Source organism: Tinamus guttatus, unplaced genomic scaffold (assembly GCF_059628265.1).
Source record: "Tinamus guttatus ecotype Peru unplaced genomic scaffold, ASM5962826v1 Tinamus_guttatus_pri_ptg000749l, whole genome shotgun sequence".
Classification (NCBI taxonomy): domain Eukaryota; kingdom Metazoa; phylum Chordata; class Aves; order Tinamiformes; family Tinamidae; genus Tinamus; species Tinamus guttatus.
The window spans coordinates 1,020,177-1,092,015 of NW_028289283.1; the positions used below are offsets into that span (position 1 = coordinate 1,020,177).

General features: G+C 38.4%; 4 protein-coding genes across 5 annotated transcripts in view; 3 read left to right on the forward strand and 1 right to left on the reverse strand.

The window, feature by feature from the left end:
* The first annotated feature begins 9,268 nt into the window (after positions 1 to 9,268).
* UPK3A (uroplakin 3A) lies at positions 9,269 to 15,745 on the forward strand. Its single transcript, XM_088537358.1, has 6 exons — positions 9,269 to 9,357; positions 10,189 to 10,344; positions 12,988 to 13,267; positions 14,369 to 14,451; positions 14,907 to 15,039; positions 15,606 to 15,745. Exons 1-6 carry the CDS (start codon positions 9,303 to 9,305, stop codon positions 15,691 to 15,693), a joined length of 795 nt encoding a protein of 264 aa, XP_088393484.1. The 5' UTR covers positions 9,269 to 9,302; the 3' UTR covers positions 15,694 to 15,745.
* Positions 15,746 to 30,783: 15,038 nt separating this feature from the next.
* Positions 30,784 to 39,618, forward strand: SIRAL2 (SIR2 antiphage like 2). The gene is given in 8 exon segments (XM_088537378.1): positions 30,784 to 30,946; positions 33,012 to 33,085; positions 34,300 to 34,520; positions 35,106 to 35,235; positions 36,025 to 36,057; positions 36,059 to 36,311; positions 38,395 to 38,427; positions 39,521 to 39,618. Coding segments are annotated over 8 exon segments (1,005 nt in total).
* Positions 39,619 to 43,123: 3,505 nt separating this feature from the next.
* SMC1B (structural maintenance of chromosomes 1B) lies at positions 43,124 to 69,506 on the reverse strand. The gene is made up of 25 exons (XM_088537382.1): positions 69,386 to 69,506; positions 68,014 to 68,206; positions 66,851 to 66,959; positions 65,509 to 65,712; positions 64,930 to 65,168; positions 64,339 to 64,597; positions 62,721 to 62,861; positions 61,995 to 62,077; positions 60,833 to 61,040; positions 60,187 to 60,372; positions 59,587 to 59,766; positions 58,418 to 58,564; positions 57,564 to 57,701; positions 56,963 to 57,079; positions 53,641 to 53,747; positions 52,245 to 52,386; positions 50,442 to 50,587; positions 49,893 to 50,046; positions 49,424 to 49,522; positions 48,377 to 48,533; positions 47,488 to 47,642; positions 46,050 to 46,201; positions 45,720 to 45,789; positions 43,511 to 43,621; positions 43,124 to 43,228 (listed from the first exon to the last, which is right to left on the reverse strand). Exons 1-25 carry the CDS (start codon positions 69,492 to 69,494, stop codon positions 43,124 to 43,126), a joined length of 3,711 nt encoding a protein of 1,236 aa, XP_088393508.1. The 5' UTR covers positions 69,495 to 69,506.
* Positions 69,507 to 69,831: 325 nt separating this feature from the next.
* RIBC2 (RIB43A domain with coiled-coils 2) overlaps positions 69,832 to 71,839 on the forward strand; it is an 11,296-nt gene continuing 9,288 nt past the window's right edge. Inside the window, exon 1 of one of the 2 annotated variants that reach the window (XM_010211340.2) lies at positions 69,832 to 69,974. In XM_010211340.2, the coding sequence (XP_010209642.2) occupies positions 69,858 to 69,974 (117 nt within the window). In that variant the 5' untranslated portion in view covers positions 69,832 to 69,857. The remainder of the gene's footprint in view (positions 69,975 to 71,839) is intronic. The other variant, XM_088537380.1, reaches the window with a different exon arrangement.

Below are 71,839 nucleotides of genomic sequence, written 5' to 3' on the forward strand. Positions count from 1 at the left end.
AGGCAGAGAATGGTATGTCTGTATATGGAGGTCAGTGAATAACATCCGTGCAAAGTCACACATGTGAAAATCAAGGCTGTTTAGACAGTCATTACTGTCTAAACTTCAATTTGACTTCAAAGGAGGCTCTGGTGAGCTGTGGAGCTCTGTGGTTCCTTTCCAAAGGTGATGAACTTCAGAGCTATGAACCAACACCCTATTTCAGAGATCTCACATTTCTTCTTAAACACAGGCATCTAACCCAGCATTCCCAAAGGCAGTTGCAAGAAGGCAGGGGCAGAGGGGAAGGAAACAATTTCATAAGTGGGCTTTAGAAAAACAATTCCATTCTACTTACAGATAATATAGCACAACTCATTAGAGAAATATTGGCAGTAATTTTGTCTTGACATTTAATAGGGATCCTCTAATCTAATTAGGACAGTATTCATTGTTCCATGACATTTAGACATTGAAATAATAATACTAGTTATTACAGTGCTTTAGTATGTTTTATTAACACGTCTTAACATCTCTATATACCTCTATCTGCAGAGTAAGGGGAAGCTCTTTTTAAAGGATTGATAATGCAACAGAATCCTTGGTTCTTACTTAGCTTTTGCTCAAATAAATGTCTGACCAAAGTTAACTGTAATTTAGCTTGCACTAAAATTAAGAAAAAAAAATCTGGATCTGTATTTATAATAGCACATGTAAAGCACTTAGTCATCAATAATAAATCAAATTTTTCTATTAAAAATTGTGCAGTATCATTTCTCCATCATTGACAGTATAGTTTGAATACTCTTCTGTCATTCATTTGATCTTCATCTGAAACCAGCTGAAATATTGTTCTTTATCCTGCTTATCAATGTCTCACACTTTGTCACTGTCACCATTTGTGCTTAAGCCTGAGATCGGTCCTGTGCAAACCAACTGCATCCTCCCTGGACCTTCTTCATTAACCATTTTTTTTTGATTACTTCTTTCACAAACGACTGTTGTCACATAATACTACATAGAGAGTTAGATTTCCAATAACGTAAAAAAAAAAAAAAAAAAAAAAAAAAAAAAAAAAAAAAAACTATTCTGTTATGCTTTCAAGCTAAAACGTGATAGAATTCCAAACTTTTGCCCTTGGCTGTGACTATGCTTGCAGCCTGCTTAGCTTTGAGCTAGAACATGGTCTACAGCTCAATATGCTTCTGTTTGGATTTTTTTCCTATTACCTTTGCAACTTCTCCCTTTTGTTTTTGCAAGAGCCATCTCTCTTCTACTGCATCCTTGACACTCATTTTTGCTCCCCTGATTAGCAAGGTACTTCTTTAGTATTTAACACGAAAGGCTGGGCATGACACTGTTATGCCGGGAATACAAACATTGCCCAAATTCCTGCATGTCAGTGTGAACACATATCTGTGTGAATATCACTGCCAGCTTTTAGTTGAAAAATTGTCTTGATGAAGCAGGACACAGTGTCTGTGACACAGCTGAAAATGCCTGAGCTGCTGGATGGTTCCTAATGAAAAAAAAAATCCATGTTGTGTCCCATAGGTCCATAGCATTAAGGAGAGCTGACTCTAAAGAGGATAGCCCAGGTCTATTCAGGCTGTAAATCCACTCACGGAAAACCTGATGTAATTTTAGATCCACAATACACAACTTTGCTTGGGATATGGCAGCTTTTGTTAGTGGAAGAACTATCGGTGGCATGAAGGGTCACAGATCTTGAAGTTTGAATTTGCCAGCTGTGTTTCCATGCAATTTTGAAGGACTCATCCACATAGAAAAATCAGTTCTAGATATTATGCTGTGTATTTTTTGCTTATTTTTTCCTCTTTCTTTTTTTTTCTCATTTCTGAAATGTAAGGAAATGCTCCTTAAGCCTGCTGTGTGTGTCTGGCAATCCTGAGGGCATAAAGCCTTCCTGACTGGATAACTGGGTTGTTCTAGGATGCTAAACTGGTGGAGGAAGTGTTGGTACCGCTGCTTTCTGCTCTGCCTCCTTCCCCTGCAGAAGGTATGCCGTGGGTTGGGAGAAAATTTCCCAACAGCAAACAGCCCCTTGCAAATCTTAGAAAGAGAAGTCACTTAAAGGTATTGCCAGTGTCTGACTGAAATGTGAGATTATTAGGAGGTAGTTGTAGGGAGAGAAAGCTGGAGGGGACATGAAGTTGTCAGGCTAGAAAAGGGCTAAGCTAAACATAAACCTTTTTTAAAGTAGAAGAACTAGAAATTGAACTTTTTTTTTTCCCCTCTTGAAATTACCATTGTCACTGATGTGTAAGCCCTGCATATAGCTAGTTGCAAGAGAACCAGGCTTCCCCATTTTCATGTGCTACTATTCATCAGACGAGTTGTGTTGCCTGGCCATGTAACGTGCTTTCACTCTGTTGCTGATGTGAAATGAAGCACGTGCACTTAAGTGGTTCGAGTTAACTCATCTTGCTCCAGACTCACCTACGCAGTGATGTTCAGTTGGTTCATACAGCTCAGGGGCCAAGCTGCAACTTGGCAAGTCACAGAAGCTCCCTGCTTAGCTGTGACCATCGTTACACAGACACCAGGGACGCATCCATCACACTAGACCCTGGGAATGAAGAAATTGGGTTTATATCACTCCCACTGTAAAACCTATTTGAGGTTAAAATAGCACACACTTCCTTGATGTCCTACGAAAACACGCTCCTCACATGAATTCAGGTGAACAGCCCTGTGGCAAATTAACTTGTTCAGACATTAAGGAATATATAGAAAAGAATATAGATGTGGATTGCTTGATTGCCGAGGCACTGGTGATACAAGTAAGTCCCTGTGGCTTAGAGTTAGCTTTTACTTGGCACAAAAGAAAAGAAAAGATAGGGCAAGCTGTATAGTTTCAGAGGGTCCATGCACAAAGGCTTGGAAATTGCAAATTGGTTTGAGCACTGTACACTGTGCAAACTTGCCCAGGTAAATTCATCCACTTTACCATGTCTCAGTGTTCCCATTTAGACATTGGTCACAGCCATGTTTACTTACTTTCTATAAAGTTTTTATGACAAAATAAAACTACTTCACCTTTATTTACAGGGCCCTAGGGTTAAATCTATTGACTGTAGAGGAACTTACACCAGCATAACTGAAATTCCAATAATTTATCTATCACATCACTCCCACTCCCATTTAGTGTTTACACTAAATCCTGCCTGTGACCAATTATTAACTGAGTCTTACCACTAACTTCACCTGATAGCTCAGCACATCAGAAGCACCTGAGGCAGGAGGAACATGGCTTTTGGCAAATGTTTTCTACAGCATCCGACTACATTTTCTTCAGTAAAGAATCATAGCAGTCTACCTAATATCAGAACACCTTTCTTCGAAGTCTTCTTTCTCTATTCATGTTCCAGCTGTATTTGCGTATCAAAATACATACTGGGCAATTCTCAAAGAAAGAAGATGCTCTATGTTATTTTGATGCCATGAGAATTTACTGCTCAAGAAAAGCAACATTTTGATGCTGCTCACTGATACAGTTCAGTACAAGGCTGGCAGCATCCAAACCTGACGCGTTCTCATGGCTCCCACTCAGATTAAAAGCTGAACAAATGGCTGTCACACAGGAGCACATTCTGTAGACTATAGCCCCTTGAATATTGGGAAGGAAAAATACCGGGATGAAATCAGACAACTTAATCAGCAGGAATCTACACATCAGTTTGGTAGAGAGCAACATTCTCAAACAACAAGAGCATAAGTGCTGGCGTCACCAGGAATACAGGTGCTGTGGGGAACATGAATTTTGACTGGCAGCAGATGGCTGTTCAGTCCCTAGCCCTGCAGATGACTTCAGCTTCCTGTGTAGCCTATGCTGGCACCACAGACATGAAAAGCAAGGTCCCACATAACAGGACTCTTTCCCAAAACCCATTTACTGCTGTTGAAAGGCCAATGAATGGAGCATTTCTGTGACACAGTCTGAAAAATGGGCATCCCAAGTAAGCAATGGCTGATCTTCATAATTCCTCATAATGATCCTCTGAAGGGGGCAGTTCTGTTTTAGTTTTTCTTTTTTTTTCCTGTTTGCTCAACAGCAAATTCAATTTCAAATGCTATTTTACCACAGGCTGGCAATCCAAGCTACAACCTAAAGACTGTAGTCAAAAACACTATTTCTTTTTCCTTCTTGGCACAATGAATAAGCAAGCGTGATTATAGTTTAGGGAAGTCCTAAGAGAAAGCATTTTTCATATAAATTACCATATTATGGGCCATTTTGTTAAAGAATTTTTATACTGGTCTGATTGCAGTTGAATTTGGCTTGCTGATCAGTATAGGAGCCTGGCTGGGGTGTACTTCACATTTGTACAAAGCCGCAGTCATTGCACCGAATTTCAGCCGAGTCTCAAGTGTATGGAACTGGCCCCACCACGTGAATGCTCAGGACTCTAGCCTCAGAAGGATCCCTAGTCCTAGTAATAAATCTTTCGGGAGCAAAGATCCTTCTCTTTAGCCTTTAGAGAGAGATTCCTCTCCAGTCACATTCAAGTATTAATGAAATTACACCATCAAAATTCAGTCTTGCTTGTAAAACCAGAAAGCTACATTGATTTTATTTACCTGGTAAAATTCAATTTAAAAGGCTGCACCTGAATATTTGTATGAAGAAGAGCAGGACAGTGGGATTGCATTCCCTCTGCCCTGAGAGGCCTCTTGCCCTGGCCACAGACCAGGGCGTTGCGGTGACCCACGTCGTGCCAACACAGCCAAGTCGCCTGGGGGAGCAGGTTAGGATCCCAACTTGCAAGAAGCTGGCAAAGGAAACTGCAGCCTAGGGAATGTAGCCACGCCATGGGCCAGGAAGATGAACCCCGTCCCTCGGTACTTTTGCTTACTTCTTCATTAAAACCCTTATTACTTTGGTCATAGATATAATATGCAATTATCAACACACTTTGAATTACCAGTTGACTTCTCTCTTGCCCTCCTTTACAGCAGTGTGACTCCTAGTTGCAACTGGGGTTCAGAACAAGCTCCTCAATCAATAAGGGATTCACCAAAGTAGGAAAAAACTACCCTCATTTTGCAAATGAAGGAACAGGGGACTGATCTATTGACCTGCCTGGTACAAATGATCTGTCCAGGGGCAGTCTGAGAACACCACAGCAGAAAAAGGTGCTTGTACTTTATCAGGGACATCTATAGAGTCAAGTAAGCCCGGGACTCTCACAAAAAAAAAGTATTTCTTGGTGGTTCTTGACAGTATGAAAGAAAAATTCAAGCAGATAACTGTAGATTGCAGGACATTTCCTCAGCAAAGAAAACAGTAACTTCAGCATAACAAAGGGACCTTTCATTTTAACCTTTGGCTACTCCAAGACACAGATGTTTCAGTGCTGTGAGATTGTTTGGGGTTTACGGCAGTGCTAAGAGCTCGGACGTGACTTTGGAGTGGAATGCAAGCAGGACCAGTTCCTCTGTTTGCAAGAAATTTACTTCCATGGAGCTGTGCCAGTATTAGAGAAGGCTGCGACTCTGATTTCTTGTCTATAAAGTGCCTTTTCCCTTCCTGACATTGCCATTGCTTGAGCTTTCAAGTTTGCACAAAATTAATTGTCACCAGATGATAAAATAAATTCCAAGATCCCATCTTAATAACCAAGCCTTCATATTTCCTTAGGGACACACAGAAGATTTCTAATTTAAGCATATCAGTAGCTCAGTGAGTCCTGCAGCTCAGATCTGTGCACAGATGGGACCCCCACTCAGCACATAGGTTTGTCCTTGTGCTGGGAGAATGCAGGATCAGGCTCATTCCCATCTCATTCGACCATTTTTAAGAAAGTGTTTTGCAGAGCTCCTTCCCAGACTCATAACCTGTACAGGCTAAGCGATTTTATTAGGAAAAAAAAAAAAAAAAAAGGAAGAGAGCCCCAGAAAATGATCGGGAGAAAGGAAAAGAGCCTCAGAAAACAAATCTTGTGTTAACAGGCAGTTTTTCAGATGAGAAGTGAATGTCCCCCCACAGAGGCAACAGAGCACAGAAATGCTCATCTAGGAAACCACAGGCACTTGCAAGAAATTCCAGAATGACTCAGAGCTTCCAGGCATCCATGTGCCCATTGGTGCAACACAGCTCATCAGATGTGAATCTCCTACTCTCTTTAAGGTTCGCAGACAGGAACGCCATTAAGGGGTACTTCACCTCCTGCTTCAATGAGGAATTTTCTCCCCAAATAAAAAGGCTTTTTCCTCCTTTTATCTACAGCCTTATGACATGAATACAATAGTTTTGGAGCCTGTAGCTTCTGAACAGTAACCTCTTTGCACTGATTTTTTGGGGTTCAGTGTGACTCTCAGATGGACAAGTACCCTTACAGCACAGCTGCTCTCCTTGTGGGAGAGCAGATGCTGCAGATGGGGCAGCAGGGGTGCCATGGTCCTGCCAGACCGTGTCGGAAGTGACTGGGCATAGGGAAAACCTTTTCTATTTTTCTCATTCCAACTTCTCACTTTCAAGACTTTTGACAATGCCGCGTCTTTGGACTTCTCCATTTTGTACCAGTGGCAGCTCTCGGCCACTACCCCATGCCTCGATCACAAGCTTAATTGACTTTTTTTTTTTAACCACCTCTGCAGATCTCTTCCAGATCACCTGTATTTTTTGGAATGCTGTTTTAAAATTGATTCACAAATCTGCTAGTCCTCTCCTCGTTCAGCTCCTTACTCAAGGTGTCCATCCATCAGGATGCCTGCAGGAAAGTGTAAACTAATAACAGCTATGTAGAAAACCAGAGAGCATTGTCAAAGTATTTTAAAATTTATTCTGTGTTTTATTGGTCTTTTCCATCCTTTGGATCACTCTGCATCTTGGCTGGTACCTGTTCCCATCATTATCTCCCCTTTTTTGATCTCCTTACTGAAAACCAATGTTCTCCACATAGAGCAGTGCTTGCAAGTGTCACCCAAAGAAAGAAAATTGGCATTGTTGCTTAAACAGGCACATGGGTTCTCCGAGAACTTTACCTTTATTTCTCCTCCTGCACTTCCATTCGGGAATGCTCTCACTACGCTCAGTAGAGGTTAAGGTTTGTTCACAGTAACGTCCTATAAATGCAGAGCTACTCTTGCGACTTCAGCGGGGTTAATTTGGATTTGCACTAGGGAAGCAAGGATGGAATCTGGTCCTAATTTAGGACACATCTGTCAGCACAGATGGAGCTGAGAACGCCTAACGTCATGCTATTTTCCTACCTTTCTTTGAGACTTTTTTGAGCATGGAACAAACCCAACAATGTTAAAATCTCCCAACGCAGGCAATATTTTCTCCCTCGTCTGGGGCTGCGGAATTCCAGTAGAGCGCAAGACGGCCTTGCACTCAACTAAACCATGCTAGCTTAATAAATAAATAAAAAAGCCTCATGAAAAATAATGGCTAAAATTGCTGTCCTGCAGCCACTTAAAGAAAAAAGAAGTGATTAACTGTTCTGTGATGAGCAACTCTGCTGACATGCTTCTCACAGTAGTAAAATTAATCACATGAGTAACAGTTTGCAGGACTACAGCCCAAGGAGCAGTTTACCACAGTGTTCATCCAGGCAAAACTCCAAGGTCATGCAGAGTTTTGCTTGAGCAATAACTACTGAATTTATTACTTGATGGCTATGAGTCTATAACAAAGAACTGCTATCTCCAAGTTGCAATTTATAGGATAAGTCTGTGGTTTAATTTGTTGATTTTTAGAACGAGTATTCTTTTTTGTTGCTATGTGATGCTCTTCAAAACTTGGAAGAGTATTCTGTAACATGTGGAAATGACTTGTGTGCCATGAAATAGAACCATTCATTTTTTCTATTACCCAAGATGCCCTACTGACTTTGTTTATTTTGAAAATTAGGCAAATATTGTGTCTATTTTCTGTTCAAGGGGAAAATAAAAAAAAACAAACAACTGTTGATTGCTCTACAAGGGTTACCTGTGTAAACAATTCAGGACCTGATTTTACAGGAGGCCCTGTGTGGAGAAAATATGGATCTGACTCATGGGGAGAGGGGTCCTGCTGTTCTTAAGCTGTGCTGTTACCAAGAACTCAAGAACCTTCCAGATTTTGTGCATCATTTGTATTGCTTTAAGGGATAAAAATCTTCTTGTGTGGATCAGTACCAAGTTTGCACAAAGAACCCCCCTAGTGCAATTGTTTAAAAACAGATTTCTAGGGAAGTATTTATACCAGCACAGGCTTATGGTGCATTGCAGAGCAAGAAGGGATTAAAAAAACCCCTCATCCTTATTCAGTACTAATGCAAGTCTGGCATAACTCTTGAATTCAACAGAGTTATTCTCCCGCAAAAGTAGTGTGAGAAAAAAAGTCACACCAAGTCCCCTGTAGTTGACGTGCAGAAGCTGAAACAAAATTAGATGCACATGGGGAGGAAATCACATTACAATCATTTGATTACATATTTCAAACAGATTTCAGGGACTCATGGTATATCCACAGATGCATTTGATAACAGAAGCGCAGTGATGTTAGTCTAACTCTGGAGTTGTGGTGCTGGCATCAAGTTTGCCCCATTAATTCTCCAAAATCTGACACTTTTTTCCTTCCTCAGCCTGTGTTAAGCAGGTGATTCATAGCTCTGTAATCTGAGTTTATATGTACCAAACCATCCGTAACAGCAACACCCATCAAAAGTACTCTCAGGTGAGCAATTCAGTATGAAAAAAGAATTCAGTTGGAGGTAGACATGGACGGTTTGCCTTTTCTCACCAGTGTAACCAGAAGGAGACCAGAAACCCAAGAAACCCAACTGGGCAAGGAAGGAAACCGGGACCTCTTGTTTAAGACTACCCTAATTCAGAGCTCTGAAATACATCAGATCCTTCCCTGATGTTGGTGCATTGCAGGATTTAAATATTCAGTCCCAAATTTTCCCTACATGTGAGATTTCCAAAGTGGTTTCCAATAGAAGAAGGTACACAAGGAGATGGCACAAGGACAACCTTCAGTAATACCTGGGGAAAGAAGTCCTCTTTATAGCCATAACATTACTGAGAGCTGGACTGGTGTCCAGTACTGAGTGAAAATGGAAGCTCCACCACCCTCCTCCACCACCTGGGAGCTGATAAGAGAGTGGGGCTTGGTGTTACCTGAGCAGGAGGGAGGAGAAGCAGAGAGGGAGGTGCTGAGGACTGGGGCAGGTGCTAACCCCAGGGAGTCTGTAGAAGGGTGTAGCTCTGCTTGGCTTCAGTATAGGAGGGTACGTAGGAGCTTGTAGCAGGGGCTGTCTCCCACCACTGTTTTTTCTCTTTTCTGTGCTAGGTTTTGGTTGGGCTCAAGCATGAAGGGCAATTGGGTTGGATTAGCCTTTTGCTTCCTTGGGCAGCTATATGCAGGTAAGTGCTATCTATCTGTGATTGCTTTCTCCTTCTATTTTTTTGTAGTTCTTCTCCTTGTACTTCTTTTTTGGTTTCTTTTGTTTCTCTTGTTTCTTTTTGCAAGGCACTGCTGTTTTAGGACCTGTGCTGAGAAGGGTGTTTAGGTCTGCAAAGATCTGCTGTGTCTTGTTGAAAGCTCGTTAAAGAGCCTCTGCAGCACATTGGTCAGGAAGGAGGAAGAACTTCATCATCTCTTTTTCTTCTAGTTGTTAGTTAAACTTCCCAGGCATCTGCAGATGAGGCAAGGGAATGGAGAAACAAAACTCTCTTTCAATGCCATTTTCTCTCACTAGTGCCTCTCCCCGACAGTCTTCCTTTCTGTAAGATCTGTTGTTTCTGGTCTGTAAGTCTTTAAAACACTACTAAGAGTTCCTGTAGCTTAAGGATTTTAAAAATAATTGCACCGCTTCTGGTGCTGATGTTGGGCAGTTTAGGAGGTCGTTGTGTACGTGGGACTCTAACGACAGAGGCTCAAGTCTCTCATCTGATGAGGCTTTGCCTTTCTCCACCTCTGGTGATGTGACTAATGTGCTTGCTGCTTTCCTGAGGAGAAGCAATGTCTCCTACCTCCTTTTCCAAATGTTTGAGTTCCCCATTTTGCGTCACAACAAACCCACCACCTCTCAAGCTTCCACAGGACAGGTATGTTGCTTGCCCGACGGCCGCATTTCATACCTTGCTCTTCAATTTTAGTGTTTCTTGTTGCGATGCCTACCCTCCCTTTAGAGTCAGAGCTTGCAGAAGGAGAGGTGAAAGACTCATGCATTTTTTGGTAACTTTATCTTCTAGATCAGAGCCTGAGACCTCAGCTTGCAGACCCTCAGCTTGCCACCAGCAACCCCACCCTTACTACAGTTGCTCTAGAGAAACCTTTCTGTATGTTTGATAGCTCCCTAAGTCCAAATAAATCTTACAGCGTCTACTTGTATGCAATGATGGAGTCAGGTAAGTATCCACCATTATTTCCTCTCCAGAGCATTATGCAGCTTCTAATGCAGTTCTTCCAAATTTGATGGGTCCATGTCTGAATGGGTGAGAAGACAAAATATGTAGCTGCAAACTGCATGCAAGCTGAGCATTTGCCTCAACTTGTTCTAAAGTCTTATAAAGTAACTAGTATTTCAGTAGAGCTGACTAGAAAAGAACAAGCAGGAGTGCTGTGTTAGCTAACTCCCTGTAGATGTGGAGCACCACCAACAGCTTTAAGCAGCCTAGCAAAATCTTGCTAGTGAAGCCAGGTGGTCCACAGTGTGATACCTGATCTTTATCTCAACGTAAATACCTTGCATAAAAGTCTAAATACCACTAAGGAACGCTGATAAGAGAAACTGGGCTTCTCTCATAGAACTGTTTCTCTCATAGGTACTGCTATGTTCTTCTTAGTTAAGCGTGCAGACTTCAAGGGCAGCCAGCATTTGCAAGGACAGAAGTCATACTAGACTTGTACTCAAAGATGCCTGGCCTGTGGATTCATTGAGATAACGAGCTTCCTAACTGCTGGGTAATGACATATTGTTGGCAGTGACGGAGAGCTGCCTTCTCTGTTCCCTGCTATTCTGGCAGGCTGTTTTGAATGCCAGCTACAGCTGCCCCTTAACCTGACAGATATAAATGACATAACAGCTTCAGGGAAGAAGTTATGGTATGCAGCCGCCTTTTCAGAGAGGCATGGAGCAGGGAATTCATGGCAGGAGGAGAGAGAGCAGGCTAACAATAAATTAACAGCAGAGAAAAATGTCTAAAAATTTCACTGCCCTTCTGGAAAAGGTGGGAGGTGCTTCTTGTCATAATGGGAGAAACCATAACCAGATAGGCTGCTAGATACAGCTAACTCAAATGTGAGTGTACTGCCCTCCAAGACACTTTTCTCAAGTGATGTATGCACCTTTGCACATCTGAAATGCTCTACAACAAGAGCACTGGAACTACTCAAAAGGCTACACCGACCTCATATCTAGTTATAACTGCAAATACACAGCTCTGCTGTTTGATGTGTTATGTGCTTAGAAACTGCACCAGCCACCACATTTCTGTGATAAAAGCTTCTTACACGGATGGATCAATCTCTTCTATAGGGTTATATGTGAAGAAACCTCTGCTGCTATTTTTAAAACAAGCAGATGAAAACTTGTTACTTGGAAAATTGGGAGGAATTTTGTTTGGATTTGTCTCAAGTCTGGATAGCAGCATGTTGACTCCCCCTTGGATGTGTCTTGCAGCAGAGAGAGGAAAAGCTTAAGAGAACTTCATTTTCTTAATACATTGTGTTCATCTCTTCTGGAAGAAAAATTTCTCAGTGTAGTATCAAGCTGAGAGTCTAAAAAATCTCAGAGTTAACCTTTATGTCTATTTTGGTTAGTGTCACTATCGGATTCAATATGCTCTTTTTTTTTTTAAAAAAAAAAAAAAAAAAAAAAAACAACCTCTACATTGCTTACACACCAGCACTGAAGTTACTGAAGGGGAGACTAGGACGGGGAATAGATGTAGGTGAGAGTGTAATTTGGAGTAACGAGTCTGTGATTAAAACAGGCCTTTGCTAGTATTCACTTTCTTATTATTGGCTCCTGTTGAGTGGAAGGGCTCAACTAGAGCACTGATTCTAAAGTTGTGTTCCTAAATGGTGCAAGAAACCTTTCCCTTCCAAAACAGTTTTCAGTTTGTATTGCATTGTAATTAAAAGCTTCTCATGACCAAGCAATTGCAGGAAGTCTGCTCCAGGAGCACAGCAAAAATGCTTCCCAACTGAAGTAGTTCCTTCCATAATGCAGCCTTGGAAAAGCCGGTGTTCCTCCACTGTTAACAGCACCAAGCAGCTGCAGGAAGCTCCCAAAACAAACTCTGTCCTGGAGGCCCTCTTTCCTGCAAAGAATCAGACAGGTCTTCCCTGCCCACATTCACCCCCTCAGTAGCTGCAGAGAACAAGGTAGATGTCTGCGCATGGTCAGTGAAAGTAAACATCTAAACCATCCTGCTGACCTTGTGGCAAGGGGCTGTAACTGGGTGAAAAATCATTTCTGTGGCTTTTCCAGAAGTGTGGCAGTCTTACCAGAGCTGGTTCAATACTTTGGACTGTGAGATAAGCAGCCAAAATGAAACTTACCTGTTGCTTCTGACATGGGATTGGTACCTTCCTGGGAGCCATCTGCTGCTCTGAGCAGGAGCTTCTTTAACCATGTAGAAAAGTAGAGATGTGTTGTGAGGTTCTTAGGAAGGCAAGATGAGTTTGAGGAAAGGAGCTGCGTTTTTCAAGCTTTCTTCTTTTTTTAACTACCCTAGGAAGAAATGTAAAAGCTGTGCTCATTTCTTTCTGCCTTGTGTCTTTATGGGCTCACCCACCTCCCCACTCCATCAGAATGTTCTTGGAAAGGAGGAATTTTGGGAGGGTGCTTACTGGAAGGTATTGCTTTGAGAGATGCTGTGGAGTCTTCACAGGGGCAGTGGGATCCCTACTCAACCAAACGAGTAGCAGAGCATTTCTCACTTGGGTATTTTAGGGTAGAAGAGAAAGTCACCAAGTAAATACCAGGTGCATGTGAAGGAACGAACCAGAACTAACAGCTTTGCTCACAAGAGTGTCTCCTGCAGCCATTGCAGGAAGCTCCCTAGTGACTGACCACAGCGGCAAGCCGCTCAACAGCACCTTCCAGCAAATGAGCGGGGGACGGCTTGGACCTTACAAGGCTGCCGTGTTCAGCGTGCCCAACTGTGCGTCGCCCCCAAACCCTGCGGACGCGGCAGACATTAACAAAGTTGCCGATGTCCTGAAACAATACCTCTTCAGAGTGGGAGATGACGGGACCTGCTTGCATGACCCCAACTTCCTAGATGTCTGTAACCCGCCTCTCGCTCCAGACACAACGTACAGGTACAATTCTTATTTCTCTTCCTCTTAAAACACAGTAGAAAGCAACATTCAGTCCGTAATCTTCTTCTGAAATAGTATGATTCAAATCACCAGTCTAGAGCTGAAGTGCTCTACTGAAAAGTACTCCAAGGCTTATCTTGCAATGGAGAACTTTGTCGGGTTAAATTCACGGATCGCGAGGAAGTTCATATGTGAACTGCTGAATCTGTATTTCTGTTGCACGAGGTGACCCAAGGATAGCACCTGATCAGAAACTCATGAGGAAAAGAGTTTGCTTAGGCAATGATGCTGAAATTATTCAGCATGTATTTGGGGTTAAGTGATTCTGACAAAATGACACGGCTTGCTTTATTTTGGTGAGCTTCTGGGGGAGCTCAAGTCCCCCGTGATCCCTACCTCTAGGGAGTCCCTAGTGTGGCTGGAGTGGGGCCAGGTGGGGCCAAGTTGTCTGAGCTCTGTTGTCTGGGGAAGCTGGGGACTCTGAAATGCTTGTTATGCTGCTATCCTCCTTTTAAAAGTCACAGTAAAAAAGGCAATTAAATAGTTATGTCTGTTGGGAAGACCTAATACACTTCTGAAACAGAATGCTATCAGCATAATTTGGCAGAAACTGTCCTGGCTTTTCTACCTCTTCAGGATATTTCTGAAAAGTCAGACCATTATAGAATGGAAACTTGCTTTCTTTGCCAAATCTGATGCTGGTCTGTCTCTCCAGTGCTTTCCTCTAGCAGGGAAAGTGCCAAAGATCTCTGTTGTTGGACGAAATCTTTGACTTCCATATGGAAATCAAAACCACTTGCTGTCCTAAATAATGAATCGCTTTACAGCAGGGAATAGCAAGCTGGGAAAAACTGTTGTTGGAAAGTTATCTGCCTGGCCTCAAGAATGAAGTGCAAACTACACATGACATAGTACAGAAAGCTTTTTCTATGATTAATTATATTCTGTTCTTTATAACGTCTTTGGAAATAGCCAGTTACCTTCAGCTATCTTTGACTCAAGACCAACTAGCTAATACAGGAGCTTACAAAATCCTAGGAAGGAAGTTCAAATTTGAAATAACCATATTTCTCGCTATATATATTTTTTTTTACCTTACAGATTTAAATATACGTTAGTAGATAACACTGATGGTATCATGAAAGACCAGACTCTCTGGTCTGATCCTATCAAAACCAGACGAGGTAAGTTTGGGGTTTGGTTGCGTATTCTGATCACTTGCTCCTGGGGAGCAATGTCTAGTCCTTACTCCCAGTTTGAACAATTTTGTCAGCTTTTCAGTATGAGAACAACAGGATTAAACGTGGAATAATGTTCTGTTTCTTCTATGACCTTCAGAACAATAATTCTTTTAGCATAGTTGGGGTTTGTACATTTTACTAGAGACTTGATGCATACCATGGTATCTTGTTCTTCTGAAACTTGTGTGATATGGGTGCTAGTCCTACTGGGTAGTCTGCTGAGACAATCTCATTCCCTCTAATGCTGGCACTGAGCACTAAACTTGCTTCCTGTAGCTCACCTAAGACTTCAGGTAGAGGCAGAATGATTTTACCTCTCCTAAATCACTAGCCACCTTTTGGTGAAGATGTACTAGTCAAAAATAGATGACAGGAATGTCCTTTTCATGCTTTTCTAGTTAAACTTCCCATGAAAATTGACACCTGGCCTGGTCGAAGGAGTGGAGGCATGATTGTCATTACATCAATCCTGAGTGTTTTTCTGTTCCTTCTGCTTTCTGGCCTCCTCGCTTCTGTGTTCTCTACTGTCAAGTAAGTACTATTAAAACTTCTACTAGAGTAGTATTGCTACATCTTTCAGCATTCATAAAGATCACACACTGCAATAATTAATAACTGCTTGAGTAGAGCAGATTTGCTACCTTTTCTGGAGGAATAAGTTATATAACTAAAGAGGTCTTGCTGATGGTGGTAACCAAACAAGTCTACAAACTGTCTCTAGTCTGTCTGCTGCTCCTAAAAAAATCAATGAGACCTCAGTGATTCCCAAGATGAACTTCTGGTGAACGAACTATAGTTCATTCACCAGAGCTCTGGTGAACTTCTGGGAATGAACTGAATTTCAGAAAGAGAGCATCGGAGCAGCAGAAACCTAAATTTTTTGTCTGGAAATGACGCATGAACTCTGATTACTCAGCTCTGGCAGGGTGCTGGATGAAAGGCATGGAAAGTAGACACTGCCTAGCAAACGATTTTTAAAAAATCTCTGATAGTCTCGATAGTAAATGATTCAAGTAGCAATCGGTCTTTGCAGAGCCTTGTGAAGGTGACCTCCAGTCTCTACTGGAACTAAATAAAACCTTTCACTGCCTAACTAGGGGATTAGAAGATTCTTCTGTGGAGACAAGGCACATGCCTCAGACTGTGCAACAAGGGGAACCGAGACTGCAGGAGAGCTCTGAATGAACAAGCAGCCTGGTTCAAGGCAAGGATGGAGACGCAACAGAATCGCTGCATGTGCTAGACCTACAGGATCATCTCCTCTACTCAACACTGGTTCAAAACAAACTACAGGAAGAGTGCCTGGCATCAAAAGGCACAGATTACTTAGGAAACACCTTTTTCTGAAGTACATGATATTCTGTCTTAACATAATGAATCTTCATTTTTGTTAATTGCCTTGTATGACACACATGAAATACCTAGACTAAAGAAGGAAGCTTCAGGAGACCTTTTCACTTCAGTGGAGTAATCAGAGGTTGTCTAATAGCACTGACATCTGGCTTAGGCTTTGGTGCAGACCTCTCATCTGCAGCTGCATCAGGATTTCACTGACTAACCCTGTCATAAAACTTACTTTATTCCTCCTTGCCCCTAAAAGAAACAAAAAAAGTTCCAATTGTTCTGGAGCACAGCAATTCTGATCTCAAATAGCTTTTGGGGGATGATGGCTAATAAAAGGGCTTCAAAGAAGGCACGTTCTTTCACAACCCTGTATAATAAGGAGGGAGATAATGTTATAGTGGGAAAAACATGAGTATATTCATGCTGTCAGGCTTGGCCAAGCTCCTGGTCTTTGTTCTAAGTGGTTGTGAATGTCTTAGTATCTGGACTTTGGGGCATTTGTGAGCTATATTTCTTCCTTCATTTCAGGATTGTGACTGATGGTTAGAAATAAATCTTGGCCTCACATAAAAGCTATGTACTGCATTTTTTCATTGATGTAGATTCACCTACACTGATTTGTCTGCCCAAAAAGCTTATGAGGAAGACTGAATTTCAAAGCTTTACCTCTTGATTGTGTAAAAGCAACTACTCTACTGTATTTACCTGAACAAATTTGATGCATTTAACATTATCCGCATCCCTGCTATAACCTGATGGCTGAATGTAAGGATAACATAGAAAATCTCCTTAGAAACTTTGATTTACAACATCTAGAAAAAATATGACTATTAGATGGATTTTCCTCCATCCACTGATTGCTGGTTTCTAATGATCTTCCAGTGAGTTGAAGAAAACTGGGGGGCTACTACTCTGATGAGAGGGCAATGTATTGTTTTCTGATATCTAATTCAAAAGGACTTCACCATATCAGTCTTCCTGCAATAAGCCATACTCTTTCTGGGATAAGGATCCTAATCCCTACTTTTATAAATGGTACACAGTACTTAGAAAACTGAAAATGGATGCAGCACTTCTAGTAGAATGTTACACTACTTCCTTACTGATTGCACAATCTTGGCTCAAGTTTCCTTCCATCAGATACCTGTAACCAGGGAATTACAGAAATCAATACCCAAGTAATTCTATTGGTGCACCAATATGTCACTTGTCCTCTTTTATTTTTAGATTTGTAATGTTTTTCAACCAAAAGGAGCATTATCCATCATGAGGTGAGAAAGGATTGACAGTCTTACAAATCTGTGGTGTTGTTATCTTCCCTGAATGTCCAGGCAATGACAACTAAAATCATCACCTCATCACCGTGTACAGGAAAACTGTGGGATTATGCCAAAGGCAATGCTGAGTGCAACAGAAGTGGTCCTCTTGTTTTCTAATTCAGTCCTTTCTAACACATAAATCAACAGTCATCCCACCCTGTACCAAGAATGGAATATGCCTCTGTGTGTTTGTTCTTTCTTTTTGCCATTAAATACAAAGGCACATTAAACCACAGTTAAACTGAGTTAGCACTGCGCAGTCTTCTCTAAGAAAGGAGCAGATACCATAGGAACAGTGACTGTCTTACATCTCCTGGAGCCACAAGCAGATGACTAGAGCACTGACAGGGTCTTGTCCTCAGGTTACGCTCACTGAACAGCATGTGAGAGACGACTGAACATGACATGAGAAATGGCTGGACGCAACAGATGTGAGAAGCTGACAAAAGTTACAGATAAGGCTGTAATGGATGGCTGTGTTTCACATGTGGTTAAAGAGGAAGCTATATGATAAATGGCAGAACTTCACAGCTATTGGGATGGCAGTGTTGGGGACTTTTAGGGGTGAAGACTCTTACAAAGTCAACAGTGTGCACATAAGCATCTCAGCAAAACCCCATCAGGCAAAGATTACTTGGAAAACAATATCAGAAATAACAAATCTGGGGACAGATGTAGCAAAACAGACCACTAGGGAAAAAATAATTAGAGGCTTGTTGTTTACTTAGGAGGAGACTGCGGTGAAGAAAGGGATGGTCGAGAAACATGAAGAAGTCCAGTAAGATATGCAAATACTGTAACTGGGACAGTCTCACAAAGAGGAATGTGCTAGAGCAGGACAATAAACTAAACCTGTTTCTCTGATCGTATCACACACATCAAGCTTGCTTCTACGGGTAGGAGAGCTATGGTGACTACTCTGTTTGCAAGGGACACCCAGGACCGATGCATCAGCCTGCGAGTTTTCACTGTGTAGGTGCCTCTTCTGGGCCTGATAACATCAGCACTGTCCTAACAGACTTGCAGGTCAGATCATGATTTCCCTGGGTCAGAAGGGATAGTACATATATATATAGAGAGTATATACTACAGTGCATATATATATATGTTTGTTGTGTTCTTTGAGTTGCATGATTAATAGTCTTCTTGCTGTTCAAGCTGTAATAGACATGAATCTCTGCATAATTTCTCTAATGTACAAATCTACTTTAGGGAAGAATTCAAGACGGTCTTGTGTATAGATACTTGAGATCTTTTTAAAATGGGTACTAGGAACTAAAAGCTGATGGGTGTTAACTCTCAAGTGGGAACAAAAATTTGTGAAAACACAGAAGTTTTCAAGAATTTCAGCACTTGATTAAGCAATCATGTGTTTAATGATGATCATCTTGGAGGTACTGTACTAGCCAAATGAAATGAAAACAATGTTGCTCTGTTTAACTCGTTTAGAAGCCTTAACCTCTTAAAAACTTTTATGCTACTACTGACAGCAGGAAAACAAGGGCATTTTGTTTCTTTCTCTAGCACGTGCACACACACACACACACACACACAAGAAGGTGTATCCACCCACTGTAGAAAACTAAAAGAAAATACAGCTCCCATTGCATTAGGGATGAGATTTTCATGGAAGACAAAACACAATTTCACATTCAGGAAATGTGATTTTTTTTTAAACTGTGTGATACTAATGAGTCAGAAAGTGGTTTTAATTGCTGGAAGTAGAATATAGTGAAGAGAGAATTTTTACTTAAAAACTGATCAGCTGCCACAATCAGTTTTTATTTAGAATAAATTTTCATTTAGAAACTTAAAGTTACTGAAAACAGTTGAAACTGAAACAAGACTTTAAATATTACCAATAGTGATTAAAATGTTTTTCCTTTAAATCTTAATTCAAATACAAGTTTATGATTTTTTCCCCTTTAAGATCTCTTACTTTGTATGGGATGGGAAGAATGTTTCTGCCCAGTTGGAACTGCTGAGAGATTTGCTGTGAGATTCACAGCCTAATTCCAAACATAGTGTACATAGCCTATATGACTCTTTCTTATGATAAATGTCTTTAAACCAGATATTTAAAATGAATTGATGGCAGAGTGATAGGAGAGCTCCATTTAAGTGGATAATCTAACATGCTGTAGATGAACTTATCTAAAAAAATAACTCAGAAGCACAGGTACTGATTCAGGGTTACGTTTAAAAGTCAAAATAAATGTTTCCTAACATGATAAAAAGTACTGATAATTCTAACCCAAATTTGATTCCCCAAACTCTTTCCTCTGAACAACAGCAAACTGAATCCTGAGTAGGGCTCAGGATAAAGCCAGGAATACATCAAAAAACATTAAACAATCTTGCTAATTATTTACTCAAAGCACTTTAAAATAAATCACACATCAGGTTTATATGTGTACTGTTAATTAAGATCTCATCATGAATAATAATTTCTGTAAAGAAGTGTAGACGGATCTCAGTAAAGAAGTCTTTGGGCAATGCTAGATTGGGACATGCAACTGTCATAAAGGGAGGATAGAGCTGCTGCTCAGCAGGACCTCAACAGACTGTAAAAACCAGCTGGTAGGAGTCTCAAAGTTCAGCAAAGGCAAATCTCAAATCTTGTGCCTGGGATGGAATAATCCCATGCTACCACACAGCCTGACACCAACGGACTAGAAAGCACTTTGGCAATAAATAAATAAATAAATAAATAAATAAATAAATAAATAAATAAAATGGACTGCCCATGGACAACACAATGAACAAGAGTCAGTAGGGCGTCTCTGAGGCAAAGACAGTCACTCACAGCCGAGCGGCCTGCATTAGTAGGAGGCACCCAGCAGGTCGAGCGAAGTGTTTCTCCCATGTATGGCATCTGTGGAAACATGCCTGGAGTCCTATGCCCAATTTTGGACTCCTCGCTATGGGAAGAAACAGAAGCAAGCCCAGCAGAGGTCCATCAAAGTGGTCATGGCCTGCAGCTCATGATGCACAAGGCGTACGCAGAGAACTGCAATTTTTTCAGTGTCAAAATGAGAAGGCTGAGTGGAAATCCTATTGCTGTCTTCAGCTTCCTAATGGGAGAGTATTGCAAAGGCAGCGTCAGACTTTTCTTGGAGGTGCATAGTGTTAGGACAAGTAGCAACAGACACAAATTACAGCACAGGAAACTCACTCAATAGAAAGAAAAGCTTTTTCTCTATGAGGTGTGTCAAACACTGGTATAGGTGCCCAGAAAAGTTGTGGATACTCCACCCTTGGAAGTATTCAAAACTTCACTGGCACAAGCCCATCAGCAACACCACATAGTTGGTCTGGCTTTGAAAAGGATTTAGACAAGATGATCTCAAGAGATTTTTTCCGACCTAAATTTTTCTATTTTTACGTGCTCATTTACATTAATCAGGAACCATGTACGTAAAAAAAAATACAGAAATAAACTTCTGCTTGTGAGTGCACAATTATACAGCTAAAATTAAATATGGTACAAATAAGAGTACATTAGCTAATAATAGAGTTATCATGCAAATGGTGAGCAATGGGTGTGCAAATGATCATCATCGCCAACACATGGCATGTTACTCTTCTCCAAAGACCATCTGACAAGCCTCAGCTGCAGGGCATTTTGCCAAGCATTGCTTGCATTTTACAAAACATTTTTGTGAAGAATTCAGCACAGAAGAGAGTCTTTTTATCTGCCTGATTGCAGAGTTTTGAGTTCCCAGAATTATTAAGATACATACAGCAAAGAAGACTGAACTTGTACCTTTGCTCTTATTTGTACTGTGCAACATTGAGGAGACCCTGCCTTGTACAAAACCTCATGATGATATATCTTCTACAAACACGGAGCAAGCCTGATCTGGGTGCAGGATGGCGTAATGTTGCTTCACTGGGTAGCAGAAAAAAAAAAAAAAAAAAAAAAAAAAAGTTCTCCACGACTGAAAACCTTCAAATTCTATACCTGGAGATGAGCGTGATTTTGGCAAACTGCTGTGCTTCTATATGGCAGGTGGTTTGTACTGAACTCGTGCATGGGGGAAGCAAAACACATTCAGGATCCTTCACCTCAGGATGAAAAAAAAAAAATCTGCTTGAAGGTTACATTTGTATCCTTGTTTCCTGAAGCCCATATGTTCCTTTTCAATCCCTCCACTTTGGGGGTGGGGAAATCTGGGGCACTGCATATGCCTAGCACATTCCCAGGGTCATGCACCATTCTCTAGGAGGAATATTTACGTCATTATTTTCCCCAGGCTTATCTATGCACCAAATGAATCATCTACGACCGACCTGGCACGTATTGTTTTGATTACAGTGCTGCCCTGGCAGGCATCCCGTGCCTCCCAGATTCAATCCTAGAAACAGTGGATTGCGGGAGAGGTTTAAAACTGCTTCTGAACTGTCGGGCAATGGGTAGCCAGCATCAGTTTAATTAAAAAAAAATTAAAATACATTTAGATGAACAAGGTAAAACTCTGCGAGTTTTAAAACGTAAATCTTTTTGCTAGTGGTTATCTAGTTCAGTTTGGTAAAACTTCAGCTGAATGTATGCATCAGCTTCATACATTACCTGTCCTAAGCTTTTTCATGTGGAGCAGAAACATGTATTTTCTGTACATACTTATATTAGGTCATCTGAAAACATATATCAGGTTAAAAGTCTATCTTACGGTTTCTTTCTGGCAGAATATTCCTCATCACTGCTTCACAAAATGGCTGCTCGTGGTAGGAGTGGGACGGGAGGTGTCTTCTTCTGGGGTTTGGGATAAAAACTAAATCCATAGATACTGCCTGAAGAAGTGGGGATGAATTTGACCCTGCGGGCCCCAGAGAGGCTCAGAGAGGCTACAGAGATCCCATATTGCTGGGGAGGAGGGGGCTACAGCGGCAAGGCAGTGTGGCTGCAGCATGAGAGGAAAATGGCTCCTCTGCATCACTGCTGCGACAGCCTGGATGTGCGCAGCGGTTCCCTGGCAGGCAATGCAGGAATCATAGAATGCTTAAGGTTGGAAGAGACCTCTAGAGGTCATCTAGTCCAACTCCCCTGTACACGCAGGGTCACCTAGAGCATGTGGCACAGGACTGCGTCCAAGCGGGTTTTGAAAATCTCCAGAGAAGGAGACTCCACAACCTCTCTGGGCAGCCTGTTCCAGAGCTCTGTCACCCTCACTGTTAAAAAAATTTTCCTTAGGTTCATGTGGAACTTCTGGTGCTTCAGTTTGTGGCCATTACTTCTAGTTCTGTCAGTGGCCAGCACCATCCTCCTCACTGCCTCCCTTGAGGTACTTATAGACACTGATCAGATCCCCTCTCACCCTTCTCTTCTCCAGGCTGAATAAAGAGAGGACACTCAAATACAACTGATTCCCACCAGGATGATACCAGCGCTGGGAGCTCAGGCGCACATTTATTTTTTAGCTAGGTCTAGCCTTCTTTTTTGACCTGGGTCAGCTGAAGGCACAAGGCGAACACCATCATGCCACCCCCTCCAACAGCTCTTTAACTTCTTGGGCACTTCCAGCCAAATCTGAGCAAAGCGCAGAGACCTCAAAAATTATTACACACCCACTTAATTACTGGTAATGTCAGCAGCTGGGCAGGGAGACTCCCTTCACCCCTCTGTTGGGAAGGCAGGCAGGAGCTTATGCCTTCCCCTCAGAAAGCAAGGGACTGGCAGAAAACATAAAACTGGCTTTAAATCAGTGAAAGCTAGTCCCTGGAAAGCTACCAGTCCTCAGGAGGTCAGATTTCATCAGCTCTGCTAATTGAGATGGAGTTTATTGCAAATTATTTAAGGACGTTTTTATCATGTTCTCATTCTATGAATCTTCCCAGAGCATTTATTAGACTTCAGGGCGCATCAACAGCTCCCTGGGCAGCCGTGGCAACTTGTTGCCTAAGCAAAGCCTGTGGCCCGAGGGAGGCAGAGATGGCAGCTGCTCTCACCTGTGGTCTCTGCACTATGCATCGGAGCAAGATGGCTTTTGCCAGGTGGAGGTGTCCCGGCTGGAAAGGCTTTAGGTGTGTAGCACCTGTCAGCATGGCTTTACCACTCAGCAGCCACTCTTTCCCCATCATGCTAGCTTAAGGGCTGAAGTTACGCTTGGGGCTGTTTGTAAGTAGTGGTCTTGTCTCTCTCAGGAGCTAAATGGTTTCCTCCCTCTGCAGTCACTCAGCTTAAATGTCTTGGGGGAAAATGAGAGAGGAAAGAAGAGATAAGGGCAAATAGTCTGGTAAACCTGGGGTTGTAGTGTATGCTGAAGGCATAAGGGCAGAGAGTGGGATTTTTTGAACAAGCAAAGTAGATTTGTGTTTTGTGGGGTTGCTAAGATAGGCAGCAAAGTGACCTAGGGTGAAGGGAGGCAAAAAATAAGGGGAAACGGCTAGTTGTTGGTATATAAATTTAAGGCAGTCCAGCCATACTCAAGAGGTAGATTCAGTCTCTTCCACTAACAGAGTTGCCATGATAATCAGGACAAATCCTGTTGACAAAATTTTTAGTATGTCATTAGTGTCAAATGTGCGTCAAATTCTTTAGTACTTCATTATCTGGATCCAAAGTCTGAGAATCCAGCTCCAATTTGGAGAAATGCTTAACTCTGCTAGCTACCACTGAAGTCAGCAAGATTGTGCCTTGAATGTTTAAGTACTGTTAAATACAAAACAGTATGAGAAAACAGATTCCAGACATCGTAAACTAGGCACCCAAGTTAAGAACTGTTATTTTACTTGTACTGTGTTTTCTCTCCCATCATTCAAATAGGGATAAGACCTCCTTTTCAACTCGCAGGATGTTTAGAAATAAATTGCAAAGCATTTTACTAAAGAGAACATTTTGAAACAAGTAGCCTCATATTGAGAGATGGCTCCGAGAATGTGCAACATTCTGCAATCTAAGCACAAAGGATGGACATTTGACAAGCAAGAGAGAAAAAAAAACGTAGGAAGCACCATTCATCCTGTGTACTAAAAACTGTAGATGGGGTGGGGGTGGGGAGGAGTATGCATTCCTATAACATAGCATAATAATGTGAACCTCCAAGTGAGCGAATCAGGGATGTACAGGCAGCATTTACTTTTGCATTTCCTCACTTTTAAATATTTGATCTTGAACCTTACTGTAACATTCCTGTAATAGCTTTGTATGAGTTATTTAAATATATTTGCATATATTAACATAGAAAGCTTGAGATATGTTTTCTCCAAGTAATAACTTGCAACCTGCAATTTTTTTCAGCTCTCAGTTAAATCTCTTATTCAGCTTACTTTCAGTCACTTAAAAGACATTATCCTATATGTAATAATCATTAATGTATTTACATAGTGCTTTCATTCCAAAGCATTTAATTTCAAGTTTTAGATAATAATTGCTACCTCCACCAGTGAAACTCAGCTTCTGTAGGATGGATTATAACTGCTTTATAATAACACTGCTCAAATATAGAACTGGACTGTTAAACCCAAGGGACCCTTTCTAAACATATTCATTATATTCCCAAATAAAACCATGGAACAATTTAAACACACAGAGAAAGTATCTAACTAAAATTACTAGAGAAAGTTAAACAGAAGTTAACGATACAAAATGTCACTTAGTCAAACTCCAAACATTAACCCTTACATAATTTCTCAGTTAAATTTCATGAAAGGATAGAGGAGTTTTTCGTGCAATTTAATGCAGTACAGGCAACAGAAAGGATCTTATCTACTTAATTACAAACATCAAATCCTACATATGCTAACCGCTTCTTTACAGTCTCTTGCCCAAATACGAATTTCTGTAGCTTGTGCAGTGTGCCAAGAACACAACTTGCAACAGGAGAGCTGCTTAGCGAATTTGATTTTTAACAGTGTGCACTACTCATCAGAGTTTTTTTTTTTCAGGAGACACATCTGGGATGCCTGTCTTCAGAAATATTCTTTATAAATATTAACCAGACAAATATTTGTGATGTGTATATCCTTATGTAGTCTAGTGTAGCAATAGGGAAGGTTTTTTTGTTTGTTTCCAGAGATGTTTTAGTTTGCCAGTTTGCTGTTTAGTCTTTAACAGAAGTTAAAGAGTGAACTATAAAGAGCAATGAGTTTGTGTACTGAAAATCCTGAAAAGCTTTTCATCACAGTGATGATTCACCTTGAGTCACCAAGTCAAATCTTAGCGTTTTGCATAGGTGTAATAAAATGCCACTGCACAGGGTTTCTTTCTCTGGCATCTCAGGGCAGTGCAAGTTGTTTATTCTATCTAGTAGGTGAGGAGACACAGAGTGAAAATGAACAATGAGCCTGAACAAGATTTAAATCTTGCGATATTCCTGTTACTCTAACCTTTTAACTCTCCTATCTTTCTGAAAAACAATCAAATAATACTAATTATAATAGGAATAATGCCTAGGTGAAACTACCTGGAGGCATTTGGATTTTCTCATAAGAAATGTCTTTCAGTCTGGGACACATTGTAAGGGCCAGAGGGGCAGGTAAATTTGATATTTAGTATTTTTTCATCTATACTGCTAAAAAAGTCCCCGTAAGGAGAAGCCACTGTAGCAGGAGAGGGTAGCCATTTATTAAAAAAACAGGCTCTGTAAAAGAAATACCTACAAACTAACTAATACTTTTTATAATTCAGATTCCATTAATACAATTAATCTAACTCTATTTATTTTGTTTCCTATTAGAAGATTGAGTTGACAATACCATGATTTTTGCTAGCAAAAATGTAGATTATGGAGCTTTTTATGCCTCATTTAGTTAAAGAGTTAATTAAAGAGACTTAGAGAGAGTTAATGAACGAATACCCTGAGCAGAAATTTTATGCTGTAGTATTCAAGCAAGATATTAAAAGTAGCTTTTAATATACATTAATTATGGATATTGATAACCTCAGCTATAACTAGACACCAGTATCTTATTTCAGGCGAGACAACATTGCGAACCATCTCAAAGCAATGGTTTATTTATTAGGATATATATGAGATCTGGGCAACCAACACTGTTATTTATATAATATAAATTATATAATTCCCCATTTGATCAGTACACTGGATCAGCCATCCAGTCTGGCCACCAGTGAGTGGGGTCATGGGGTCCCATCCTCAGGGCTTCTTCTTGCTACAGCTCAAGCAAATTCAAAGACCTTATTAAAATATTTCTACAAATATTTTCACAAGCATTTTCAACATCAAGTACCTGACAGACAAGAAAGCTTGGCCAGTTAAGTTCTTAAAATAATACTCCTATGGTTCATTTCTCTGACCTAGGGTTAATTTTCCCTTGCATTAATCAGCAGATTGTTATTTAAGCAAAATCTGAGTATTTGCAACTTCCTAGGTATTATCTTTATTTTCTTATCTCTAGTGTGCTTAGTGTGCTTGTAGTAGTTCTTTTTTTTTTTGATGTGTATTTTTATCCCTATTTTCCCTTTAACTTTCTGTTTCTGCCTCTCCCCAGAAATGTTTTTCCTTCCTTTCACAATGTTTCACAGGTAGATGCTATTCAGAACAGATTAGGGCCTCGAATAAAGCTCCTTTGTTTCCCCCTCACTCCAGAAAGGTGCAAAAAACCTTCTACGTAATCAAAAGACATTCCAGGCAGTTGCACTCCTCAATTTTTCAAAGCAAGCAAGCTCCTCTGTTATATATATACAGCCTCTGTTATAAACAGTTCAAAAAAAAAATCAGTGTCAAACAGACTGTCAAAATCATATTTGACTTTCTTTCCCCCCGTAGTTTACACTTTAATATATAAATATTTCCACATGTGACTATACTGAAATGATTACATGCTCAGTGATGCTAATGGTACTGGAAATATATTCTCTCTATTAATCGATTATTGGAGAGTAAAATAAAATAAAAACACACACACACACAAGGTAAATGGAAGAGCATAAATTACTTTTGAAGCTAAAAGGGGACATAGTTATGCAATTATATTCTGGTATTTTGTCCTGTATTCAGTGAAAAAGCTGTATCTGTTTTTTTTTGGCTTACTGCTGCTGCAGTTTGTAAATCTCTGGTCCTATTGAAGGATCTCCTTCAAGCTACTGGAAACAGGCCTCCCAAAATGTTTCCAAGAAGCCATAGCCCATCATCTCCCCCCATCTCATGGAAAGTATAGGACAGCAGCAGCAATCTGTGCACACTGAAGACTACTGACTACGACTCAGACAGTTTGAGAAAGGTAGGTACAAGGTAATGCAGAACTTGCACGTAGCTGTGTTTTGTTAAGTAAAAGGAGACTGTAGAGAGATGTTATTTCTCCCACTGAGGATGCACTTGCCACTTAAGCAACTTAAGAAATAAACTCTAATGTGCACCACTAGTTACACACTGAATTATTTTACAATCATATCATTATGCTTATATGGATTCAATCCAGGAAATACAAATTCAAAACTTGTTTTTGAAAATCTATCTCTATATTCAATCATAGTTAAACTGTAAGTGAACTGACACTGTCTTTTGAAAACATGCTTCACATTTCTGATCGTATCTTAGTTCCTCAAAGCATTTTATAAACTGTCCTGTTTATAAAGATGACACACTATTAAGATCCATTTAGCTCAAAAGTAGAAAAGGAAATAAACTATTGGGGAATAATAGCTCCATTGTGCATGTAAAAGGAATTTTATCTTTAGCAACAAGAGCAAACTGGCTTCCTGTTATGAAAGAACTTAAAATGCAAGTTAGTTGATGTCTTAAAGATACTTTTCAGCAAGCTCAATACATTTTCATTTAGATTTTTCACTCATGTTTTTTCAAATCATCAGGTTCTGGCATAATGTAAACTGGGATTTCACTTTCTTATTAGTTATTAAACAGCAAGATGACAAAGTAAATCAATATTACATCTCTGTGCACAAAAATACAGCTGAATAATCAGATTCATGGCCTCCTCCAGCCAAAAATAACCAGCTGCATTGCTTATCCTGCTTATATCACTTTGGGCAATACTTCCAAAGGGATCAAGAAATCCCCAAATAAGCCATCAAATTGAGATCTTGTTTAGTAAACTTAGATAAACATATGAATTTATCCTGAGATGGGAGACAAATCTTAGGCTGAATCAAGTGACAAGCTTCTTTAGTTATTTAATTTGAAATACATGTTCTGAGTTCCTGAGCTGTAGCAACTGTAATCAGCTTTCTTTGCTTCTTGAAAGAAACTTGTATGTATTGCAAAAATAACATTTCAATACACTTCATTTTTTTCTCATCATGACTTTTGCATCTAAACCTTATACCAATTTTCTTTTCTGTTATATAGTTGTTTCTGCAATATACAAAGTTGAAGATATACTAAGGAAATGTAATAAAAATTAATACACACTCTTGGTTCTAGGTTTGATAAACTAAAAGACTAATTCAGATAATATTTTATATGGCTACTTTGGAGACATAACTGATTGAACTTTACTGACTTTTCTAACCTTTTCTAACCATATGGGAATCTGGAGCTTACGTATTTTATGATTGTTGTTATTATTAATGTTATTTTTAAATAAGAGAGTAATGGTAGTCTTAGGATATCAAGGGGGTAGATTTACAGAAAAAAGTAATAACATTTATCAGATGAATTGATACAAATTGAAAAACGGAAAAACTTTCAAGGATCTTTCTTCACAAATACTCTCTCTCATATTATTTTTTAATTTAATATGAAACAAAGAAGAATAGTAGGTATTGTAGATTTGCAGGATAGGTTTGACCTTGTATCTCAAGCTCAGGCAAATATTTAGCAAGTCAAGTGACTCTTGTCTACAGCTGACAAAATATTCTAAGATATTCAGCAAGTTATGTAGTAATACATTCCAACTTTATTACAATGCACTGTCAAATGACAAGGCAAGGAGAAATGAAACAGCAAGGAGAGGGTTGCTGGATTTCACGCACCATTAGTGTGCTTTCAGAGCAGAGTGTCACCTGGTTCTACATGATAAAATAGACCTTTGACCTGGTTTACTGAATCCTGTAATATTAGCATGTTAAAATACCTTCCTCCCTGACTGAGAGCAGCAACGGTGAAAGGCAGAACAGCTACAAGCATTGCAGAACCTCTCTGAACAAAACTTCAATATTCATGTGAGACTTACAGTTATGCTTTTCCTTCTTCCTTTCTGTTATCTCTGATTCTATCTTCAGTCTTCCTTAATGCTATGAACATCATATTCCAGTGGACAGAAGGGTCTTTCTAGGGGCAAAGTAATACAGTAATTTAAAAGATGATGAAGTGAGAAGTGATGCCTAGGAAAAACTACATATAAAATTCATCAGGACACAATGTCCTTATACAAATCAAAAGTTAGTCAAGTTAGTGGGCTAAACAACTATTCTTCCTCAAATAACTCAGGATAAAAAATAATAAAAATGGTTTTATGTTTCATCAGTAAAACTGGCCATCCTTAACTATCCCAGAATGTCTATGCAACTCTTGACATTGATTACACTGATTTGTTGCAAAGGTGAATATTCAAATTGTATCATATATGCATTAAAAAACCTCTAAATTTTGGTTGTACTGCAGGAGTGTCTGACTATAGGAAAAAGCACAATCTTTAAAGTCCTAGAATTAAAACTGCCAATATGTACTTCCAGCCTTCAGGAGTCTGTACACCAACCCCATGTGCATTTGAAAACTCAAATGGGGAATGACTTATTTTCAGTATGGTTTAGCTGCTGGAATTTGTGGGCACAGTTCTGCATTGGTAACTATACCTAGGCACACTTGACATTCATTCCACATCCGACTACCTGATTTTCACGTGCTGCTGGGTCTTTCCATGAGGTGATCTAATTAAATCCGCAGAGCTGCTGTTAAGAGAATGCGGTGGCACTGAGCCAATTGCACCAGAACATGCTGTGGTGAAAGTACTTGGAGTTTTTAGGCTGCAGCTTTAAGAAATTTAAAAGAAAACCCAAGGAGAACTTTGGCTATTGCCTTTCAAATGTGACTTTAAATAAAGAAACCTGGTAATTTACCAGATGAATCATCCCAAGTTGTAATTTTTGCTATTACTGAACATAATGTGTGCTACCTGATGATAACACTTCACAAGTCAACAGTATCAAGCTTACCCTTGAAATACTTAATTGAGGCTAATTCTGCAGTGTCTTTTTGCTGTTAGGTGCAATGCAGTAATGAGGAGAAGGGGGTGGGGCGCGCGGGGGGCGGGAAACGGCTGATAAATTTAAGTAGTTAAAAGAAGGGCACCGCTGTGGAGTTTTCTGCCCTTTTTGCCGGCAGGGCGGGTGGGCGCTCGACGGGGCCGCCTGCTAGGCCAGGCCTCCCTTGAGGAAAACAACGTTTCCCGTGGTGGAAAAGAACGTCTCTCGGCGCTATCACCCAAACCCATGAGAAAGGGACCCACAGAAATGCGGGACAGAGTTTTTTGCGGAGAAAAAAAAATAAGAAAAAAGTCGTTTTCGTGTGAGGAACGGGTGTAGGGTCAAACGTTTTCAAGATGGCTACGCGCCCTCTTCCCTGCCGGCCGGGGAGGCCGGGCGCCCCCCGCTCCGTGCGGCCCGCGGGAGGCCCCTCGGCGCCGGGGCCGGAGCTTTCTGGCGGCTCCCGACCCGCTCCGTGCCGGTTCCCGCGGAGCGGGGGTAGGAACCATGCTCGGGCGGAACCTTGCTCTCGTGGCGGCCGTTTCCCTGTCGACGCGGGAGGGCTCGGGCGGGGCACGTGCCACGAGCAACGGTCGCTTGGCGCGGGGAAGCGGCGGTGGCGGCGCTGGAGCGCGGCCCGTCCCGGCAAGTCGCGGGGGAACGCAAGGAGGTGGGGGGTCCCTCTGCCATCCCGTGGCTCCTCCCCCTTCCCGGCCGGATAGCGCTGCCCAGGGCGCCCCCGGAGCCGCTCGAGGTGTCGCTAACGGCTCGTGCAGATGGGGCAGCGTGGCCGTTAACAGGACCTTGGTCTGCTCGTTTCACGGATAGGCCTTTAAATAACATTTATCTTCTAGAAAAGGAAGAAAGTACGAAACTAGGTGTTCTTGTGAAGCCTCCTAGTGCTTTGAGCACAGACCTATTTCCAGCTCAGTGTTTTCAAGCGTATGTGGATTTTAGTGAGATGTGATCTCCAGACTGCTGTGAGGGAAGGTTGTTTAAAAGTAAATGTGCTAGCCTTTGGTTAAAATGTATTAGTCTATTACATTATCTTAAGGGAACTGCTGCTCCGTGCTAATGCCTGGGTCCTGTGGTAGGTGTGCTCATTGAAAAAAGTGTTTATTGCGTACCATTAGATAATGTTCAAAACTGTTTACAGTTAATATCTAGAGCAGCCATAGGTGTGGAGAAATCTTAAATTTGCTATTCACATCCATTTAGCTATTACAATGTGGTGGTCATTGCTGCCACTTACTCTCACATCTTTGTTTTCTTAAGAGACCTCAAGTGTTACTGAGATAATAAGGTCTAAAATGTCTCTAAAGGTCTCTACTGAGAGTACCTTGTGGCAAGATGCTTATTTTTCTTTTGGTGATACTGTTGCCAAATTTTCTTGCCAAGATGCAGTACTTCAAATTTTTTAGATTTAAAATGGCTTGAGAAAGTTCTCAGAGGGAGACAGACCTATAAGAATTAGCTTGTTACACTTTGAGCTTGTTATAGCAGAAAGGTATTTCGGACCTTGTCCCAGTGAAGGAGCTTCTTGCAAGAAGGAGGAGTTTTACAGCAGCTCAATAATCCAACACAGAAGCAGGAGAGAGACCAAGATAAAACCAATAAAAAATCTGTATATCATGGATTTCAGGATGGTGAAATGAAAATCCAAGATTAACTGGTTAAATTCTATTAAATTATTAAGTGAATGACATTTGAGTTTTGACAATTTAGGTACCATCTGTTTTTACTATTTAGTACACATTAGTGTGAAGCCCTAGTCATTTGGTTTGATGGACCTGATAAAGTAACAGACACAACTGTAATGTTGATAGTAACTGTGAAAAGGCAGAAAAACTCCAGAGCATCTTAATTCCAGATTTACAGTGGATGCCTGAGTATTTCTTCATTTTAACCATGCTTTTTTAATAGTAAATAGTTCAACTTGTTCTGCCCTGTGTGTTTAGAATTTTGAAGAACTGAGATAAATTACGAGTTTTCCTTTGTGTTTTGAAGACAGTTGATTATGCAGATCCTCATTTGAGACTAATGAATAAGGCTACAAGATGATAAATGATAACAACTTAGAAGATTTTGCAGGAAAATCTTAACCTTTTGTCCTTTTTATAGAGCATGTGTAAACTAGCTGTTCTACAGAAACAGGACTTGTTAATTGGCTTTATAGTTTAGTTAAACTCCATATACATAAACAGTAAATGGTATTATCTTATTCTTATGAAAGGAAGTGTTTTTTTAAATTTTTGTTCATGTCATGTCAGCAGTGTTATGAGTAAAAATGCTCAGTAGTTTTTATATGAAAACATGAGTATTAATCTTTAGGGGATGTAATGGTTTTCTGATAATGACATATTTACCTGCTGTAAACAATTTTCAAAAAACAAATTCACTTAACCAAAATTAATTAACCTTTTGGGGAGTATGGTAAGTTTTGGCTTGAATTCAGGCACAAATGTTTTTCAGGTGTGTGAATAGCCATATCTCCACTAACTTCAAAATGGCAGTAGACACTAAATGACTGCTTGTTCACTCACTCATCATTTGCCTGCTTGATTTCTATTAGTGTGTTGCTTAACATGTGAGATTTGAGGTACAAATTCTTGTTTTTAAAATATTGATTAAGATTAAATTGCAAATGCTGACAGCAATAAATACTTCTGTTTTTAATTTTGGCCTTTTTAAGGTAGATGGCTTAAGAATTATTGACCATCCTTATTTTGCTTAAGGCTCAGAGTTGGATTCATCAGAAAGTTCAACAGTCATAAGTGAACAAAAATCCAGGCAACTATTGTTAATGGAAGTATGAAAAAAAAAATTGAAATACAGTATTGAAAATTCAATATGAGAGTGGCATCATGCTTAAACTTGGAAGAGTCCTCTGAAACTAGTGACTCTGGTGATCATGTGCTTCATACTCAGTTGAACTGTTTGTGAGGAATAAATACGCTTGCCCAGAGAAAAACAACTTGTGTAGCAGGGAGACATGGGGGATATTTATCTACAACAAATTTATCTACATATTTCTTAATTGCTGTGTCTGAAGCCATATCAAGTTAAACATTTTCCTTTTTGCTAGATAGTTTCAAGATGTTGTAAAATAAGAGATTAAAAACATCCATATTGCTGGATTAACACACGTTAATGATCTGTAATTTTTGAAGTCAAGTGAATTCTAAAGTTCTGTATAGTAACACCTTACCTAAATACAGTTATTATGTTTATATACAGTAAAACACGGGTAAAGTGTACATATGTGTATATAAATAAATATAGGTAAAAGATGCATTTTACCTTTTAATATATTGTCAAACTAGAAGTACTGTATTGCTATTGTAAAAGTTTTTAGTCTAGCAGAAAATTGTTGGAAAAGATTACACTTCCGTCATAAGTAACACAAGCAAAGGTCTTGACTGTTAAAAGGTTCTCAGCAATGTTGGCCTGAACTGAAAGAGGAGTTTATAGCTCTGCTGGCTTAAACTAGAGAGATCCTGAAAATAGTGTAGCCCGTGACCTTACTGATAGCCTTAGATCACACAAACTTCTCACTGCTGCACCACATATTTCTCTGAAGTCCATACATGCTCCGTCTCTCAACGGTTGATTTTTAGTTACAGAGTTTTTTCAGATTTTATTAACCATTTTGCCAGGCCTTATAGTTTAAATAATTATAGCCATGTACATAGTGCTAAGCTGTAGGATGTGTTCAGCATTTAGAAATACATGCTAAGAGTTTTCTGTACACCAAAAGTATAACAACAGGTTCCTTTTGGGAGAGATCTGCATGTGTATAGTCAGGTTTGCAGCAGATAAAAAGATGAAGAAACTTCTTTATCAATCAGAGAGCACAGAGAAGCAGTTTTATATGCTAAATGAACTCATAAAAACTGTTACACAATTCCCCTTTAAAAGCAAAGCTTTGGTATTAAATAAGCAAGTGCTGTGTTTTTCCCACTGAGGGCAGTTACATTGGTGCACGTGATCCTGATGAAGTGTTTGTCTGTCTTCTTTCTTCAGCGGGCTGGTGATACCAAGCCCAGCTTCTTCCAGGATTGTTTAATTGAGGTGTTTGGTAATTTAGAACAGCACATTCAGAATCCCGTTGTTCTGCAGTCCATCCTAAGGCTTATGGAGAGAGGCACGATGGTCCTGACTACAAACTATGATAATTTGCTCAAACTATTTGGTCAACAACAGGGCAAACCTATGGAATCTTTAGATTTGAAAGATAAGAGTAAGGTATGATGAGAGCTGTAAAAATGTTCCCACTTCTCATAAGAGTAGGCAGTACTTATAATTCATTGGAAGACTTTTCTTGGTTGAAAGAAGGCTGTCAGCACTTCTTTGTTTGTAAAGTATACCTGTAAAGGAAGCTGTAAAGACAAGTGATCTATCTATTCTTAATTACCTGATACAATTTATGAAAGATTTCCTACCACATTTATTAACCAGTCCCCTTGCCCCCTTAGAAAAATAATTTCAGCCACTTAAATGAATTGTTACAATCACAAATATGATTTAACCAGCAGGTAATTTAATTAATTTGCCTGTTTGTATCTTTTCTGTTATCTTTGCTAGAACTTGTCTCTTACGTGAACACTTGCTTAGACCAAAAATCTTCAAATATCTGCAATACCAACAGTCATTCCCGTATTATAATAAAATGAGTTATGCAAGAAGTAGTTGCAATTATCTCTGCTGTACTGCAGACAAGTTTAAGAGAAGTCACCTTTGCTTTACATCATTTTCATATGTTAGGGCAGCCATATATTTTTGTAATATATAAATAGTAGAGTGTAATGAAATATCCATGATTTTCTTTGGGTTCTTCAGTGGGCAAGAGGCCATATAAAATATGGAGTTCTGCATATTCATGGACCGTATACAGATCCGTGTGGAATGGTCTTAGATCCTTCAGGATATAAAGATGTCACTCAAGATGATGAAGTTATGGTATGCGTAATTTTTGTAAAGTTTTATTCTGCTTTGCCAAGCTATTCTCTTTTAGTCACTGCACTGTCTTACTTTAGACTGGAGTCTTGTCAGATCATGTAGATTAAACAACTGGGCCTCGGGTAAAGTGGCAGTAGTGCTCCGGAAGCCAGCTGTGGTGTTGGGCAGTGGGTGCCCTTGGTAAACCACAATCACAATCCCCGGTTGTGTGTCAGTTTTGAAATACGATATGGTGGCCAATATCCTGAGATAAGTACCAAGAACTTCAGTGCAGAATCAAAATGTGTATCCAAATTGTGCTAGCATTTCACTGTGTGTGTTAGCTGATGCTAGTACAAGGATTCTTCATCAACTGATTGCTTGGATGCATTTTTTTTTTTTCAAAGGCTTAGGTTGTTATGAACTCTACATCCTGGACTTAATGTCATGCCGTAGGTATTTTGAAAAGTCATTTTGTCAAGAATATTAATTTTCTTTGTTTACAGATCAACCTATATTCTGTGATTATTATTCTTTCCATGTAAAATGCACTTATGGGAAAAATTTATGTATTTACCTAATTTTTGGGTTGGGACTTTAATTTTTGATACACGTGTGTTTGTGGAGTCATTACTAGCGACACATCAGTTCATCCCAATTTTAACAAATCCTTAATTAGGTTTAATACTGATAGTTGCTCCGTTTTTTAAAAAAAGCTGGACATGTTTCAAAAGTTTCAATTTTTGCCTTTTCTTTATGGTAGTAAATACATTTTGTGTTATATTTGTGTGTGTTTAAATTTCTTAAAAGGATGTTCTTCAAAATCTGTATCAAACCAAGTCTTTTTTTATTTTTGGGCTGTGGAGAGACCCTGCGTGATCAGATATTCCAAGCTCTTTTTCTTTACACTGTAAAGAATAAGGTGGATTTAGAACATTATATGGTGGTGCTTAAAGAAAACAAAGAACACTTCTTTAAGCTCCAGGAAAAAATACTTCTGCATGGAATAAAAGTAGTGTCTTATGGGGACAGCTTTAAACAATTTCCAGAGTATGTACAAGATCTGACTGCTCAAATCTGCAAGCAGAGAAGTCCAGGTAATGTAAGTCTCTTTAACGACAGAATTTTGATTGTGTACCTAGCAGGAATCTATTTGAACAACCAGCTGTTGGCCTGAGGCTTTCACCCCTGTGTAGCTAGAGGGTGGCCCTCTGCTTATGAATAGCATGCAGAGTTAGAACACAGAGCAGAAATGGACTTCTTTCTTGATTGACTTGATTTCAAGTCTTGAAATCTTGTCAATTTAACCTTTGATTTGTCCTTTTATTGTTAGTATTTGGTTACTTGTGTTTATGTTTCTTTTTATTCATGTGTATAACTCTTGTCTGGGCTAATCCATTCAGTATCCAGTATCACATTATGTGCAATGTGAAATGTCAGTGAAAGGCTGGAAGAAATGAAGGAAGTAATTCATGGGATCATCTGAGTGAACCAAAATATTTATAATATTATTAAACATAGAATGAGAGAATGAAATCTTGAAATCTGAAAATCTTGAAGGATATAAACAGTACCCCCAATAACATAAAGCTTTACATGGGACTAATGGGGACAAAAATTGAGGGTATAAAATAGTAGGCTGTGGAGAGTGAATGCCATTCTGTACAGGGTTGTTCATATTATAATGGGAAATAAGTCAATGCTACAGGTAACAATTCTTCTCTAAGGGGAGACTAAATTGTACCAACTAGATCTCTTTGCTCACTTTTTTTTTTCCTCTTGCATCCTCTCAACTCATAAAACCACTTAGGAGTAACAGTAAAGAGCTTTTTATATATTAAAAAAGGGGCGGCGGGGGGGAGAGGGGGGGAATGTGCAAAAATGACAGCTGTGCATTGATAGAAGAGAAAGGAGATTTCTCTAATGCTCTCCTAGTAAGGGCAGTTCTATCCAGAGAGTTGTGGAACTACTCCACATGTGTCTCTCCTGCATAGCTCACATCCTCACTCTGGTTGTGAGCTATCCAGAGAGTTGAGGAAAATAAAGGGAAAGTTATTTTGGGAAGAATATTATTTCACAGCCCTTTCTGATCTACAATGTCTGTGGAATTGTTTTGACTAAAATTCTTCCACAGTGGGGCATAGGAGGATTTGTGTTTGCCCTCATACAAAAGATTGCAGGTGAGTCTCTCAATTGTGTAATGATTTCTGTAAGTGGATTAAAACTGCATTTAGACAAGATTCAGGTTTTTTTCATTCATGAAGGCAAAAAAAAAAAAAAAACAGCATTTAAGTTGCAGAAAGTTTGTCTGCTATACAGACACCTAAAAATAAGTTTTACTGTAGGGCAGCCATTGATCTCAAAATAGCATAGAAGATGTATTTAATTAGCCTCTAAATACAAAATAAGAAGGGATATTATTACTGGAAACAACTGGAAGATCGTGCTGTAGCACTGCCAACGTACAGATTTGCTCTTTTTCATTCCATGGGATTACTCACAGGCATAGTACTCGGAAGAAGCAGGATCTTAGTCTGGATTCAAAATCTTGTTCAGAAGTCAAGAGTCCAACAACACTGGATAACTGCCCTTTAGGTTACAAACTACCAAGTTTCACTTTTTTTTTTTCCCCCATGTTCTTATATTTTTTGGTAAAAAAGCAAGTGTGTCTGGTGTGTCCTGTGAAGAACATTTTTTAATCCTTGTTTTTTTTTTTCCTACTTTCAAATTTCAGGAGTTTCTTACTGTCTGTAAAAACACTTCTTCAGTAATTGTTTATTCGAGATCAAGCTTATTTACAAACTAATGAGGTATAAGGTAGCAGTTTGAACACAAGCTTCATGTGTCTCAATTCTTCTCAAGGAGACTTGAGAAAAATTCTGTTTTCAGATTCCTTTAGACTGTGTCAGCCTGCTATGCCACTCTGTTAAATACAATCCCAGAGTCTGTTGCCTGGCTGGTCTTGAAAGGAAGCTGAATTGCACTTTGCATTAGTTCGCTTGCTTTCTTGCACTGCGTAGTTCACTAGGGTTAAGATTAGAAAAAACTCTTCCGAAAAATGGCATAAGAAATTTGTCAAAAAGGTTATTTGAAAGAAATGCAAGATTGCCATTTTGGGAGTTAAAAAAAGGCATAATCTAATCTTTGGAAGCTAACTCTGCCATTCCCGTCTCTCTCTAGATGCTGATCGAGTGGACAGCACAACACTGTTGGGTAAACCACATTATCCTTTTCTTAGAAAAGCTAGCAGGGTTATAAAAATAGTCTTTTACTTACAGAGTAATTAAATTCTTATTATGCAGAGCCCTGATTTGGCTGTGAAAATACACTTAGCTGTTTTTATTTACTCCCTCATTTGTTTCTACTCTGAACAGATGTCTGGGGACTTTCAACTGTAGGTAAAATAATAAGTGACATAATGGAAAAGCTCCAGCAAATGTGCATGAAAGATCATTTATGCTGATCAGGTTGATCTAAATTAAGAACTCACGGACATACTTCCAAACATATATGGAAATTTTGAATTTTTTTTCCTTAAGAAAATGTAGAAGAATGAGTGCCAAACTGAAGCACATACTACTGAGGATGAATTTTTGTAAAGCATTGCACAGGTTTCTTTGTGTTACTTGCTGAAGTAGCCACATTTTTCATAGGATAAGCACTTCAAAGATATCCTCTTGGATCTTTGTGCTGCTGCTACAAATAAGATTGCTATGTGGAAAAGTTGTGTAAACAATCTTTTTTTTCATTATTGCAGGACATGCTAGTTTCTGTTTCTTCTAAACAATGAGAAACTATGTAAGGGCCGGGACTTGTAGGCAGACGTAAATTCAGTACTTCTGGAAGTACACTTTTGTACCTCCACTTAGATTTTTAAGCTTTTCTCTCTTTCAGATGTGTTTACCATACCTTTTTCATTGAAGTACAGTTGGGTAGCAGTGAAAAGTAAGAAAGTAAACACTTAAACCCAAGTTAGTCCAATTCCATTTAACATAGAACTCCTTTGCTAACTTATCCAATAACGTCTTCCTTAAAAGCAGCCTTAGCACCTATTTTACTTGTATTTTGGAATATTAAAGAAAGAAAGAAAGAAAACCCCATAATACTATATGTATTAGTCTCATAGTTCTATGTTGGGAAAAACTTGAGGTAACTGAACTGGGGGTGCAGACTTTCAGTAGGGGTCAGTGTGATAATGCGCCCGTATTATTTTCATACTGGATATTTGTAATAAGTACACAAAACTGTGAAAAGAGTACTCTAATGTTGCTCCATAATTCCTTTCCTCTTTTCTTTTCCTCTACAGGAACTTCATGTGTGGACAGTGCTAAAATGAAGCTGGAAAACAGCATTGATCCTCTTAAGCAGATGAAGCAATCGGATAACGGTATACTCACTACTTAATGAAAATTCAAAAACCATGGAAAGTTTTGAGCTATTTCCATGTTTCTAAGTAAGTGGATTAAAAAATGCCTTAATATTTTCTTGTCTAAGGATGTAAATGAGGAATAGATGTCAAGCTCAATTTCTCCAGACAGTTCCATACTACTTAAAGCGGTTTGTGCTGGCTCAAGTTTTTTCTTGCTGTGCTTCAAGCCCATTGGAAGTCTTGAGGCTGCTGAAAGAGCATTGCGCTTATATCAAGGTTGGGTTTTGGTAGGGTGCTCTGAAGCCACAAGATGTGCTTGAATCTATCTAAAAATTGACTCCTGACATACCTGAAATTACCTGTTAGTGGCCTTTCAGATGGCCTTTCTTTTTGCTCCTCAGCTGAACCCTTGCTGTACTGCATTTAGGCAACTGGAAGGTGAAGTCTTCAGGGGCCTGGCTGCACAAGTGTTTGCAGGATTCAGATCTAAACTGTAAGCTATTATTAACAGCTTTAAATTATTAACATCTTTCTTTTCCATGTTAATAGAACTCATATCACAATAATATGCTTGTGAAGTGTTTGTTTTCATCTGTCAGTTAGTATCCTTATGTATCTGTATACAGTTTTTAGTAACTTAGACCTCATTGAAGCTACTGCGGTGGCTGAAGTTGGACACCCTGGTAAGCATTTCTCCAAGGTAGTTACTTCTAGCACCGAGTTACCCACTGCCCCAGTTACTAACACGGACACACGAAACCTTTGTGAGAGGCTTTAGAGATGTGGGTAAGTCTTGTCAACTGCCCTGGGCCCTTCTTATTTTCATCCTGGCATATTCATAGCTCAAGATCCAGGAGACTGCTTAAGTCAGGCTTCTCCAGTGCCATCCCCTGTGGCCATCTAGGTGGAAGGCCTCCAGGAATCACATGTATCGCAGGAGGTTTTGCAGGGAGAGGAGGGGCTAGAGCTCTTGCATAAGGTATACACACTGAAATGCTGAAGCTGAAGCAAAGGCTTCTTTGACCCATTCTGATGCCAAGAGTTAGGCTTCTTTGGGGGGAGGAAGGCTTTGTCCCTGTTCTGAGGATACATTGCCTGGCTAGAAAGTCTGAACAGAGTGGGGACACTGACTTAACTATTGCTCCACTTGTGTTTCCTGATCAAGAGCCCAGCCTTAGGCTTTAGTGTGTGATAGAGCTGCTGAGGAGCTCAGTGTCAGGGCTTGAAGGTGAGGCTCTGTTGTAAGAAGTTGGAAAGGAAAAGGCAAATGAGACTGAATCTAGGCCCACTCCCATGTTCCCTTTGAGAAACTGTTATTTATCCCACATACCACTTATGTTTTTCAGCATCACATACAGCAGTAGCTGCAAGATGCTACCCTGTAAAACTGTCTACAAAATGTAAGCAGACATAAACTAGAGCTCAACTCATATGATGGAGTTTGCTCATTATTCTTTTTTATGACTCTGATTATTAAAATTACTAAGCCCTTCCTTGAAGTCATGTAGCACTTTATCTTGTGTCTGGAAGCAATTTACATTTGGAAATCACAACCCTGCCCTCTGATCCTTATGGGCAGCTTGCACCTAGCAGTGGAGGGTATTCACTTTTGTAAACACTGCTGAACTACAACTTGTACAACAGCCTCTCTTAACTCAAGGGCCATCTGTTTGCACTCTGAAAAGCACAAGTGATCAGTTTGTTTCAAATCAACCTCTACCCTAAGAAGGATTATTCAGAAATGTGGGCAATTTCCCCCTACTTTTCAATGAAGAAACGACATCATCTATGGCTGTTCAGCTATGTTATGAACAGCAGTGCCTTGCAGCTACCTCAAGGACTAAAATATAGTCAAAAAGGACAGAATCTGAAACTGGGCTCTTCTCTTTGATTCATGGTAAAGGGAAAAGCAACTTGTTTAAGGCTCTGTTCGAACTGTTCCCTCAATAAAAGTGATATGGTGAAAGAATTAACCATACGCCTAAAGCTATGCAAGTGATGTGCTGTTTCTACCAGAGTTCTTTTCCTTTTGTATTTTATAATTATTTTTAAATAATTATACTTACTGAAAACACAGTCCTGTTGATCATTAGCATGTTTTGCACAAGCTGTGAATGAAGCTGGTTGGTTGACTCTGATAAAAGAGTGTATGTTAATAAAATCCTCAATCAATCCAAGGAGCCGGTTTTTGTATAACAGTTAATATATCTCTTACCTTTCCTTAGCACCTGTTTTTTACATTTTTTATTTCCTATTTCAAGCAGATATTCTTAGTAGGTGGCTTAAAGACAAAACCAGGACTATGTCTCAGTATATAGCTGGGTGTGGATGAAGGCAACTGTGGGAAAGAGAAGAGGCTGCCCTCCTCTTCCTCCTTCACACTAACAGACACATTTTCATCTCTGCCAGCAGATTCTGAGGAAAGGGACTGATCTCAGCCATGAGGCACAGTGAGAGTAAATAACTTTATTTACGGAAAAAAGTGGCAGCAGCATTAATATTAATCAATATTAATCTACTATTAAAGGCAGACATTTATGGTGTTAACATGTTCCTCTGGGATCATTCTATGCCATGCCTTCCATCTGTAGTAGCACCAGAGATTTATCCAGTGTTACTCAGTTGTGCACAACAAGCACATCAGGGGGAACATTACAACATATAAGCACAGCAGTCTGGTGGCCTAAAGGAAACTAGCAGGTGAACATATAATGCAATTGTTTGAGCAAACACGGAATAAGCAAAAAACAAAACAGTGAAACACAGGGCAGCTTCAGAAAGATGTTTGAGAGCAAAAAAATCACGAAATCACCAACTTCGTTACCTTCTTATACAAAGCACAGGTATCAGAAAAACAACAAAATCCACAATCCACTGCAATGGGCCAACAGGGGTAGCAATCTTGGGGGAAAAAAAAAAAAAGTGTATTATTTCGCAGTTGAGAGTGTTCTACGTGTGGGGCACCAGGTGTGCACTTACTAAGCTCTTCCTGCTTCTTTGTAGGGTAAACTTCCAGGTTTTATCACTCCCATAGGGAAGCAGCACAAACTAAAATTAATAGTTTCCGAAGCTTGCAGGGGCCTACTGTGATTGCAGTAGGTAGCACGAAGTAACATGAGGTAACAGCTAGACTTCAGTATAGTGGCTGAAGGCAAGCAGATGCAGCTGCCACTTAAGAGAAATTTTGAAATGGCTAAAGAATTTTTTTTTTAGAAGAAAAAAGTAACACACAAAGTCTAATGCCTTCTAACAGCATGTTTTATGTGACCCTGGGGTCCTTATCTTAAGGCAAATAAAAGAGCTGAAAAGCACGCTTTGCCTATCAGACTATATGCATTTCATTAACAGGCTTTGGTGCGCTCTCTTTTGCAACGAAGCTGTATCAGTGAACAGTAGTTGGTTCTTTCAAAATTCTACAAAATTGCTTTGTTTGAAAGACATAAATGTCTCTGTCAACCTTTAATATCACATTCAAATTCAAACTTGCTACAAAGTCAACTACAAAACAGTTCTTGTTATTTCCATGTGGCCCCACAGAAGTCATTCCAGTCCAGAACTGGGTCTGTGCTCTCTCTCCTGCTCATCCCCGTCTGGATACGCAGTAAGATCCAGAGTCAGTACTTTACTGAACATAAAGTCATCATGCTGAGAAAAAGGATCACACAATTTAGAACCTTTATTATTTGAAACAAGCATTTCCTAACTGACCAGGAGACATAACAAGCTTGAGTCAGCCCAAGTGATCTGCTAGCCAAGTCACTATCTATATTTACTTCAGAAGGCAAATAAAGTCGTTCAAATCCAACATCACAGGTACATACGTAATGATTAACCGCAGTAATTCTTAAGGAGTAAATCAATACTTTTAACAAAAAAACAGTTTGTATTATCTGACAAAATTCTAAGTGAGAAGTAATTAATTCTTACCTCTGGACACACTCCAATCAATGCGTCTGCTTTGGAATAAAACTCTTCTTTTAGAGAAATGACTACCATTTGAACCTGTTCATGTGCCTGGTCTCTGATGAAACTCGATACCTTTGTAGAGAAGCCAAATACTTCAGTACATAAGTTCTTGCAGACTTACAGCACGCTATAGTTACTGTAATTAGGGAATAGGCCAGAAGGAACTGAATTACGTTAGCTCTGGAATGCAGTAATTCTATTATGAAATAAGCAGGATAAAATGAGCAACATCTTAAGACAGCTACTTTGCACGTTCTTAACACAACCACTCAGATTTGCCCCTTTTTAAACGTGTATGAAAACAAGCATTCACTCCAAAGATTAAGGTTACAGAAAAATGTCAGTGTCAATGAAAAATATTTTACTTAATATTATTTGGAAGGTAGGTGAAAATTCCCAAGTAAGAGAATAAAAATGAAATGTCCGTTACTGGTTGCATACAAAAATTTTAAATATGCAATTTGCTGCAAGCAGAGAGCAATAACTTTTCATTGATCTGCAAAGTGAAAGACACAGAAATTAAGCTACAAATTAGAGGCTTCGATAAGACAATATCTCACAGTGGAAATTAAATGCTGAATAAAGAATGAACTGTATTAAAAATTGAGCTGATGTTTTTGTCTGTTCAGTTTTATCTGGAAGATGTGATGGAGGATAACTGGATTTCAGCAGTACAAAATTAAGTTGTTTGTTTATTTGACGGTGTGAATCAATTGTTGGAACTTTCTCTAGTAAATCCTTAAACAAACAAAACAAAAGGAAAGAATTTGATTTAGTTCTAAGCAAATTCTCTGGATGCCAGTAAGTACTAGCAACATATTGTATTTCCAAATGCTAAATTACACCGAGTATATCATTTTGCTCACTTGCAATATTTAATTCCTCTGTTTGAAGATTTCGATGCTTTCCAGTAATGGGTCATCTTACAGATGAGGAAAAAAAAGATATGAAAGAGCAGGGAGACATTATTAATACTTCTTGCAGAGCACTGGCAATATGATTTTCCTCATGCTACAATTTGAGAGCCTGTAATCTAAGCACGTAATTTGTCATAAACATTTAAAGAATAAGCTAACTCTCCTCCCAACTCCCAACTAAGATTTCCCAACTAAGGTCTTTGGAAACCTTAGTGTGGTATGAATGCGATTTTTTACCTGCAGTAAATTGTTCATATTTATGAAAGATTTTAATCAAGAAATGAAGTTACGTAATAAAATAAAATAAAATGGCTATCTTTTGTTTATAGCATTCTGCAGAGGAATGCTGCTTAGTACATTCTCAACGGTGAAGCGGCCATCTCTTCAGTCACATGTGTCGTTAAAGCCCGAGGCTTCTCAAGAAGCCCCGGGGGTCAGCAATGTCCGAGAAGGAATTCCATCTGTCAGGCACAAACAGTGCCCCCTCCTCAGCACTCTGCTGTAGAGGAGCCCTCAGCAATGCCGGGTACTTTACACATTGAGCTCTGACAGAAAGCAACATTGTTTGTTGTCCATAAAACTACTTTAATGGAGTTGAGAGCGACTGAGACTCCCCTCTCTGCTAGAAGTGTAACCCGCTCTCACTTTATGAGGAGAGGAATGTTTGCACAGGAAAGAATCCAGATAATATGCAGGGAACATTTTCATTCCTCTCCTAAATACAACCTCCTTTGGAAGCTCCTCTACGAGACACCCATCAACAACTGCCAACCTGCATAGTTTGTATTCTATTCTATAATTTTACCACTATAGTGAATGGTTCTTACCAAAGAGAAAAAAGAAACTGCAACAGAAATGGGAGCGAGTGATAGCCCTTAATTGGTGTTCATGGAGATAAAGTTATGTAGTTGGCCAAATCAAGTAAGTATTTCCAGTAACAGAATGGTCTGATTCTCAAAATCCAGACACATTATTTTCTATTACTGAGAGGTACAGGAACTCTGTGTGCTTAATAAATAAACAAACAAATAAATAATCAGCAATTCACAGATGATCCCCATGTCAGATTGTAACACATACGTTCATGTTGCACACTTTCACATTACAAATTTAAACATAACCTTGGTCACCTAGTGTAGTTTGAAATAGGCTAAAGAGTGTAAGCAATCTTTTCACCCCAGCAACATGTACTTCTGAAAAAGATCCCATTATAGTATTACAGAGTAACAATAAAGTAAAAGCAATAAACTTACTTTATCAATGTTTGTGTTATCTAAGGCAGCATCTATTTCGTCTAAAATAAAAAAAGGTGCTGGACGAAAACTGTAGAAGAAAATACATTATTTTGCAGTACATGCAAAAATATTAATGCTAATAAACTGAATTCTAAATACTTTATTCACTTTACCATATAATTCTGTTAAGCAACGGCAGGGAAAGAATAAAGGATTTCTAGTTGATATTTGCATACTGTATTAGCAGATTTTCAACATGCCTGTAAATACAACACTGTTTCTGCTATATGCAGCAATCAATTTAGCTGATCCTGTAACATCCCTTTTAACGCATAGCGCCCCTTTTACCTGTGTATCGCAAACACAAGAGCCAGAGCTGCTACAGACTTTTCACCTCCTGACAAACTATCCATGGGCATAAACCGTTTCCCAGGAGCCACGCAGTTAAAGCCAATGCCTTCCAGATAGGGCTCTTCCGGATTTTCAGGACTAAGAAATGCCTGCAAATGCATACATTTCATTATTAACAATGACTTTTATAAAACCAGTAACAGGGATTTTTTTTTTTTCTTTTTAGGTTTAAATTCTGAGGTAGTGTTGGAACTGCTAAGTTAGCTTCATTTGTAGGAAACACCTGTTCATCCATACTGAAGAGAAGCACTATAGAAATCCCCAGTGAATCTCTCCTTGCTAACCAAGGCAAGGCTAACCAGGAAAAAACTGCTTTAGAACTAGCTTCATGTATCTCTTAGTAACATACTTTTAATAAATAAGCCTGATTTTAGAACTTTAATTACTTTTTTTTTAAGCCTTAGATTTAAAAAGTAGTTTTCACTTTTGTAAATAAATACGTTTACAAATTTATCTTTTTTTAAGTGGAAAGTTAATTTTACAGACTCTACGTCGCTACTGCATTTCTTATTATCTGGAGAAATGACTTTAACATATGCAGGCTTTCTGTATATTTTGTATACTGTTTCCTGTGCCCCCACATTGGAAGAATTATTTCAGAGGAATGGATATTTACCAATCTGCTGAAGCAGTATGGATACACCAAGTGACACATGCTTTTCCCATTTTACATTACATTTTTTCCCCATTAAAGAGAATAGTCTAATATAATCTCATCCCCTCTGCTCAAGTTGCTACAAGATAAAAGAAAAATTCCTATAGTTGACTGTCCATTTCATGCAAGTTCATATACAACTTGTTCTTTAAGATACGAAAGAAGCTACAATTTTCTTTCCTACAGAGGAATAACGGAAAAGCTCTGGTGCAGAACCTACTCCTCTACCAAACATTTTTAGGCAGTAATTTCTTTTAGAGTACTTCTAACACACACGTGCTGATGAAATAAATTTGAGCAATATATTCACTGCACAAATGTCCTCTGCACCAAGAGCTTACTTGTTATTACTGTCACTAGCCCTTTTTTTTAAAAAAAAAATGAAGTGCTTGAATATATTTGTTTTAAATTGTTGTTTTTAAATGAAGTACTTGAATATATTTCCCGCTTCTGTTATGAATAATTGCAAGTCTGCTAAATATGAAAAGGAAAACTCACCCAAAACTATCAGGTTCCCCATTTGCTTAACACTTCAAATGACATTAATCTGCCTCATGTCAAACATGGTGGGGCATATTATCTGTATTATATCTATATCATCTAAAATTCTGAAGTCTCTGTTATTTGTGTAAGTTTCTTCTCCAGGATTGAAACTGTCTTTCTTAGATAACAAAGCTCGGAGTGGGTTTTTAAAGCCAGACACCTGAGAACATGACACACCTGGGCACTACTGTTTCGGCATAGTTTCTTATAGATCTGGTCAATAGCTATGGAGGCGTGCTCAAAACACTGGCTAAAAAGCTCGTATCTCCTTTTTTTCACCTGTTCAAATTCTTGCTTGCATATTCTGGCTTCCTTTCTGCTGGTCTCAAAAGCTACGAAAAAAATTACTGAAATTACTTCATAATAAGTCTCTAAGCAAATACAAAGAACAAACATACATGGTGCAACACAACAAGCATCAAGGAAAATATTAGAAGAAAAGGCTCTAATGCACATACAAACAGCATGAGTTTCCTTCCAGATTTCAACTGGGAGGCCCCAAAAGGATGAAGTTAGCAGCCATTCAGTTTCCTCAGTGCCACCTCCATTTGGCACAATGTGAAAGAATTGTCTCTTCTAGTTGTTTCTGTAAACTGGGTGCCTTTAAATTGCACCAGAATATATCTGATGTTATACCTTCAGAACTCTTTTTGAAAATTTAACATCTAAAATGCTCTCTGAGGACACCCAATAATTCTGTAGTAATGTTTATGTCCGAGTTGTTAACAACATGTACATGTTTCCTCAATTAATTAAGAAAAATATAAACATTTTCATAATAAAAGTTTTTCAAAAACTACATGAAAGTCTTTTATAGTATCATTTGATCAAGAAAGCGTCTTTGCTAAAGATAAATACATTACAGCTACAAATATACTTCAAAAAGGTATTGCAGAGTTTTAATTAATAACCTTCTTGACATATTATTAAAAGAGGACTGAGGATAAAGATTTAGGCACAAAAAATATATTAATACATTAAAGGAGGAAAAATAGCAGTGCCAACTCCAGAAAGATTTTTAATTAGGATAAGAGTCATAAGAAATATTAGAGAGATTCAATGTTACCATCTATTGATTCTTGAAACTTGTCCCGAACAATCTGCAATTTCTCTGTCGCTCTTAGATTTGGGGCAGCTGTCTTCATTAAAGTATTTTCTTCAGCTTTTATTTCCTGCTGAAGCTGGTTTAGGTGAATCTCAATTTCCTTTTCGTTCTCTAGCTCCTGAAGAAAATAGTTATACAATTTGCTGTTAGACCGAGAGATTTCAAATACACGATTTGACTTCCAGGAGAAGTACCCCACTCCTCAATTTGCTAACAAAACTAAAAACTCCACCTAGGTTCTTCGTTCGCAGAATTAATTTACGAGGTCTTAGGAACTGTTCCACCAGACCTTTAAGAAGTGACAGTGAGTCCCCCTTAGCCTAGAAGTCTGAAGTTAAACATCGCCACAGAAGGAGGATTAGCTGGCAGCATTACTTGATTTGTGGACAAAGCCTTTCAAGACAGGTCCTTGAAAAGTTCTTCAAGCCAAGCTCCAATGATGACAGATTTCTACCTTGCTCTCTACCAAACCTTTATCATTTAATTACTTTACATATAACTATGATGGCTAAAAAGAAAAGAGAGACAAAAACTTCTCAGAAAAATGATCTGCTGGATCAATATTTTAAGTGCCTCTGCCTGAAAATGAAGTGGTAAACCCCTTTAGCAGCCCATCACTAGTTTCCACAATTTTATGTCATAACCTGTGTTGCTTGTTGAAATTTAAAGGCAGAAGGTAAGAGGGGAAAAAATCCCATCAATTTATATTTACTATTTTTCCATTATATTTTTTATAGCTAAAGTAACTTTTTAAATTAAATTTACCTACAGGGGGACCTATCCAAAAGTCTCATATATCATATTAGTGCTAGGTATAATGGCAAACAAAAGTCACACACACACACACACACTCTTAAGATTACTAGTTTTTTTTTTTTTTTTAAGTAAGTCCTATTTAAAGGCTGTGGAAGAATATGTAAATAATTTCTACAAATAAACTAAATAAAATATTTCTATCTGTGCTAATTTAAAATTATTTACCTGTTAAGATTAACTAAAAAGATTTACCTGCAGGTCTTCTGGTAGGCTGCTGTAGTCTATCTGAATTGCTTCTTCTCTTTCATAAATAGTTGATGTAGTCTGAGTGTCGTCTACTTCCGTTCTTAGCTATAGATACAAAGGACACTCCAAGTCAGCAGAAAGAAAGTGTTAACTTCTAACTCTGTTACGATACATTACGAAGATGGAAAATAAGGAGATAGTGGAACAAGACAGCAGGGAAACGGTGCTCTTTCCATTGACTCCCTCCTTCAAAATAAAAACACAAGATTGAGGTCCTAGTTAATTAGCACCCTATGATTTTGTCTACTAAACAAAAAAATCTTTCGATTAAATGGGTAAGGCCTAATTACACTAAAACAGTGACATTATTTTAACATTACTCTGTATGACAATCAGCCCTCAAAGGAAAAAAAAAAAATCAAGACTAAATAATTGCTCCTTCCTGATATTTCTCTTCCATGAAGATGTTCAATACCTCTACTTCACTGATATCATCCAGTGATCCAGAGAGAAGATCTATTTTCAAGTCCTGCACCTTGCACTCAAGGAGCAGGTTATGTCGTCTTAATCTGTTCTCTTCCAAAGATGTTTCTATTGCTGTAGCTTCCTTTTGTAATTTGCTAGCTTCCCTATACAAAAGGATGAAAAATGTTGAACTAGCAGCAGCGTCACTAAGGCTGATCAGTCAAACAAATTACGTTTGACTTATGTTATTAAAGCTATGCACTTTACCAATAAAATGAATTTAAAAATATATAATTCATTAATTTATATAAAATTCTGTAAATTTGCTCAACTATACTGCACCAATATATCATTTTTAAAGACAGGTAACTTTTCTTTAAGACTTCTAATTTAGAGGCAACAGAGGAAAAGACCAAGAATAAAAAAAGTAAGAAAAATGAAGTATGAACTATCCCCACAGCAAATGATACAAAAACAGAGCTTATGACAAAACAGTGACCAGAAACTAACAAAGTGCTTTAAGATACACGAGACTTAAAGGCCTGGAGAAAGCTATTACCTGTTAAGAGTTAATAATGTCCTTCTCAACTCTTCAACTTCATTCTGGATTTTTAAAACCTCAGATTTATGGGCATGTAATCTATCCTTAAGGTGCTGCTGCTCCTCTACAATTTCATTCACCTTTTTTAGAAGCTTTTCCTCATCCTGCAAAGAAATATTTATATTTTTAATCTTTTACCAAAAAGCTTTATATGAAACCTCTCTTCAACAAAAAATAAGGTTAAAGTTATAACCTCTTACAGTACACTAAAATGTTACAGCAGAGAATCTAAAATACACACAGGAAGATCCAGATGTTGTGTATACACAGCATGACCAGCTTCAGATTTGTGACTGTACCATCTGAAATCTGACAGCAGGGATACCAGGACTATTACAGTCTGTAGACTGATTCTTTTTCCTCAGTTACTCCCTTAGCACTGCAAGAAAGATCCCCTCTGCTGTTCTACAACATGTTTAGGAAGACCTTTAAGTAGTAAAACTATTTAAAAAGAACTGTTCCTTAGAAATAAATCCATGGGTAGTCTGCAAAGAAGGAAACTGCAGAAGTACTCCAGAAAATGCTTCTCTTTTAATTTGTTTAAATATATTATATCTATATAGTATATATATATATATATATATATATATATACACACACACACACATATATATAAAACATGCACACACACATAGATGTATATGTACGTTTATATGGAAGCATACATACACATATATACATATAGATATTTATACACACAAACTATATCATATATTTATCATATATGTATATATGTGTGATATATGTGTGTATATATCATATGTACACACACACACACACATATATATGTCTGTGTCTATATTTCACACCATTGCTAACTTGCTAGAAATTAGCTGCTGAAATACAGGAAATCCAGTATGTGCACGAAGACATAGAGCACCGAGACAAATATTACCAGGATGACTGCTGTGACAGCACTAGAACAAAGTACCTCTAGAATCAGAATCACATGGAGGAAAACTTCTGATTTTGCTCAAAGCCTTATTTTGCTTTTGTGCATCAGTGTATCAGGGCCATTCTTCTTCCTCAATATCAGAAAAACATATCCTCTTATACATTAAATACGTATTTGTTTATTTAAATGCTTTTAACATACAGTAGCAAACTTCAAGTGAGGCATATAGGTTTTTTTTTCTGCTTCGCAGTATTTTTACATTTCACTTCTATTTTTCGCATTCAAAGCACTGTTATACAATATTTTTCCTTCATTTTCCAGTGCATGACAAGCACAATATATTCAACAAGAAACATTAATATAACAGAAATTAATTATAAACATGTATTTTTATTACACATAGTCAACACGATCTTGTGAAAATATTTTAGGAAAAAAGACACTCTGAAGGAGAAATGTATTTCTGCAAATAAAAATCTGAATTAGTGTTCACAGCCAGTTATTTTAGGCCTGTTAATATCTGTGAAGAACCTTAAAGATCAAAAAGCACCAGAATTGTTTACTGTTACTAATAAGGCTAAAAATATCCCAAGCATATGCTATTAGTTTTATCTGGTCATATGATATCTCTTCATAAACATTAAAAGCAACACAACACTGTATATGCAGTAATGTCAAACTTCCTGATTTCTGTACAAGAAAGAAGAATGACAATAGAAGTTATTTCAAGGTTAAAACAATATGCAACTGCATTTTTTAAACACAAAGCCATTTAGTAATAGAAGAATACATATATACAGACACACATATGTATGCATACATTGCATCTATGTGCACACACACGTGCATGTGTCAGTTCTGGTTACCTTCCGCAGCGGGGCAATCTCAGCTTCATCTTTTTGGATGGTCCCTCTCAACGTGCTGACTGCATCTGTTAATTTTTGTAGGTGCTCATGACTATATTCAAGCTGAATACTTAGTCGTGTCTTCTGGCTTTCAAACTCCAGTCTAGTCAAAGCACAGTATTTCAAAGCAATACTTAGAGACTAGTACTAGCAGGTATTAAAAGAAACATTTTCACTTTTACTATTTAGTGTATGAAATTATGTATAAAGTATGTGTATATATATATAAACAAACTATCTTTTACTTGAATACAAGAATTTGTACAGATTTGGATCATGGACTTTACTACACAGCCTCTTGCAGATATAGCAGAAATTAGAAAAAAATACATCGATAATTCAACAAATCAAATACCACACCAATAATGTGACCAATGGTCACACAAATTTTCCAAGTTTCTCAGAATATGGGATGTATCTGTAAATGACTGCACTGGTGCTGTGCATTACCAGGCTCATGCGCCAGGCCCCCTGTGCAACGTAGCATCTACAAAATGCTACTGCACTCCTTATTCTACCACTCGTCGCTCCACCTTGTCGTGCTGAAGTTGTTGCCAACAGAAACTAATGATCAAACTACTTTACGTATCAACAGGTGCTTAAACTTCCACTGCATGCACTGTACTACTACTCCTGCACTGCAGCCCTAGTCAACAAGTACATCTGCCCCCATTTCTGAAACCCAGAGCACTGCTTGTAGCTCTAGGGACAGCTGAAAAGAAAATGGAGATCAATGCTAGGAATCAAGTGGGTCATGTTAGAAAAACTGGATTTTCTATAAAGAATACCAGCAAAAAAATGAATTACCACCTGCCTGAAAACTCCAGTACCACATGAGACAGTTCACTTTAATGTGCTCGTTCTTCAAATATAAATTTGTGGTACTGTGATATTTACCTCTCACTAGAGTTATCTGTGAGAAAACTAACATTCCACTTTCCTTAACAATACCTTCTTATACTAAAATCAGTGTATCTGACATTCACTTCTTTAAGACTCATGCTCACGAGTCATCCTCATTCATGTGATTCTCAATTGGCAACAGGGCCACTTCTTAGTGTGGAATTTAGAAAACTGTTCTTTTTTGGCACTTTATTTTTCTACAACAGTACCACCAAAAGAATTCCTTTTAACCTATCAAGTTTGTTGCAAAATGCCCCTGTAGCATTTGGTTATGTGATGGCTGTTTATAAATCCAGACAGCAGTACTGCAAGTGCTGGCTCCTAACCTAATTCTTGCAATGCTAACATGACCTTTTATAGTCATCTACATTTGTGATATTTCCTGTGAAAAAGTTATTCATTTACCAGTCCAATACAATTCACACCACTTTAACTTTTAATTTACAAATACCACCTTTTCCTATCAATCTCCTCTTGTTGCCTCACATGTTCTTGCTCATACACACGAATATTTTCTATACCAATCTCTTCACAGAATTCCTGGAAAACGGCATCTTCAGCCTTGGAGTAAAGAAAAGACAAACTTATATGTTCATACCATTTTGCAACTCTCAAAATCAAATATTTAGACGATCACTTCATGCTACAAGCTGGAAATTCACGTTATTTCAGAGAAACTGCAAACTTTAAGAGGCAATGGGCACAAACAGAAATACAAAATGCTCCATCTGAACATGAGAACACCTTTACTGAGTGGCAGAGCACTGAGACAGATTGTCCAGAGGAGCTGTGGAGTCTCCTTCCTTGGAGATGCTCAGAACCTGCCCAGACACAATCCTCTGCAACGTGGTGACCCTGCCTGAGCGGGACAGTTGGACAAGACGATCTCCAAAGGCCCCTTCCAACCTCAATCATTCCGTGACTCCTGAAAAAAAGATGAGAACTTGACATTTTCAAATTAGCCTTCAGCACAAATACCAGATTGCAGGCACACGACCTGCAGAAGGTAACTCCCGTTCTTGACGGTGCCTGCTCGTTGCAAAAACAACTGCTGCCACTGCAGTGTAACCAGCTTCCTGTGTTTTATCTGTGGCTTCCATTCCCATGAGAGAAGGCTGAATGGCACACAAGACTAACCCACCAACTGCTAGCTTTGTAAGCTCAGTTCCTCATCTTAATCCTTTTTCTCATGACTCATAAATAACTATGTCCCACTTAGAGCAAAATCAAAACAAAATAGCTCCATTTCTTAATTACTTAGTCTATACTAGCAAAAGTTTCAGCAAAAATACTAAGTCCTAAAATTCTAAAAATAAAATAAAATAAAAAAAAACTAGATAACTAATAGCTACTGTGTACAAGGAAAGACTGAACAAACAGCAACAGCCTACCACATTTAGAAGAAAACCCAACACACCGAACAAAATTTTAGAGAACTTGGCATGGCCCCAAATCAGTACTCTTCCCTGTTTTTTTTTTTTTTTTAAAGCACAAGCTTGTTTAAGCAGGAATTAAAGCATAGTAAGCATACTCTACTTAGGAAATCGATGACTAGCTTCCCCAACTTTTCCTTGCAGTACAAGCAAAAGGAAAGTTAACTGTAACTGGAATTCCTATGACTTACAAATTAATGACTTCTGCAGTACTTGCAGAATACAGATATTTGTACTTCCTCATGCCAGAACGTAAGACAGAGAACACGCAGAGGTTTTGGTTTCTCTTCATGTGCAGAATTTCATACACAGATTAAAACTCCAGAAAGGCTGATGAGAAGGGAAGAGAGGCCAGGAACTGAGTTACGTATTTGTGTACTATCCACTCCAGATAGTGGCAAGTAATCTGTCTTTCTCAAAGAATCTACATATACACAAGCATCTAGGTACTGACTCCTGAGTTTTACAAATGAACTGCAGCACCATCCTTCCAAGGTCTATCTAGGTTTGTCAATGTTTGAACAGAGTAAGGCTGCAGGTGGCTTCCAGGCCAGGGGCTGAGACAAATACTTATTTCCTGGGGAGGCCAGCGAAGTCTGAGCTCTAGTAGAACATTCTTCTGTTGTCAGATTAGGCTTTAGTACTATCTGTTTTACTCAAGTGCCTTCAGACACTTTGTGGTAACTATTACTTTGAATTTATCAGCTATTTATATGAACCGTTCCAGTGACCAACTGATGAGTACAGAACAGCAGGGAACTGAGGTACGACTTGGCAGAACAGTCTACAGGAAAAACAAACAAAAACAACCAAACAGAAACCAAAATGGTCCAATAACCGAACGCATCGACTCGCATAACATCGTATAGAATCTCATGTTATCATCCAACATCTTTCCTGCTGATGATAAGAGACAGGAAAGGAGCAGGATAAAATGACAAAATCTGTCCTAGAACCCATAACAGGTAATCAATTCAGGTGCGTTCGAATAGCACAAGCCCCTGAACCTCTGTATTAGGTACCCCTCCAGCATAACTGGTAGCAAAGATTAATCAGCCACACCACAACATAGTTCAGTCCTTCATGAAGGACTGAACACATAACAGACACATTCAACATTCTGTTTTGTTTCTTTTTTTTTTTTTTTTTTTTTTTTTTTTTTTTTTAATTACAGCAGAATGAGGGACTTGTTGATAATCACCAGGTAGCTCATGGACAGCGGGACTAACTGTCATCATTCCCTGCTGAGAGCCAAAAGCAGAAAAAGACCTCGGGATGATCCTGGGCCTGAAGGATGTGTGACATCCTAGAGGTGATCATCAGTTCATCAAAGTTCATCAATATAGTTCATCAAAGTCAGACTGTCCAACCATTCTCCCATGGTAACCAGAGCGGACACAAAATAAAAAGCTTGGTTCCAAAAAAGAGAAAGTTTGGGGTCTTCACGGTGCTCTTTATCTACTTTTCTAGTCAATATAGCATTGTAACATGCCACCACCAGGAAACACCACCTGCAGAGAACAGAAGTGCTTCAAGATCATTGTGCCCTGTCCTGAGGCCTAGACAACTGACAGTGCACTCTGTACGTGAGCTTGATTGCCTGGCCCATTTGGCTGTGGATCTGTCACAGCTAGGTGCGGGTGGGAGGAGGACGAGTCCTTGATTTCAGTGCAGACACTGAATGGGTCCTGCCACGTCTGAGAAGAGAATGATTTTCAGAAAAACAGCTAACTCCACAGACAGTGTCTGTCCAGAGACACGACACTGATTACCTTAGATTTGCAAATCTTGCAGGTATACACAGAGTTTAAACCGGATTTCACTTATACACATGCTGTAACAGACCCACCTGAGCCAGGAAGAGCAAAGACACTGTGACTACAACGTCTTACAGAATACTTAAGACAATAGGGACTGAGAAAGAATAAAATGAGACTTCGAAATTTTACCCTCATGCCACAAAGGAGGTGGACAGTATTCTTCTGGGATTTGATACATACCCAAGGTTTACAGTAGGACCTCTAAAGCTGTAAACTTCCATGGATTATCATTGGTCAATGCTAACAATCATCATTATTAGCAGAAGGAGAAAGGCTAACAATCCCTCTTCTCCTATTTTTTCCCCTATTTCAAATGAAATTACAGTATATGGATTAGGTAAAGCTTCATCTAAAATTAAAAATTTGGAAAGTAAATGCATTTACTTAGCTGGGTCTATACCCGGCACACAAAGCTCAACATTTTGATTCCAATGAATTTGATTTGCAAACTTTTATATTTGGATGTTAGTATATATGTGATTCTAACAACATAAGCTACCATGATTATGAGAGTAATCATTACCTCATTAATTTTTTTCTGAAATTCTTCTATTTTTTCTTTTCTTTGTAATACTCCTTCTTTCAGCATTTCATGCTGAGATTCAGTATTCATCAGTTCACTTTCCAGTTTAGATTTTTCCTAGATAGAAAGGAAAAAGGTAACTTTTCTAAACAAGAAGGAAAACTTCCTAGGCATTACTGGACAGTTCTGGTCTAGATTATCTGTATTTTCTAATTATTTTTTTTTCTAAATGCCACTTAATCACATTTATTGCTGATTTGCATGCAGTGATTACAATTTTAATGAGTGGAAAGGCAAGCTGAATTAAAAATATGAAGTACATATTGACTTACAGACTTTTGCAGGTTACTAAATGGTAGACGAAGCTTACTGGAAATTTAAGTTAACTTAAGATTAAATACAAAAAGCCTCATTATTTTATTATCTATTTTTCCTTTTCATATCTATTTTATTAATTCTTCAGTTATAACTACTGAATGTAAAACCTAAACTGAATTAAAAAAATCATGTAAGGAAGTAATAATTACTTCACTTGTCATTATGGCTTAGGTCAATAAATACAACGATTAAGCAAGAAAATTATAAAGGCTTAATACTATACCTTGTAGCAATCTGCAAGGTGTTTCTTTCGAATAAGGTCTAATTCACTCTGTGAATATTTCAGTCGTGTCTGAATTCCCTGGCATTGAGCCTGTAGCTGCTTCAAATCACTCTCCTTACGTTTGATCTTCATTAAGTCCTAAAAAATATTCAAGTGGGAAAAGGCAAAAGTATTTTAAACAGAAGCTGACTTACTTGGAAATTACTTTTTTTTTTTTTTTTTTTTTTTTTTTTTTTTTTTTACACTCACATACTATATATGGTTAGCCTCACGGACACAGCCATGATCAATGCAAGTCCTGATGGCACTGATCTCATTCAACGGCAGTTTTAAACAGCTTTATCGATCAAGAATGCATACACTTGCGAACTCCTTCTCTACTGCTTCTCGCAAATAACCAGAGTTAGGCAAATCATTTTAGACTGACAGATTTTTGTGCAGATATATTCATGCTGACAGAATCTATCAACTTTTTTTCTGTTAAAAGCCATCAGGTATTCAGAACAAGATCTCTTTTTTTAAATGTAACTTGCATTAACAATGATGGTCTTGTTCTCTGCCCTTGGGATATGTAAAGTAACCCATCAGTAAAGGGCAGAGACCAACTGTGTGCTACCATTAACTGAAGGAGGTTGAATAGCTACTATATCTTTCCTGTTTCTTCTGGAAGTTCTGAAAATCATTCTAGTCTTCCCCACAGCTAAATATATATATATATATATATATACACACACATAAAAAAAAAAAGAAACCAGATTCTCCTCTACCAAAACAGAGTATTACCTCACCATCCTCCTGTATGTAATCTAATTTCTTTTTTGTTTTTAGTAGTTAAGTGCTTTTAACAGACGTACCTTTAACTCATTTATCAATCTATCTCTTGTTTCTTTCATTTTATTAATTTCCTTATCATCCCAACACCTAGCTTTAACTCTTAAATCACTTGAGCCTCCAGAAATCACTCCAGATTTCAAAAATAAAGTTCCATCAAGGGCCACTGTCTGAAATAAATGAACAAAAACTTAAACATCACAAAGCAGCAGAAATTGGCCACCCAAAATATCCCAGAACTAGAGCACCAAAATATACTATCACGTTTAAACAAACAATAACCATCTTTTAGTTGAACTCTGCTTCTTCTCAAACTTGCTATCATGAGATACACAAAGAAGTCCTTCATTTCTTGGTGCAAATCACTTTTAACATTTTTATAACAATACAATTTCATTTCCTCTTCCAGTCTATTTCCTTGTATTTAGAAAATTACTATGAAACATCTGTGTATATATTGGCAATTTAGTACGTTATGACTGATTGGATAGAGTAAATCAAGCAAAGTGATAATGGGGTGAAGAAAAACTACAGAGCTGGAAAAGTGAAGAGCTCACTTGTAATCAGAAGCGTTACTTTTAGTAAAGAACACTTTTATTTTTGTGAGTTAACTGAATTCCAAGCAAAACATACTTTCAGCTTGAACACTTTCAACTTACTTCTGTTTTAATTAGGATTTTAAAGGTATAGTAAGCTAATGAAAGGACAATATAGGCTATGACAGTAACAGGGATAAACCCAAGCAGAAAGAACTGAAGAAAAAGACAGTCTTCAAAGCAGAGGACCCCCCAGATTCTCTGAGATACTTGAAGATTTTTGGAAGCATTTCTTCACAGAAAAGCTAGCGAGATAACGTTTGTATTTTTACATCAGGAAGTTTTAAAAACAGGATTATTCCCCTTTTCTCTCCCATAGAGGACTATGTCAAGGAGCTTTAACTCTGTAACAATCTTTTCTAATTTGCCTGCTCTTACCCCGCCCAGGAAATAATTTAAATGTACCATAAACAGCAAGGCATAAGAATGCAAAATATCCACGGATTTATTTATGTGGGAGCAGACTGGACAGCACAGTACCATTCTGTGTTCATCTTATCATATTGGCTGGAATGTTTATGGAAGAATTATTTACATGGCATCAAAGAGGTAACTGGAAAACTGCAAACCACATGCAACAAAATCCAGCTTCTTACTTTCAACCTAACGGGTCCATCAAACGCTATTTGTTTGGCTTCTTTAACTGTTTCACACACCAGACCATTCCCACTCACAAACTGAATCACTTTCTTCAGGAGAGGAAATGGAGTCTGTACAACATCTACCATCATTTTTGCTCCTTTTATCTCTCTCAACTTCTCGTTGATTGGTTTAACCTGCAAAACAAGTACACAGTGATAAGAAGCAGCTGGAAGCATGAAACTCCAGTAACTCAGTAGTGTGGCATGGATGGGGGAACGGTGTTCCAATTTCTAAGGGGCCATACAGAGGCACAGCACTCTCTTACTACATATAGAATTACGTACATGTAACCTAAGATGCACAAGTAGGTTGTCTTTACATCAGAACAGCACATGGTTAAGTAGCACCGAAAATCATAAACCTATCCTGTAATATTCTAGCATAACCTACCTACCATCTAACGTGATCAGATTTTTCCAAATTCCTTAGAACATAAAGTAATTCAAGTCTAAAAAATACACCAGAGTTATCTATACTACTGAGAATTAAACAGTAACAAGATTCACAGTGGCATGAACTTGCTGAGGGCAGGAAAAAGAAAAAAATATCCTTACATCAAGGTAATCCAAAGCAAGGAAAGTTTCAGGTTCAGCTCTTTCTTGCTTTAGGAACCGAATGCAATCCCTTGCTGTTTTTTCAGTGGCAACAACAATAGCAGTCATGTATTTGCTGAACACTTTTGTAACAGCAAGCTGGTATTTTTTATGAATAGGATGGCACAAGTCGAGCAGTCTTCCAAACTGAATACAAAAAACACAAAGATATAATAAAATCTTATTTTAGATATCAAATAGTAACAAAATACTGAAGTAGCAGGAGTAAAATGATCTGTATATCTAAGCCTATTACTGTGCATATCTGAGTTATGTGAGATTCCCTAATTAATTTCAGGTGTACATTTCCCATCAATTCTGACTGGCCATCCTGAAATTATAGGGTTCCCCTTACAATTACAAAATATATCAACAGCAAAGATGAAAAATGTTTAGCTTCAATTTTTTTTTTTTTTTTTTTTTTTTTTACACTTCAGAGGAGATGCATGTAACACACAAACAGCATCTCAATTTCCTTTATGCAAGCACTGAAGCAGGCCTAAAGTTTAAAATACTTTCAATTTCCTTTACCTGTTTACAAAATATTAAGCAGAACTCTCAAATTCTAACTTTAATGTGAGGCTTATAAATGAGACTATTCAATTACCACAGAATCCGGATACAGTCTTTTGAGGCTTTCCAGGATCTCTGCTTTCATTTGCTGACGCCTTCCTTCATGGTAATCAATTTTGGCATTCTGGAGTTCACTAACTGTTTTGTTCAATTCTTCATTCACTTCAGCCATTCGTATTGTTGAATTTTCAATTTCCTTTGATAGCATTTCCTCTTGCTCTTTTTTCTCTGCTAATAACTCACTTCAAAGCAAAAATAGGAAAGCAATGATTTTATTTATATAAGCTGTTGGTTTACAAAATTAAAGAAATGAAATGGCCACAGACTATGAAAAAACAAAAGCCTTTTTGCATCCAGAGCAATTGCTCATAGAGTTGTATTTTATATAGCATATGCTAAGGTTTCAAAACAGAGTTCAAGTGACAGCATAGGGTTACATGTAATACTGAACAGTACTACTTTATCCTTCATTACGGAAAGGTCTGCTGACATAAAGCTGAAAAGAATTGTGAGTCCTCAGGCAAAATTTTCCTCTACTTCACACAATTATTCAAGTCACTGAAGCTCTCCCATGCTCTACTATTACTACAACTAACTAAAATCATTTTGCATCACAGCAGTCAAAATTGGCTTCCTGCTCCCTGCCCAAGACACAGCTTTGCTGTGTACACAGATAACATAAGCCAAAGTGCATTACAGATGCTAAGAAAAACACAAGTTGGAGAAATGTCTGGAAATCACCTCCTCCAACCTCCTGCTCAAAAAAGGGAGAAAATCTAAGTTAGATCAGACAGTTCAGCATAAGCTCGTGCAGCCTATTTCTTAACAAGTCAAAGTCAGGCAAGAGACAACGAGCCAGAACAATGCTAAGTTTCTAACAAACAATGTAAATACTAACTGGTTGTGAGAGCAGCACAATACACTAATACTATATTCTCTGACTCTGAATCTGTACATTATAGCCCTAAATCTTAGTTTGCAGTGACATAATCCTTATATTTGCATAGAAATGAGAAGCAATCATAGAACTGTGTCAAATAATATATGGATGTGTCGTCGTATATCTTCATTTTACACTTTGACAGTTAAAGTAGTCAAAATACTAAAATCAAAACAAAAGAATTAAAAAAGTTACATTAATTTAAAAATATATGATATACAAAGGATCCAATTAGCTTTTAATTTTTTAAACATACGTGCACATTTTGGTATACTCTTCCAACTTCTCTGCTCGTCTCTTATACTCTTCTATCTGCTCCATAGTCTGTTTTATACTTCCCTATACAATCACAAATACATTAAAATGCATTAAAAACAACAGAGGATAACAGTAATTCTATAGCTCCATATAGAGCTCCTAATTAATTCATAGTGGGTACTGAATAGCATCTGAAATGACAAGATTGATCTGTATTCAGAACAAAACAAACAAACAAACAAACACTCTGCACTGATATGCATTAGCAGACAAGACACCGAGACGTTATTCGAACACACACATACACAGAGTCAGCCAAAAAAACATCTCAGCAAAAATGAGCTATGTCCAAAATGAACCTTAGATATTGGATGCATATAGATACGCCACAGCTGTAGGAAACTTCAGACAGAAAAAAACCTATAAGTTAAGGAAGCAAAATTTATTTGAAGCATATTTTCCAAGTAACCGTAAAATATCAGATTCCAACTTTTCATAAATAAATTGTCCATATGGGCACACAAAACCATTTTCTGAACAAACTCAGAAATCCTTTTGCTTAAACATGTTGCTATATGAAAATTGCAGAATCTGGCAACATAAATCCCGTGTTTTGCTTGCATCAAAACATTTAATATCTTTATATAAGCATTTATACCAGAGGAAGGATACAGAAAAATGTTAGTTTTCTACCTAGAACGTAACTCTAGCTTGATACAAATACCTCAATTTCTTTTTTCTTCCTCTGATGAAGTGTCATCCTTTCTTGATCTGCTTTCTGCTCCCAACGAAGTTTATCTAACTGCTGGGTCAATGTAGCGACTTTCTTTCGTGCCAATTCCTTTAGCTCTTTGTAGCGCTCCAACTGAATGAATAGTGTGAAAAAAAATGCATAACACACTCCATTGAATATAAGAAGACTCATCTTGTATGTTTTCTACTAATGATTACCTTCCTTATAAAAATCAAGATTATGAAAACACCCAAGATTATGAAAACAGCCAATTACCCACAAGACATATATAGCTACTGAACCTATTAGCCATTACATCTTATTAAAGAAGTATTCAACGCAAAACTGATTAAGACTGACTTCCTGTCCGCAGTCCTGTTTCACACTTCTTTTAAGTCTTATTTTTGAGGAAGCTTTACAATTTACAATATTTCACAATAAACACTAAGTAAAAACTAAGTAAACTAAGCAAAAAAAAAAATCAAACCTAAGTAAACACTGAGCTGCTGTATAACTCCAAAATGGTGCATCTTTGGCCTTTATAATGACAGCATTTTTATTTGAATACAACATTTCTGTGTTATTGAAGAAAATTAAGGTGAGCATATAAAACAAAATCTTAAACAAACCCCTCAAATTATGCTAATTTAGTAAATGTCACTGAAGCATAGAGTATTAAGAATCTCATACTAAGTAAGCAGTAACAAGTAGAGCTGCCTTAAAGGTTCTCCATTAATCAATCAGAAAGTATTTTCATGATAACAGTGGAGAAAAGAAGCTAGCACTTGGTAATAAAATGATTTCTGGGCAACCAGTTCCAAAGACCTTTTTTCTCCAACTGTGAATCAAGAGTATCACTAAGCCATTTCAATTTTGACAACAAGAGAAGTGATGTACAAAATGAAGTACTGGCTGCAACTTTGTTGACTTATTGTTTGTTTTTAGGCAAAGACTTATTTCTTTACCTCAGCTCACAAGTCACTTCTCAAACACAAACCCTCCAAAATCCCCCAACACCCTACTGAATTTTTACTCTATTTCCCCTATTTCACCATCTAAACCCCAATGAAAAAGAAAAAGAGGTTAAAGCTCTGAAATTCTTACACTAGAGCAGAGAGGGCCAAAAGACCTTATATGATAGCACGTACAATTTTTATGTACATCCCTTCCCAAGTTTCAATGAAATTCTTAGTTTCTTTTATGGTAAAAATCCACTGCTTCCTCTAATAAATCTTCACATATTGCTCAGAAAAAAAAAAAAATGCACTACTCACACTAAAAGAGATGGCTATTTCTAATCTCACAAGAGAATTTCCAAATCTCCAAATATATTGAAGTCCAAAATTTTGAGCTTCTAGGAGATTAAGAATTTTTTTCCCCTTACAAGAAGTATACAACCAGCCCCCTCAAAGGCTGGATCGCCACTTCTCTTCATTCCATTAAAACAAAGCCTCTAAATAAAAGCTACAATCTGTTTTTGTATGAACTAAACAGCAACGAAAACACTAGATATTACAGATCACTAGTGAATTGGTTCCTTTGTCATGAGCGTGGATTTCATAGACTTCACTAATAAACAATACTTCATTTTTTTGGCCTCCAGATTCACCTGACTTTCTTCCAGCTCAACATCTGCTGCTCTCAGCAACATCTCCTCTTCAGTTTTCTTCTCAAATGCTCTCCATGCTTTCTCAATATCGGACAATTCTATCTCCAGCTCTTTTATGTTTTGTTTTTCCTTATCACAGTACTTCTCTTTGTCCCTTAAAGATTTTTTAGACATTTCTATTTTCTTAATTTGGTAGGAAGTGTTTTCCTTTGCTTTTATGTAGAGCGGCTTCTGCCGAATCAGAGATGCTTCCAGAGTCCTAAAAAAAAAAAAAAAAAAAAAAAAAAAAAGTTACATACCCACAGGTGATTAATTAAAAAATAAATAAAATAGAAAGAAGGAAAACACTGCAAAATATTATAACAGACAAGTACATATAGAATAAAATTACTGAAACCTCTGGGAAGAAAAAAAAAAGTAAACATCTAGATATTACTTAATGGCTGAACTTTTACTTCCATAGCACTGGGATTTCACTTACTTGCTTCATTCATCAGGAAATGCACATCAGGAAATGCACCCTTAGCAAGTAATCCCCAATGCAGACTATGTTTTCAGTCAAGTATCAATGAATCTTATGGGAAAACTTACTTCATGTCTTTTTCTATGTGTTGCTGGTCTCTGTTTAGTACTCCAAGCACTTTTTTCTTGGCTCTGAATGCATCTTCAGCTCTAGATAGGGAGTCTTTCTTGAGTCTTGCCTCCCTATTCTTTTCATCCAAACTTTTTTTCAAAAAATCAATTCTTTTTTCATTGTGATAAAGCTGGAAAAGCTGCAGCTGTATCCTCTTTTCATTCAGTTCCTTGAGAAGCATCTGGTAATGCTCTGCCTACCAACATTAAAATGTTATCGGTAGTTTAAAAAAGGGCATTTAATGACTAACAGTATAATTTCAAGTCTGAAGTGACACAACTTGATGTACTGGCATCTATAAACAACAACAAAAATGCAGACATTTAAGTCAATCCTTACACTAATTATGCTGTCATTTATTTTGTTTTTATTGCATGCATTCCTCTATAATTTTAAAAAGTTAGGGATTATACCATATAAAAAACACGAGTCGAATAAAGCAGATGACATCTGATAGAAGCCTCTTACCTAAAAATACAGAAAAGATAAAATCCACGCTCTCTAATAGACAAAGGAAGTAATAACTCTGGAATTACCTCTTCTTTCTCCATTTTTGCTTGTTTGCGTTCTGCCGCAATATTTTTTTTCTTGTTATAATTGAATTGTGCATCTTCTTCTGCTTGTTGCATTTTTTTCTTTTTTCTCTCATAATCTTCAGCATGTTCCCATGAATTACTGATTCGTTCAAGAAGCTGAGTTCTTTCCTTCGGTTTCTTCATTGCAATTGACTCTACTGTTCCCTAAAACAAAATTGCCAAAATACAACATTGTAGATTGTCATTGTACAATGCTGTTGTACAATGCTGTATTTTTTTTCAAGTGCATGCAACAGTTATTTTCTAGTATTTTTATAGTAAACGTATTTAAATTCTGTTAAAACTCAAGAAAATTTCAGTAATGAAAGGAATACCAGCTATCCACTACATCTAAGTATTAAAATTATTTTAAAGTGATGATAGTCAGTATCTGAAATTTTAAAATGACTTAACCTATAGACAACATCTTCAAACTCAGAAATCTATCTAAATAAGCAGTATCAGAATGACAAAAATAAATCTTACTAATCCCTCTAAAGGAATTAAAACTCACTTTCGATGCAAATAAAACCAACAAAACGCAGTATTTCAGGAGTGTATCTGCTGAAATCAATGGACTAGAGGATTCCACAACGCAGCAGTTAATGGGAGTACAAGTTCTGTCCATGTGTTACCTGCTCAAACCTTGGACTGACCTGAAGACATTCAGTAGACTGCAGGAAACAATTTTTGTGCTCCTACTGTTGTTCTCCTGGCCAATGCCCTCACCATAAAAGGTATTACCTCAACAAGTATCCATGAACAGAGTTACAACAAAAAGAATAAAGTAGTTTACCCTTGGGAATTTTAAGCTAATTTCTGTGAAATATGTTCATTGTAAGCACTGACATTTTTTGACTTGTACTGCTAAATACTTTTGAAATCATAGCCTAACAGAAATGTCAATTGCTAACTCACTCTGCTGTTTAACGTTTTTGTTAAATTTTTATGTATATTGAATAAGGGTGTTTTGAGATGCAGCTAGCATCTATTTCTACTTTTAACACCCAGAGAAATTAATCCACAAAACATTTAAAAATAAAAATACATTATCATATAAACTGAAGGACAGAAACAACATAATTTCTTCTTCTGATTAGTATCTTTCTTACCAGTGCTCTTGTGCTCACACACAAAACTGTTTAATTTCCATTTCAGTCTATAGCTCTAGTCAAGGTCAGGATAAAATTTCACTTATTAGCTTGAAAGTAGCTAAGATTATTTTAGTCAAGTAATTGGCCATTTCTATGAAATAATTTCAGAAATTTTAAAATATTCTTTAACAAGTATCTTTAATGCTCACCTGAAAAATAAGACAATTCCTGGCTTTGACAAGTATGCCTATTTTTTCAAGCTCAGCTATGTAAGCAGAACGGCTGACAGATTTATCATTAAAAAAAAATTCTGTACAACTACCTAAAGAAAAAAAAAAAAACACAATTACTATAAACTGGAAAAAATGCACTAAGTAGCTGATCAACATAACTTTTAAAAAAAGTGTTTTTCAAATGAATATATGAATTTTCAATATACTTCTTAGCTCGTGGTGTTTCACTACTAGTCCATCCATTCTTTACTTCCTCTAGTAACTTTTGAACCCAACTGATCAGCTTCCATTAAGTTTGACAAAAAATCTAAAAATAATTATTTAAATTCTATAACCTTTGTACAAATACGCAGTTGGTAGTATAGAGAGATGCCAGTCAGTGTTCCTACCAAGCAAGCTTTTGATATACATTCCACAATTACCTTTTCAGTTTGCATACTGGCTAACTAGGCAGCATACACATAACCTAGAACAACACACATCATATGATACCTCTGGTCTGCACCAGAGCAGGTCTGACTCTGCAGTCTGTGGGAAGCTGTTAGATGTGTAGGTAACACATAGCTGTAACACAAGATCATCGGGAAAGAAGTCACAAATTCTGTTCCCAACAAAGCAACTCTGCCTCCCAAAATAAAAACATTTCCTTGGCGTGCTCTAGGTGACCCTGTGTGTACAGGGGGGTTGGACTAGATGACCTCTAGAGGTCCCTTCCAACCTTAAGCATTCTATGATCGTTTCAGCAGTTTCATCTTTCTGCAAGAAAAGTCTAGCTGCATATTTCCAAAAGATGTCGGCAGCAGCTTTGGTGTCTGCAAAAAAATGCTTCAGAAAGGAAAACTCCAATCTTCAGAGCCTACACTATCCACTCATTTCAACAGTGAAAAAACAGAGCAAAACAACATACTAATCATCTGGCTAACTTTTAACTTTGCCTGTAGTATGTTTTCTTTTTTGAATTAAAACACTTGGCTCCCATAATATTGTTTAAGATCTATAAAAATTATTTCAAGACTAACAGACTTAAGTCATCTAATACCAACAGAAATTGTGCTTTTGAAACTGAAAGCTAAATATTCTCAGTCTCTATTTTTTTGCACATCAGACACAGAAAAAAAATCCGTGATAGGATCCACCACCTACCACGAATAACTCTTGAAAATGATTTTTCTTCCCCATTTTCTTCACAATACACTATTTTTACACTTGCTGTAGAAGAAACTGGTTTTCCAACATGTGCTCCATGAATAAGTTCTCGAACATTTTTAACTCGCAAGTTAGTTATCTTTTCACACAACACAAAACTAACAGCATCCATTATGTTAGATTTGCCTAAAAGAAAAGGGAAAAAGAAAGTTGTTTTGTCATAGCAAAAATGAAGTAAGGAATTCCATTAACAATTAAAGAAACACATATTTAACTGGGAGAGTCTTTATTATTCCATTATTCCATTCCATACTCCATTCAGGGAACAATATTTCGCACTGTAAAGAAATGAATTTCTAAACTATAAAGCAATCAGTTTTTCTATAATAAAAATAATCACAAAACTGATTTGTTGTTAAAACCCCAAATCAGCACGGTAGATCCCATTTCACACAGGATTGCTAGAGGTTATTACGCTGTATGAATACACACATTTTACGTGTACATAAAATAAGTGAAGAAACAGCAAGATCTAAATCATTAAGAGATTGTTTAACTAAGCTCAAAATTTAAGCTCATCCTCAAAGCTTTTCCTTGGGGAGCCCCCAGCTCCTACCCCATTTTTCTCTGGCAATTGTATTTGCTCATGAAAACCTTCATTGGAATTGAATCAATTTTTAATAAAGTTTCCAGGACCCCGAGCATGGCAATGCTGAGTCACATCTACAAGTAAAGGCTTTTGCAGCCTAAACTACAACATCCAAAGCAGTTGCCATTCCAAGGCTGCTTCATTTCCCCTCCAGGCATTCACTTTTAAAGCAAGGACTACACATTCCCTGAAGTAGCAGCTTTCCACTAACTACTACAGTCTACAACCAAGTATATTAAAGCGATACCATCTTTATGTAACCTTAATAAGCTGAGCTATAAATTGAGGTGGCCAAAAAGTGGTGATTGGCTTTCAAACCGCTCATTCTACAGGACAGGAAAATAAAGGGCACAGACTGGAACGGAAATTTCTTCAGCCACACCACTTCAGTTCTCTGGGTTGGAAAATCCAATCCTTTAAGTAAAGAAGGTATTAAGAAGGTCAAATCAGGAGCACTCAAAATTTTGCTTGTGCTGCCATCAACATGGGGTCTATGAACTCATTTTAAACAGTCCCACCAGAGCCTATGGTCTCCCTCAGTGAAGCTAACTGCCTCCTCGTCGTGGTTTCTCACAGAGGAGAAAGAAAGAAAGAAAAAAACAACAACAAAAAGAGATGAGACAGAGAGCAGCAGAGCCACCAGAAACTTCCATCTTGGCAGTTATATGAAACAGCACCTGCAGCTGTTTCCCTCCCGGTCTCCTCAGCCCCACTACCTGATCCATTGGGCCCGATGATGCAGTTGAACCTCATGAAGGGGCCGATAACCTGCAGCCCCCGCCACGACTTGAAATCCTGCATCTCCAGAAGCTTGAGGTAACCCATCCCTGCAGTGGCAGGGGAGTGCAGCCCAGGCCGCTAGCCACCTTCTAACTTCCCACCTGCATGAGACCTAAACAACCAAAGTAGACTTTCCTTTACGTTCTTTCTCTCTCTCTTTTTAATTGTTTTAGTTTTGATTTGCGTATTTATTTGCTCCGCGGAACGCAAGCGCGCAATCCAACGGCCGCGCCTCGCCAACTGCTCCCCCTCAACCCCACGGCACGCGGCCTCGCGCGATTGGCCGGCGGGAGGCCGGGGGCGGGGCGCCGTCGCCAGGGCGACCCGTGTGTTGCGGCGCGGCCGTTGGCGCTCGCGCTCTGCCCCGGCCGTTGGCCGCGCGGCTCCCCGCTCGGCGCGGCGGGCGCCATGAGCCAGCGGGCGCTGCAGCGGGAGCTGCAGGAGGCGGCCGCGCTGGAGTGGCGGCGGCAGCGGGAGCTGCAGCGGCAGAGCCGCATCTTTGACGTGCGCCGGCGGACCATTGGGGTGAGGCGCCGTCGGAAAGGGCTGCCATTTTGAAGGGCGGCAGGTGGAAGCTCATCAATGTTCCCAAGAGTAGGGGAGCTTGAGGGGGATTTGGGCTGGATTGCTGCTCAAGGGCCAGGTGTGATTTCTCCTTAAAAGGAGAAGACCACCAAGCGCCGTGGTTCAGCATGGATATAGGAGTTAACTTCAGGGAGTGTGTTTTACTTCAGTATAAGGCAGAAGCTTGCAGACTCAGTAAACACAGTGATGAATAAAACAGTAGATGATACAATAAATGTGTCTACACATATATATGTATATTTTAAAGTCTTTGAACTGTTTGAGCCTCGCTAGAGTGTGGGATGGCTGCTGCAAGAGACCTGTCGCTAGAAGCGGTCCTGCAGCTGCACCGTGTTCTGTATTAGGCAAAGTCTGGCAAGCTCGTTCAGGCCACTTTTAAGAATATAAAACGAATGTGCGTAAACATCATGTATGAATGTGGTGTTAGTGTGTGCATGGTTATTGAGAAGGACCAAATTCAGAATCTGTGAAAATAAGTCCAGCCTGTTGACTTCATTGGACTGGTAGAACTGCAACAAACATGGGTTTGCTCCATCTTATGGGAGGTATTGCAACAAGTCTCAATATGCCAGTGGAAGGATATCCATGTACAAGAGCCTTAGATTTGTTCCTCTGGTTTATGCAACAGCCATCTTAATTGCAGAGCAAAGTAGGAGTTCTTGATTCGTGAACTGGACAGGTTATCTACATGCTACAGCATCCTAGCACATGTGAAAGGCTTGCACAGTGTGCCTAGATGGAAGGAGCCATCTCCTAGCAGGTGTGGGATGGGCATAATAAGGCAGTTCAACTTTATCGTCAGGACACACAGTTTCTCTATAAAATACTTTTCCTAGAGCCTCAAAAATTAAATGCAAAGTATAAATTCTGTGCTTTATTGACCAATACTATAATACACCATATGAAAATAATTCCCAAGTACTTTTGTAGAGGTAGCTTCTTAGATAGGTTTTAATGGATCCATTCACATGATACAAACATTTCAAAAGAAGGAGAGTTTGGTGGAGAAATTTTATAAATATTTTGATTAAAATGTTAAATAAACTGTATTTTTCATCTGAACAGTGACTGCTGACAGAAGGGATATCATGTGCTTTGAAATTAAGCCAAGTCTAGAGCATGTAGAGTCAAGAAATCAAAACAAAGATAGACTATATCTTTATTTCACATGTGCTTTTAGAACTCCCCTCCTCTCCCCTCCTCTCCCCTCCTCTCCCCTCCTCTCCCCTCCTCTCCCCTCCTCTCCCCTCCTCTCCCCTCCTCTCCCCTCCTCTCCCCTCCTCTCCCCTCCTCTCCCCTCCTCTCCCCTCCTCTCCCACTGTGGGGTAGGGAGTTTGCTTGTGGTTTGAGTTGTTTGTTTTCAATTTAGTTGAGTGCTTGTCACTGACACAATTCAAAAATCATGCATTATAAAAGCACAAAGATTCTTCAGTAGTGTTTGAGTAGTTTAAAAACATGGAGATAGTATACTGCCTGGAAAGCACTGTGAACTGGGAGGCTTTATTCTTTTTATGACTGCTTCGCTTGACTTCTGTAGCTATTTCCTCATCTGAGGAATGAAGAAATAATCCAAGACAGAGCTCCTTTCATATGCAGGCTTAAACATTAATTCTCACTAAAATCAATAATTTCCCCAAAGAGTTTAGGTGGATAGTGTGAATGAAAATGAAAAGTAGCACTTCATTTGTATACAAGTTATTTTACATAAAGAAAAGTAACTAGTGATTAGTCAACTGCTTTAAATGTTTGTAGGAAGAGATTCATTGTTTTGATGCCAGTAGCATTTCTCATTAAGTCTTAAGATC

What these genes read in the sequence shown, in the direction of transcription:
- UPK3A (XM_088537358.1), top strand. Translation starts at nt 9,303, where the DNA reads ATGAAGGGCAATTGGGTTGGATTAGCCTTTTGCTTCCTTGGGCAGCTA. An exon ending in GTATGCAATGATGGAGTCAG is followed by an intron (nt 10,345 to 12,987) that starts GTAAGTATCCAC and finishes TGTCTCCTGCAG; the next exon opens with CCATTGCAGGAAGCTCCCTA. An exon ending in TCCTATCAAAACCAGACGAG is followed by an intron (nt 14,452 to 14,906) that starts GTAAGTTTGGGG and finishes ATGCTTTTCTAG; the next exon opens with TTAAACTTCCCATGAAAATT.
- SMC1B (XM_088537382.1), bottom strand. Translation starts at nt 69,494, where the DNA reads ATGGGTTACCTCAAGCTTCTGGAGATGCAGGATTTCAAGTCGTGGCGG. An exon ending in TTGCTTTGGATTACCTTGAT is followed by an intron (nt 59,767 to 60,186) that starts GTAAGGATATTT and finishes CTTGTTTTGCAG; the next exon opens with GTTAAACCAATCAACGAGAA. An exon ending in GCCGAAACAGTAGTGCCCAG is followed by an intron (nt 46,202 to 47,487) that starts GTGTGTCATGTT and finishes ATGCATTTGCAG; the next exon opens with GCATTTCTTAGTCCTGAAAA.